This window comes from Chelonoidis abingdonii, chromosome 13 (genome assembly GCF_003597395.2).
Source record: "Chelonoidis abingdonii isolate Lonesome George chromosome 13, CheloAbing_2.0, whole genome shotgun sequence".
Lineage (NCBI taxonomy): Eukaryota > Metazoa > Chordata > Testudines > Testudinidae > Chelonoidis > Chelonoidis abingdonii.
Genome location: NC_133781.1, coordinates 18,445,845 through 18,516,475, shown reverse-complemented (window position 1 = coordinate 18,516,475; position 70,631 = coordinate 18,445,845). Strand labels below are relative to the sequence as shown.

Genomic DNA, 70,631 nt, shown 5'->3' with positions numbered 1-70,631 from the left:
CAACAGCATATCTTAGTGGGTCCTGTCACTGTTGATTCTGGAGGTGCAGGAGATGCCCGCTGTACTATGATATTTGGTATTGTCTCTAAACAATTAAATATTATTTGTTAAGAAGCAGCGATGTGCTCAGCACTGCACAAGACACAAATAACGATATAGGGCCTGATTCTGCCCTTATTTACATGGTGGAAATCAGGAGTAATTCAGCAGAATTCAATAGTTAGAGGGTAGAAGCAGTGTGAGATCAGAATTAGGCCAACAGTCCCTGGTCCAATGGGGCAAGTGGTTCATATGTCCTTGTATGTCTTTCCTATCTCATCTGGCATGTTAATGGGGTGCACGGCAAGTCTTGGTGTAGATGGGGATTATCAGCCCTTCTCTGCGCCCCAGACCTTCTCTGCTTGCGGTTCCTCTTCCCATCTCTCCTATCTCCTCCCACAGCATTTTTGTCCTCCCCTGTTTGTTTTAAATCTCTCATCCCTGGTTACTCACTGTCACTCACCCTCTCTCTTCTGTTTCCTGTTCTATTAAGTAGGGTTCACTGACCATTCAAAGTCAGACTAACAAAAAAGTTTGCAAAAAAAATATTATCTTCGATCTACAACAAGCATTCTGTCATTTTACTTTTTGTTGTTGTTCAGAGTGGATGAAAAGAAATCACTCAACAGGCCCTTTCTGTCCATCACTCACAATGGCATTGTTAGCACAACCCAACAGCACCATGTCACCATAGCATGCAACTTGGAGATGCACAAGTTTCCATTTGACATCCAGACGTGCAGGATAACCCTCTTCACAATAAATTATCGAGGTATGTCCATTCTTATTCACTTTTACTATAACTAGACTGGATTTGCTGGTGCTGGCCACAGTCCGCAACAAGACAATGAACTAGTTGGATCACAGGTTTGATCTGCCATTGAATTTTTATGTTCATTACTCAGTGTCCACTGTGTTAAAGAAAAATTATAACGCAAGAGGGAAACTGGGCTATGGCATGATCTCCCCCTATGGAGTCTCCTATATGAATATCCTTGAAAGAATCCAGAATCTGCCTCTGCAAAGCCTTTACTCATAGCAGTGGTAGCATAGTCAAATGACTAGTCCCACTGACTGCAATAGGGATTACTTGTATAAGAATTTGCAAGGTCTAGAGTCCTTAAAATGTGCATGAGGGTCTAGATTCAAAATAAAACTCCAAGGGCTGAAGTTGAGAGGACTACTCACATGACTGAGAAAGGGCTGCAGGATGGGACCCAGACTTAGAGATTTGAGTTCCAGGTTAGAGATCTAGGGTCTGGACTGCTGCATGCTTTTTTATTTTATCCCCATGGTAGGCACAGAAACGGAGAGGCAAAACTTATTTTCAAGCATTATCTTTTATTGTTTGCATAGAACGGGTGTCTATTTAGCTTCAACTATTCTAATAATTTAGTTTCCCTTGAAAAGTAATTGGCTTCGTTAAACTAAAGGTAGCAAATGTTTCATGACAATCCTAGAGTTTAAAGGCAGAAGGGACCATTAGATCATCTAGTCTGACCTTCTGTGTCTCACAGGCCATTAAATGTCACCCAGTTGAGACCAATTATTTGTGTTTGGCTAAAGCAGCACTTCCAGAAAGTCAGCCAGTCTCGATTTGAAAAGGAAACTCTTTGCTAGGAATGCCAGTATTAAACAGGCCCAGTTCACATCCCGGAATGAAACATTTCAGGGAAGGGGGCTAGCCATCTCGGTATCGAGACCTAGATATTTTTCTCAATAAAATGCTCCATTTGCACAATTGCCACCATAGCGAGTCTGTGATGAAGAGGCCCAGATAATAGCTACTTCCTAGTATTTATGGAAGCACAGAAAAGAGACATTCACTGCCAACTGCTCCTCTAAGTGCATGATCTAAACTCACTGGAGTCAGTGGAAAGACTGCCACTGACTTCAACAGGATTTGGATCAAGGCCATAAGATGAGAGACAGAATTCAATCAAGTATCCAAGACTAATAGAGTTATGAAACTCCCTGTCAGCAGACATTTGTTCCCATTTAAGCAGTGACCTTTGGGGTGGATTCTGATCTCATACTTGTATAACTCCATTGATTTCAGTGACGTATTCCCACTTTACCCTGGAGTAAGAATCAAGCTCCAAGTACACAACTAGTTCTGTTTTGGGCAAGAGATCATTTTCCCACCGTGGGTGGGGGATCTTAACCTTCTCTTCCCTCCTTCTGAATACACATCTGGACTGTGGTAGCAGATTTGAACTCCCTGCACTTAGAAAGGAAACACCTTTAAACCACTGCGTCTTTCTTTCCTCAAACAGACATTATATTCTGGTTCAGTCAGACAACAGATGAGGTGACTAAAGCAAGCCAATTTATTCACCTGACCAGTGGAGAATGGAAGTTCACAAACATAAACATTGCTAAACATGAAGACCTTCTTGCGATCATATATGAGGTATTGCATCAGTGTATTTCACACACTATATATTGTATTCAGTGATTTATTATAAACACGTCCTTCAGAACATCAGGGCTCAGCTACAAACTAAAAACATAACCCAAGCAAAATCTAGTCATCTTTAAAGGACTAACTCCCACAATTACAAATACACATTCCCCACCAGGCAGAGCGCTTTATAGAATCATAGATATTTTAACAAAAGATCCAGGGAGATATATATTATTCACTTATGGCAGTGGTTCTCAAACTTTTTTACTGGTGAGCCCTTTCACATACGTGCCTCTGACTGCGACCCTCCTTATAAATATAGAAAAAACGGTTTTTAATTTAACACCATTATAAATGCTGGAGGCAAAGCGGGGTTCAGGGTGGAGGTTGATAGCTCGCAACACTCCATGTAATAGCCTCATGACCCCCTGAGGGGTCCTGACCCCCAGTTTGAGAACCCCTGACTTATGCCCAAGAGTTAATATTCCTAGCTCAGCAAGTTTGTGGGAGTCTAAAAATCTCAAAACAGAATGATCTGATAAAAATCAAAAATGATAAACCTGTAAACAGAGCTCTCAGAATGTGGCACCTCTGCACCCTCTGCCTGACCCCTACAATGTAGCTCTGTAGAGGTAAATCAAGAAAGGGCATGATCTGCTGCTCATGCCAAGTGCTCTGTTCTGCAAGGAAATTAATGGGGGAAAAGAGGCAACTCCCATGTCTAAATGGGAGAACTACAGCAGTCTCACAAATCCAGCTGCACATGTGCCCAAAACAACTCATGGTACCATTTCCACTGCCACATTCCTAGCATCTCTCACCTAACAATGCAGGAGACAAGGCCAAATACAGGGTGGAACTAAAGCAGTCTACTGTGCAAGCCAGATCATGCTTCAGCAAAATGAGCTTTGACAGTACAGCTCTCATAGGAGCATAGGGGGTCATACACTAATGCTAGCAAGTCACTGGATTCCTTCATAGCTGGTAACAAAATACATTCTTCATGATATAACACTACACAGTTATGGGTCCAGATCCTCAGTAGGTACAAATTGCTATAGCTCCATTGACATCACTGGAGCTGCACTGCTTTATTCCAGCAGAGGATGTGGCCTAAGGCGGTTATATCTTCCTTTGAGACACCTGGTATAGGCCACTCTGAGACCGCTTACTGCACTAGATGGACCTCTTTGTCCACTCCAGTTTCAATGTGTGTGTTTAGGGAAGTAGAAGAAAAAAAATATCAGACAAGTGGAGGCATCTGTATTCTATGAGCAAGTGTGAAAGAATATTCATAGAGAATACCAGTAGGAAAATAGCAAGAGTGCACAGAAGAACATAGCGCTCGACACAAAATGGGGGCAAAGGGGGTTAGGTAAAATGGCGGGAAGTAGGTGGTAGAAAGAGATGGGCAGGTAAGAAAGAATTAGCAAGATAGGTGGAAGAAGGGTCAGACTATGAGAGGAGGGGAAGTTGGGGTTAGAAGGTAGGAAGAAAGTAGGAAATGAAGGTAAGGAAGCAAGGAAAGTAAGCTGGGGACAGGATATGGGAGAGTTTTTACGGCTGCACTACAGTGTAGGAAGCCACTGGGCCCTGTTCCCTCCTTTAAGTTGATGGCTTGAACGCCAACCACAGTTGGAGGAAGAGTCTGTCTCATCCCATCGGGACCAGCACTAACCCAGGCCATTCTATTATTTCATGTTTGTCTTGTTCCTTCCAGATTTCCATGAAGAGACGACCCATTTTATACGTTTTGAACCTTATCTTCCCAACATGTGCTCTCTACTTATTGGATATGACTATTTTGTTCAGCAGCAGCTCTTATGAGGACAAGATCAGTTTCCAGCTGTCACTCATCCTTGGAGAGTCTGTGTTAGCTCTGATTCTTAATGACATTATTCCTACTTCTTCCGATGACCCACCCATAATAGGTACTTGTCTTTATTGAGTAAAAGTAACTGTATATTAGACATGCACTGGATGTAAGGAAGAGAGCAGAGTACAAACATGTCGCCTATTAAAGATAGTAAGAAGAGGAACACTAATCACTGCAGTAGAGCTGTAATGCTAGAAGTCCCTATTCAGAGCAGTTTCTGGACTTGGGGCACTATATTCTTCTATTTTATATATATATATATTTCTTCTATTAAGCAGAAGCCCACACTAGATAGAATTATGGCTCTAGAGGAAGTAAGGCAGAGAGTTTATCAATCACATGCTCTTTGTCTTCTTTTGCAGTGATGTTTTTCGTAGGTATCTTTGTCCTAATGATTATGGGTATATTGGAAACCTGCCTATTAATGAAGCTGAAGAAGAAACCCCTACACCCTATACTCAAGGCTATCAAACTGCTGAGATGCCGCAAGCAAGCTAGAACAACATCTGGAAACCTCCTAAGCAAACAGGGTTGGTGTTTGGTTACCTACATATGAATACTTTGTAACCAGTAGCAGGGTTCTGTCAGTAGGGAGCCCCTTATCTCTGGAAATCAATCATGCTAGCAGGCTTAGAACCCGTCTCCATTGTGTTTCAGGCCACATTTGATCATAAGGTCATACACAAGTTAAGACATTTACCTCTCAATGTCATCATGGTGCATATATTATAAGAATCATATATGTATAGGCAACAAATGTATACAAAAGAGCTGCACCTTTGTTATTTATGTAGGCTCAGCTGTAAACCCAGCCCCAAGCAGAGACCACCAACTGTGGCCAGCCGCACCAGTCCCTTGAGCCAGAACAGTGCCTGAGATTTTCTGATGTATGAAGTTCTAATAAAATCAAGCAAATAAAGTCAAGTTTAGAATCATGCAGGCCTCTGTTCTTGTCCACAGTTTCCCCTAGTGTATATTTACATTTGGCTGCTGTTCTACCCATTGTAGGAGATTCTCTGACTGAGATGGCCAGGGGACAAGAGGAGAGCAGCGATTCAAGCCCACTTGGAAAGGGAAATACAGGACTCCCCATGCTTACGGAAAGAATCAATGCAGAAGGGCAGCAAATTGGGACCCAGGCAGAGCTACAGGAGTGCAAGTCAGCTCTGCTTGTTCTGGAGAAGGTGCTTTTCTGCAGTCATTTGCTTTTATCACTACTGTTTTTCATCATCGTTATTGTACAATGGAGCAGTTAAATGTGGGCCAATTGCCTTTTCTAATACTTGCTTGCCTCAACCTTCTCCCTAACAAGGTTTTCCTGCTTCTTATGCTTGAATTAAGCTGTGTACTGCATGTCTGAACAATAATGCAAGCTCCGCAGGGCAGGAGCCTTGTTCTTGCGTGTGCTTTGTAATGCAACATGTACACCTAGGGCATGCCATCAGCAAATAAGTTACCTGAATAAAATACATTCATGGAACTAGAGTTCCAGCTGACAGGGAATTACTGAAGTAGGTATAAGTCATCTTAGCTGTACCTCTCAAAAGTGCTGAATGACACATGGAGATCCGGGGGGAACAAAGCAAACATGAAATAGCACAATAGACTAGATTAGTGCTGGTTGACGGGATGAGACAGGCTCTTCCAACTGTGATTGGAGTCCAGGCTACCACTATCAACCCAAAGGAGAGAATAGGCCAGGGTGGGCTCCCTACCCTCAACTACAGCCCAGGATGCAAGTTTATAGGAGAATAATCAGCTCCAGAGGAAAAGGTATATTTACCATAGCAAAAATCCCAACCAGTTAGTGCTGGTCACAGGACATGCTGTCTTACATAAACATACCCTGTATCTGATTTTTGCAGACCACTAGAAGTGTTTGCCTTACTAGTACTGCACATTACTAACGGGAGACCTGGACCACTCAGAAATAACACACACAAAGATGGTCATGTCTTTGGCTGAAGGTGAAACCTACCTAATAGAATCTTACAATCCTCTCAGAAGGCGCCTGTGGTGAGGCTGCTCTCCTATTCATTTTACCTACAGTCCCCAATGCTACACACCATCTTTAGATCAAGAGCAGCATATCTGCCTATTCTTTGATAGGTTCATGTAATCAGCCCGTAATATTCATCTGGCCATGTAATGGCAAAGCCCTCCCACATCCCTGCCTCTACAACCAGGATGGAGCTCTCCTAACCCCTACTGAGGAAGTATGGGATAACTGTACAGCTACATAATAGGAGCGAGGCACAAACACAGCTGGCACACTGTGGCTGGGAGGTGGGCAGGAATCTTGGTTCTGAACTTCTCAAGCTTGAAGTGGGTGGAGAGACAAGAAAATGTTAAAAGTCAGTTGTAAGCAAGAATTCAACTTAAACTAGATGTATAATTAGAAATGAAAACAAGGTTATATTGCAAGCTGCCCTAAGCATGAAACTCACAGGGTAGAAACCATCAAACCTACCTCTTTCTAAAGACTGCACAATACGGGCTTTAGAGGCCTGCACATATTCAGCAGCAATCTTAGCCTACAAGAGAACAAAGGATTTGGTGAGCACATTAATCCTAGATTGTTTCTGGCAGTGAAGCTGTGACTCTCATCCTATTTCACTTTAGCCATGGAAAAGGAGTCACCATTCTCATCTTAAATCTTCCGTAAAGAGGCACGGACCTTAAAATAGCATCTGCTTTAAATAAAACAGGTACAAGCTCTTAATGTCTTTAGCCAGAGAATTTGCCAGCCTCAATGACCTGAGTACAACCCATGGAGTTTATGTTACACCCACCTTCCTCTTTCGCACAGAGGAGGAGCCCATAGAATAGAAGTCCCATTGTGCAATGCTCCATCTTGACCCCTGCAGGCTCCAAGAACTCCAACTCCATATTAAAAAGGAGTCAGGCCTACTTTATGCAACTTAGGTGCATCCTTTGGGCTGCTGACAAGATGCCAATATGCTCCTCAGTTGATCAGAGTTTGACTGCCTTTATCTTATACTAATTTCAAGTTTATTACTCCAGAAGAGCAAGCAGAACTGCAGTCCAGTCCTGGACTCTAAATCCCCGAGTGTGGTCCTGTATAGGTAGAGAGAACTATTCTTGCTCAAAAGCTGCCTATATGCACAAACCCAGACTTGCAGCTCCTGTACCTCAGCACAATTACCCACCAGCAGACTCCAAATGGGAATTCTTCTATACCTCTACAAAGATCAAAGAGAAACCACGTGGCAGGGAAAAGTTTTTAAATACTTACAGCTTCCTGTTTCTGGGCATTTATCTTGTTTGTTTGCGTGTCCACAGGCTTAGGAACCTTTAGTGCGTTGTACTGTAAATTTAGGACCAGCTCTAGGCACCAGCAAAGCAAGTACGTGCTTGGGGTGGCACAATTCCAGGGGCGGCTTAAGGAATAAGGAAGCTCTAGAGTCACTTCTACACCAACAGCCGGAAAAAACCTGTGCAGGCTGTAAGAGAAAAAGTGTGAGCTTTATGCCACTGGAGGATCACCCTCCACTAAAATGACCCTTCCTATGGTTAGCTATGCCAGCTGTTGGACTGCTTTGTGCTAGCAGTGTGATGCAAAATAGCTGCACACCACACTAAAGGACCTGGTCCAAAACCTCCTAATAATCTCTCCTAGCACCCTGCTAGAGAAAAAGTTCACAGTTCTGTGTCTTGTGAATCAGATACGAGCAGTCTCCACTTGGGTTTCAAAACAGCAGCAAAATCTAATTGAGGACAAGAATCTCACCTTCTTTTCAAACTCATCCACCACGCCAGCCTTAGCAACTGCAGTTTTGTAATAAACCCAATCAATAGCTGGGGGCTTCTCTGGCAAGGAGGTCAACCTGTATAGATGGAGCAGAACAGCTGATAGAACAACCCCCAGTAATTTCAGAGAGCTTCCAGTTCCACACCGGGCAACTCTACAGTATCCATTGCCCCCCCATCATCAGGCCCCAGGGTAGCAACTTTGCTAATTTTTGTTGCCAGTATTTTCAGTCTTCTCATTAATGCGGAAATGGCAATAAAGCTGCCACACAAAATTCTATAAAGCCTACTTTTGCCTTTTTGGGGGGGAGGGGTCTGGGTGTGTGGATAGGTGAAGGACATAAATCCATATCGTGTAGAGGCCAAACATAGGAGTTTTTATTACACACAGCGCTGGCGGAGTGTCACTTGGCTTATTAGGCTCAGAGACACTGTCAATCAATTGATTACAATATAATATATAGATTTTCCATGGGCAGGGAAAGTGACAGGGTAGGCAGTTCCACACCCCGGGATAGGTTTTGCAGCAAAACAAGATAGCACATTAGCCAATGGTTAAAAGGTTACATAATGTCTCAGACCATGGTCTCAAGTTAGCAAGTTAACATTTAATTAATATTTTGATAAAATGTTAGTAGTATAAAATATATATGTTGAATTCTGATTTGGGGTCCATAGGAATGGAGCAACTCCTTGGATTGTCTACCAGGTACATTGCTAAGGGTTAAAGCGAAGAAACAGTGAAAGTATATGGCAATAAAGATTGTCCCCTTTATGTCGTAAGGCAGGCACTGGTCCCTGAGAAGGGAGGTCGAAGGAGGCCATATCTTATACTGACGTGCCAACTTTTCATAAACTCAAGGTTGGATCTGTGGGAAGAACGTTTCCTACAGAAGAGACTGACCCAATAGGAACAGGGATCCTTTGTTCAATCTGCAACTCTGAATAAGACACAATTATTTAGTTCTTAGCTCCAACACCTGGCAATTTGCTGACCAGACCTATTTTAGCAAAACAAGATTATTTGTTTACCCCAGCTTTCTCTTAACTAATCACTATTTGCTAGGCCTCTGGTCTTGACCAAACTCTGGACTTTGGGTCTGAGAAAGAGCTGGCACAATCCATGTACCAGGTTGTTATATAATATGCACATGGATTTTAACCCTTCAATAGGCAAGTACAATACTCTCAGTTTTTTCCATCATGAACACTGGTAGGAGCAGGCAAGGAGAGTTTGTGAATGGGATGGTTTGTTTTTGTTATAGTTTTGCAAGGCTGACAAAGAGTTTTAAAAAAAGAAAGATGATAAACATGGAAACCACTTCAAGTTCCAGCACTTGTGCACCAGGCAACTAGAGGCTCTGAAAGCCAATCTGCCCTTTTAGCCACATGGCTCAGGGTTTGTTCTCCACACAGCTGTTGGGGGCGGGGAGGGGGTCTCTATTCAACACATGCACCCCAGGAGGTTTGATTCTGCTGGGTGGGCTTTTGCCAGCATCTCTGCTAGGTGAGGTTGCACCATCCCAGCCCAGCGAATTCATGGCTTGGTTGTTACCACACTGTCTCCCAGGTGGGGGATGAGGAATGCAGTAGGGGTGGAATTTGGCCCATGATGTTCTGGTTTATGGTGCTCCTGGGACTCACCCTCCTTTCCAGCAGCACTCAGTTTAACCTCTAACCTGGAAGCGGCGCGGGCCAAGGGACATACTGGCTGTCGCATCCAGCAGCTCCCATTGACCCGGAGCAGCGATCCACAGTCAGTGGGAGCCACGATCAGCCAGACCTGCGGACGGGGCAGGTAAACACACCGGCCCGGCGCACCAGAGGCTTTCCCTAAAGAAGCTGCAACCTCTGTTTGAGAAACCCGGACCTACTGGCACATGCTTTACATGATCTTGTAATTTGACTGGCACAGGGTTAGTCCTAGGTCACCAACATATATCATGGTTTCTTAAGCCTGAGGCCTAGCATGGTTAAGCTAAACTCTTACAAGCCTTAGCCTGTAGGCCTTGCATTACAGCCTTGCTTTTCTTATTTACCCAATACACAGTCATCACTCCTAACTACTTGTCAGTCTCACACTCCTATGATGCTATCTTACTTGTATCTTTATCTACCATGACAAAAGTTCCTCCTCTACCTTGGTGGGTCCTGTGCTTACTGGCAGATTTTTTCACCTCAGAGATTCACCATGTGGGTCAGGGAACAGCCCAGAGACCTTCCCCTCTGGTGGAATCTACAGTCCAGGTCAACTTCTCCTGTGTCTGATCAGGAATTGTGAGGTTGAGGGGAACTCGGGCCCGCCCTCTACTCTGGGTTCCAATCCAGGGCCCTGTGGACAGTAGCTGTCTATAGTGCCTCCTGGAACAGCTGCACGATAGCTACAACTCCCTGGACTACTTCCCCATGGCCTCCTCCCAACACCTTTTTTATCCTCACCACAGGACCTTTCTCCTGGTGATAATGCTTGTACTCCTCAGTCCTCCAGCAATATGCCTGCTCACTCTCAGCTCCTAGTGCCTCTTGCTCCCAGCTCCACTCATGCACTCTACAAACTGAAGTGAGGTCCTGCTTAAACTCAGATGCCCTGATTAGCCAGCCTGTCCTAACTGATTCTAGCAGTTTCTTCTTCATTGGCTCCAGGTGTCCTAATTAGCCTGCCTGCATTAATTGGTTCCAGCAAGTTCCTGCTTGTTCTGGAACTGCCCCTGTTAGCTTACCCAGGAAAAAGGGATCTACTTAATCTGGGACTAATATATCTGCCTTCTAACACTCTCCTGTAGCCATCTGGCCTGACCCTGTCATACTATACATATAACTGAAATCTATGTCTCATACATTGATTACGTGTGGACAAACTATCTATTGCCATGATAATAGATAACGCAGTTAAATGACACAATGAATCAATTAGCTACATAATACATAGGCCAAATCACCACTATGCAACTCCATGGACTTAAATGCTTTCAGAGATGAAACTGTATCCTACTGTTGCCTCTCCAGCTCCTGCCAACGTCTCCCGGGGTCAAACACAGTAAACATGTAGAAGTTAGAGGGATTTTTTAATTGAAGAAAGTGACATAAAGGGAAGTGACAAACCCCCACTGGGAATTAGGGCTAGGAAGTTCTAGGGAATGATGTCTAGGTGCTGAAATTGTCTGCTCAGCCCACAAAAGGTAAAAGAGCTAAGGGTGGAGTGAATGAGTGAAAGGACTGATGGTTTAGAAAATGGAGAATTTCTACCACAGGGTCACTCACTCCCCCTCTCCTGAACAGCCTACATATGGGGACAGGAATTCAGAGAGATAAAAGAGAATCGTAACTGGGCTGTGTAGCCCCAAATGATGCTCTGTCAGGCCAGTAAAAACCCAGAGGGACTCTATTTCCAGAGAAAACCCAGGCAGGTCAGTGGAGTTGGATCAGATTTAAACCCAACACATAAAAATGCACAAGATTTGGCCCTTAAAGGGCTAAAGCTTTTAGCATTACACTTTGTGAGGTTGAATCCTTCCTTTTTTCTCTGCATAAGGTTTGGGTTTTTTTGCGCATGGGGGCTATGGGATTAGTGGTGAAAGCCAAAAGGAAGCCACTGGCATGAAGACTGAAGTTTTCAACACCAAGACAAAAACCAGACTTGGGTTTTGGAACATATGTACATTGTATGAAACAGGGAAGCTAGTTCAGATCACTGCGAGATGAGACTCTACAGCTTACACATCCTGGGTGTCAGCAACAGCAGATTGATGGGATCAGGAAGATTAACAACAGCCTCAGGAGAAGCTTTACTGTATTCTGGATGGGATGATGTACAACACCATGTTGCCATCCTTTTGAAGAAGGGAATGGGGCAGTCCCTGCTTGACCGGAAGTCCATCAGCCGCAGACTTATGAAAGCCAGACTGAAAGGGAAACACAATAATATCACCCTGAATAAGTGCTATGCTCTGACAAATGACAGTGATGAAGAAGCAAGGGACAAATTCTATATTACATTACAGGCGAAGTTCAAGAGAGTACGGTGCCACAACCTAACTATGGTCATGGGAGACCTGAATGCCAAGGTTGATAAGGACAACATAAACAATGACAGAGCAAGATTGACCATATAATGATCAATGGCAAATGGGAATGCTCACTGACATATGTGAAAGTGAAAAGGGGAGATGTTGGCAGTGACCACCACCTTGTGCCAAACTCCATCAAGCTAAAACTGAGACGTGTGGGTCGACATAGACCAGGGATCGGCAACCTTTGGCACGTGCACGTGGCCCGCCAGAGTAAGCACCCTGGTGGGCCAGGCCAGTTTGTTTACCTGTCACATCCACGAGTTCGGCCGATCACAGCTCCCACTGGCTGCGGTTCACCGCCCCAGGCCAATGAGGGCTGCAGGAAGCTGTGTGGGCAGAGGGATGTGCTGGCCACCACTTTTTCAATGATATCTTACATGACCTCTCTTGGATAAAACATATCTTAGTTATGCCATATTCATATCACAACAATATTTCTATGAAAAATACAGGATGTAACGTCATAAGAAGATCAACAAGAACTGGGACAAAGTAACAACAGTCTATAAACAGAGCAGTGAAGCCTGTCTAGGCTACAGGCAGAAGAGAAGAAAGGAGTGGATTACACCCAGCACATGGAATCCCATAGTAACCAGACGAGCCCTGAAGAAAATGGGTTTTGACACAAAATCCCAGAAGCTAAAGGACAAATACCACAAGCAGTATAGCAAGGCACACCAGGAGGTCAAAGGGCTTGTGAAGGCAGATAAAGGACATTATATTGATAATTCGGCAACACAAGCAGAGGATGCAGCTGTTCATGGTGAACAAGGAACAGTCTACAAAATGATGTGGCTTATCAGTGGTAAATGACAGAGACCAACAAACACTCTTATCAGAGACAAACAAGGCCACCTACTGACAACAGAAAAAAAACAAGAAATGTGCTAGACAGAGCATTTCAGAGAATTGCTGAACAAGGAGCCACCTAAAGAGGAAACAAACATCCAGGAGGCAGAAGAAGTTCTTGATATCAACACAGACACCCAAACTAAGGAAGATCATTCAAGCCCTCAACTCCTTAAACAATGGGAAAGTTCCTGGCAAGGATAACTTGAATGCAGAATTACTCAAGGTAAATCCTGAGTTAGCAGCATCTATCCTGGCCCCTCTATTTACATCAAAAAGGGGGAAAAGAGCCAGATGAGTGGACCAATGGTGTTATAGTGAAGATACCAAAGAAAGGAACTCTCAATGATTGTAATAACTGGCTTGGTATCACACTTTTATCTGTGCCAAGCAAAGTATTGTGTAAGATCATAGTCCATGTCTATCAGAGGCAATTGATAACATTCTCGGAAAAGAGCAAGCCGGTTTTCGGAAAGGGTATGGATGCACAGACCAGATCTTCACTCTATGAAACATAAGAGAACAATGCTTAGAATGGCAATGGCAACTTTACATAAACTTCATAGACTTTGAGAAGACTTTTGATATTATTCACAGGACCAGCCCATGGTGCATTCTGTGGGCATATGGAATCCCTTTCCATATAATCAACATAATCAAAAGCTTCTATTCCAACTTTACATGCAGTGTTGATCACAGTTTTGAAGTCAAAACAGGAATATGTCAGGGGTGTATCATGTCTGCAATCCTCTCCAACACTGCCATCGACTAGGTAATGCAGCGTACAACAGAAGATATGCCAAGAGGCATTAAATGGACACCCTTCTCATCCCTTGAAGACCTGGACTTTGCAGATGATCTCACTCTCCTATCACATACCCAACACCATATACAAGAAAAAACAACTCTACTCAACATATTCAGCTAGCAAATGGGACTGAAAGTCAACTGTAATAAGACAGATATCATGACCTTTAAAATTGCCTCACCATCAGCAGTACAGATAGAGGATCATGTTCTCACCAAGGTAGAAATATTCACATACTTGGGCAGCACCATCTGCTAGGACAGTGGAACAAACCAAGACATCCGGAACAAAATCTGTAAAGCCAGGAACACCTTCAGGAGCTTAAATGCAGTCTGGAAATCATCAAAATACAACACCAAAACCAAACTCAAGATTTATCAGAGCTGCGTACTTTCAACACTACTTTATAGTGCAGAATGCCAGAGAATGAGAAAGCGTGACATGTCCAAATTGTCTTCATTTCATACAACCTGCCTCAGAAAAATCCTCTCTATCTTTTGGCCCAGAACAATCTCAAACCAAAACCTATTGACAGAGCACAGTCAAGAGGATCTGAGCACCATCATGACCAAGAGCCGCTAGAGATGGATCGGTCATGTGCTTCGAATAGAAACTGTTTCCATCACCAGCATAGCATTACGATGGACACCTGAAGGAAAGCGAAAATGAGGCTGCCTGAAAACAACATGGCAAAGAACTGTGGCAGTTGAGCTGAAAAACCTGAGGCTCAATTGGGGAACTATTGAAAGACTTCTCAGAAACAGATAGGAGTGGAGGAGCTTCATCACTGCCCTAACGGGCAGAGGCATAATGGGAACATGATGCGATGATGGAGTTAAAGTAAATTATTCCTACCACGGGATTGGTCCCACAACATCAATTTAGTAACAATAATTTGACGAGCTGATCCCAAGAGCCAGTTGAGTGCTTTGTGCCATTATCACTGAATTTTTCATAAAAAAAAACAAGGCTTCAATTACATAAACTTCCTCCCTACACTGATTAATATCAAATCACCAGCTGCATATCAGCTGATAGCCACTGGCAACTAGCTGTAGCATTAGCTGTACCATTTGCTTCATTAGGAAAAGGGGAATGATGTGGGACACAATCTTAGCTATTCTCACTTTGTCTTTGGCAACAGGTAGGTTAAATTGTAGGAGAACTAGGGGAAAACCACTGGATTACCCATGAGTAATATATATTCTCATACATGGATGAGGAAGATTAAGACGGGCACCGTAGTCCTGCCAGTGCGAAAGGGGACAAAGATCTGACAGTGGTTTCCTAAAAGCTACAGCCCAATGCCTTTTATTCTCTGATGCATTCCCATCCTACAGGCTGGCTGTGTGGTGTATGCTAAGATCCTGCCTGGTATTGCTCTGATAAAATGAATTTGGATGTAACCAGACTTCCATTTTATTTCCACAGGTGCTGCCCCAGAACAGCTCTGTAAGTACGATGACGTTCTTCAGTACCTAAATATCTTCTCTGAAAAGACACCCCAACTACATACAATACCCAAGGAAAATTGGAAAGAGCCATTGAAAGTGGAGATAGAATTTATACTGCTTTCCATCCTCTTGGTGGTAAGAAAACAAACCTCTTTATTATTCTGTATAGTAGGAAATATTGTTAAATTGACAAGTTGAGGCAGCTGATGATCCTAGAGTAAATAAGGGATCCTTCTCTCACTCATATCAGCAGAAATCGGGAGTAACTCCAGTTACTGTCACTGATGTGAGAGAGTAGAACCCAAACATTCGGTCTTCTACTGACCTTCTCTCAACTTCATGGCTGTGGTTTGAAAGTAGAATCCAGAGCAATGTTTCTTAGAGGTGCCAGGTGTAAAATAGTTTGTCACATCCGCACAAATCAGAGAGTTGTTTAAAATCATTTTAGTGATCACATATTGAACAGATGTCACATTAAAATGAGCTCTCTGCCTGTCTCTCCTATCTCCTCCCACAGCCTTTTTGTCCTCCTGTTTGTTTTAAAGTCCAGGGCAAAATTCATTTCTATAGCAGCCTCCTATCAACTTTTTAATTAGCCTATTAAGCTGCCCTGTGCTGCCAAGGCACTGCAAAATTGTCCAAGAATATTCAGGAATTTAGCCCTTAATTTGGATGTCATCAGAACTTCTTTCTTTTTGTTTCCTCCACACACACCACACACACACAAAAGCGCCTCTTACAAGGGAAACACCACCCTCTGCTTAGCCTGGGTGAAGGAAACCCACATTATTATCTGGTATTACAGCAAAGTGGAGTTGTGGGAGTAGGGAGAGTGAGTAGATACTTAGTTTTTCCCTTCTTATATATCAGGGACCTGTTTGTCAGAAGCTGGGAATGAGCAGCCGGGGATGGATCACTTGATAATTACCTGTTCTGTTCATTCCCTCTGAGGCACTTGGCCCTGGCCCCGGTCAGAAGACAGGATACTGGACTAGATGGACCTTTGGTCTGACGCAGTAAGGCCATTCTTATCATCAGATTCTGTAGACTCTATTTCCCTGAGCCATGTTGCAAATCTTCTCCCATTCTACTGCTCTGGATCCTCTCCTAGCACAGATTTACATAGGCAGGTGTATTCTATCAGGCAACTATTTTTTCCAAACATTGAATCTTACAGCTGGAGAGTAGAATGGGAGGATAAGACCAAGAACAGTAAGTTATTGCCCTGACCTGATTTTCTCATATCTCTGACACCCATCACACCTTCATTGTAAGAAAAATGGTGAACAGCCTCCAAGCTCTGCACCTACCTTAGTTAATGAAATCAGGATAATCACTTTCTCATTTTGTTTCTCTAGACTGAAAAGCTACAAACTGTCACTATCTATTTCTTAGTGACCATGGTAAGAGCTATCTTCTATAAAATCAAAGCTATTTCCTGTGTGCTGTGAGTCCAGAAATTGTTTCCATTCTATGATTTTCTTTCCTCTAGAAGTGGAAAAATGTCTTTGTGACTTGGAATCCTCAGGATTTCTGTAACATTTCCAAACTCGTTCTGCCAGTGGATACATTTTGGTCCCCATATATCGTCATTTTTGAACAGTAAGACTCTCCTTGGCTAATTTCAACTTGCTTCCACAAGAGGGATAATTACAAGGGACATGATTGGTGTCAGTGAGATCAATGGGACTGACTCATCTGAGTGAGGATTACTCACATAAGGAAAGGTTTTGCAGGATGAATTGTGTGGGAGAAGAGGGGGTATGAAATAGCTAAGAATCAATTACCTGATCTCATGCTACAGTAGGAAAATATTCATTAAATAAAACTGTGGGTTTTTTTAGTCCCTGAGTGAGGGGGCACTAGTAGAGCATGTGCAGGCTATGAAAAACTATCTGAGAGACAAGGAAGCCAATCAAAAGGAGACAGACTCCAACAATGTATCTTAGAGGCTTCTGTCACTGTTTATTCTGGAGGTCCAGGAGATGCCCACTGTATTATGATATTTGGTATTGTCCCTAAATGGTTAATTATTAAGGATTATTTGTTAAGCCGCAAAAGTGTGCTCAGCACTGCACAAGACACAAATAAAAACATAGTTCCTGATTCTGCTCTCACTTACATGACAGAAATCAGGAGTAATTCAGTTAGAGGGTAGAAGCAGAGTGAGATCAGAATTAGGCCAACAGTCCCTGGTCCAATGGGGCAAGTGGGTCATATGTCCTTGTATGTCTTTCCTGTCTCATCTAGCATGCTAATGGGGTGCACTACAAGTCTTGGTGTAGATGAGGATTATCAGCCCTTCTCTGTGCCCCAGACTTTCTCTGCTTGCTTTCTCTCTTCCCATCTCTCGTATCTCCTCCCACAGCCTTTTTGTCCTCCCGTTTGTTTAAAATCTCTCATCCCTGGTTACTCGCTGTTGCTCACTCTCTCTCTTTTGTTTCCTGTTATATGTAGTAAGGTTCACTGACCATTCAAAGTCAGACTAACAGTGAGTTTGCAAAAAAATATTGTTTTAGATCTGCAACAAGCATTCTGTCATTTTACTTTTCATTGTTGTTGAATCATTGGTTCCTTCAGAGTGGATGAAGAGAAATCCCTCAGCAGGCCCCTTGTATCCATTACTCACAACGGCATCGTTAGTACAATCCAACAGCATCAGGTCACCATAACATGCAGCTTGGAGATGTACCAATTTCCATTTGACACCCAGACGTGCAACATGAGCATATCCCCAGTTATGTATTCAGGTATGTCCATTCTTATTCACTTTTACTACAACTAGTCTGGATTGGCTGGTGCTGGCCACTGTCCTCAACTAGTCAATGGACTAGATGGATCACAGGTCTGATCTACTATTGACATTTTTATGTTCACTACTCAACAGTGTCCATTGCGCTAAAAAAAAATTATGGCACAAGGGAAAAACTGGGCCATAGCATGATCTCCCACTATGGAGTCTCCTATATGCATATCTCTGGAAGAATCCAGGATCTTCCTCTGCAAAGCCTTTACTCCCAGGAGTGGACAGCTTAGCCAAATGACTAGTCTCAGGCCACGTCTACACTACGGGATAAAATCGAATTTGCTAAAATCGGTTTTATAAAACTAGTATTGTAAATTCGATTTCATGCAGCCACACTAGGCACAGTAATTCGGCATTGTGCGTCCANTTGAAACGGAACCCCTGGATACTGAACCCGGCCCTTGTTGCTGCCAACTCAGAGGGGCAGAAGGGTTACACATGTTATTAGCCAGTGTTACAGCAAAGTGAGCGGGGGGTAAGGAAGAGTGAGGAGAGACTTGGTAATTCTTGTTTGGTTTTGCCTTCCTTATATATCAGGGATCAGATTCTGTAGACTTAATTTCCCTGAGCCGTGTTGCAATATTTCTCCTGCTCCGGATCCTGTCCCAATACAGATTTACATAGCCAGGTGTATTCTATCAGGCAACTATTTTTTCCAAACATTGAACTTTACCCTTCCCATCTACGCCTCAGTTTGTAAGACCAAGAAAAGTACGTTATTGGTCTGCCCTGATTTTCTCCTATCTTGGACACACATCACGCCATCATTGTAAGAAGAACGCTGAACAGTCTCTAAGTTCTGTACCTATCTTAGTAAATGAAATCATGATAATCACTTTCCAATTTTGCTTCTCTAGACTGAAAAGCTTCAAACTGTCACTGTCTATTTCATATTGACTATGGTAAGAGCTATTTTCTGTAAAATCAAAGCTATTTCCTGTGTGCTGTGAGTCCAGAAATTGTTTCCATTCTGTGATTTTTCTTTCCTCCAGAAGTGGAAAAATGTCTTTGCAACTTGGAATCCTCAGGATTTCTGTAACATTTACGAATTCGATCTGCCAGTGGATACCTTTTGGTCCCCATATATCATCATTCTTGAACAGTAAGACTCTCCTTGGCTGACTTCAACTTGCTTCCCTAAGAGGGATTATTACAAGGGACATTATTGATGCCACTGAAATCAATGGGACTAACTCATCTGAGTGAGGATTACTCACATAAGCAAAGGTTTTGGGGGGGAGGCGCCGGAATAACTAAGAACCAATTAACTGATCTCATGACAATTTGAAAACATTCATTAAATAAAATGGGTTTTTTTCAGTTCCTGAGTGAGGGGGCACTAGTGGAGCATGTGCAGGCTATGCGAAATCTGACAGACAGGGAAGCCAATCAAAAGGAGACAGACTCCAACAGCATATCTTAGTGGGTCCTGTCACTGTTGATTCTGGAGGTGCAGGAGATGCCCGCTGTACTATGATATTTGGTATTGTCTCTAAACAATTAAATATTATTTGTTAAGAAGCAGCGATGTGCTCAGCACTGCACAAGACACAAATAACGATATAGGGCCTGATTCTGCCCTTATTTACATGGTGGAAATCAGGAGTAATTCAGCAGAATTCAATAGTTAGAGGGTAGAAGCAGTGTGAGATCAGAATTAGGCCAACAGTCCCTGGTCCAATGGGGCAAGTGGTTCATATGTCCTTGTATGTCTTTCCTATCTCATCTGGCATGTTAATGGGGTGCACGGCAAGTCTTGGTGTAGATGGGGATTATCAGCCCTTCTCTGCGCCCCAGACCTTCTCTGCTTGCGGTTCCTCTTCCCATCTCTCCTATCTCCTCCCACAGCATTTTTGTCCTCCCCTGTTTGTTTTAAATCTCTCATCCCTGGTTACTCACTGTCACTCACCCTCTCTCTTCTGTTTCCTGTTCTATTAAGTAGGGTTCACTGACCATTCAAAGTCAGACTAACAAAAAAGTTTGCAAAAAAAATATTATCTTCGATCTACAACAAGCATTCTGTCATTTTACTTTTTGTTGTTGTTCAGAGTGGATGAAAAGAAATCACTCAACAGGCCCTTTCTGTCCATCACTCACAATGGCATTGTTAGCACAACCCAACAGCACCATGTCACCATAGCATGCAACTTGGAGATGCACAAGTTTCCATTTGACATCCAGACGTGCAGGATAACCCTCTTCACAATAAATTATCGAGGTATGTCCATTCTTATTCACTTTTACTATAACTAGACTGGATTTGCTGGTGCTGGCCACAGTCCGCAACAAGACAATGAACTAGTTGGATCACAGGTTTGATCTGCCATTGAATTTTTATGTTCATTACTCAGTGTCCACTGTGTTAAAGAAAAATTATAACGCAAGAGGGAAACTGGGCTATGGCATGATCTCCCCCTATGGAGTCTCCTATATGAATATCCTTGAAAGAATCCAGAATCTGCCTCTGCAAAGCCTTTACTCATAGCAGTGGTAGCATAGTCAAATGACTAGTCCCACTGACTGCAATAGGGATTACTTGTATAAGAATTTGCAAGGTCTAGAGTCCTTAAAATGTGCATGAGGGTCTAGATTCAAAATAAAACTCCAAGGGCTGAAGTTGAGAGGACTACTCACATGACTGAGAAAGGGCTGCAGAATGGACCCAGACTTAGAGATTTGAGTTCCAGGGTAGAGATCTAGGTCTGGACTGGTGCATGCTCTCTTATTTTATCCCCATGGTAGTCGCAGAAATGGAGAGGCAAGACTTACTTTCAAGCATGATCTTTTATTGTTTGCATAGAACAGGTGTCCATTTAGCTACAACTATTCTAATAATTCAGTTTCACTTGAAAAATAACTGGCTTCGTTAAACTAAAAGTAGCAAATTTTTCATGACATTCCTAGAGTTTAAAGGCAGAAGGAACCATTAGATCATCTAGTCTAACCTTCTGTTTATCACAGGCCATCAAATGCCACTCAGTTACCCGTGAATTGAGCCCAATAACTTGTGTTTGACTAAAGCAGCTCTTCCAGAAAGTCAGCCAGCCACAATTTGAAGAGGAAACTCTTTGCTAGGAATGCAAGTAGTAAGGTCACCCACTTCACATTCGGAAGTGAAACATTCCAGGAAAGGGGGCTAGCCATCTTGGTATCAAGACCTAGATATTTTTCCTAAGAAAATGCTCCATTTGCACAATTGCCACCTTAAGGATCATCCTTCTGTAGCTAAAGGAATGTGCTTGCAGTGAGTCTGTGCAGAAGAGGGCCAGATAGCAGCTACTCTCAAGTACTTACGGAAGCACAGGAAAAAGACAGCCACCTCCAACTGCTCCTCTAAGTGCATGATCTAAAGCTCACTGGAGTCAGTGGAAAGACTGCCACTGACTTCAACAGGATTTGGATCAAGACCATAAGATGGGAGACAGAATTCAACCAGGTATCCAAGACCAATGGAGTTATGAAACTCCTACTGTCAGCAGACATTTGCTCCCATTTAAGCAGTGACCTTTGCACCAGTTCTGTTTTGGGCAAGAGATGTAATTTTTCCACCAGGGCGAGGGATCCTAATCGTCTCTTCCCTCCTTTTGAATACACACCTGGACTATGGTGGCTGATCTGAACTCCTTGAACTGAGAAAGGAGCCACCTTTTAACCATTCTGTGTTCACTTTCTTTCCTCAAATAGCAACAGACATTATATTCCTGTCCAATCAGACAACAGAAGAGGCGAACGAACAAAGCCAACTTTATCACCTGACCAATGGAGAATGGAAGTTCACGAACATAAACATCATACAATACATGGAGTTACTAGAGGAAGAAGAGTTCGTTGTGATCACCTATGAGGTATTGCATCATCAGTGTATTTCATACATTGTATATTTCATTCATTGAAATATCATAAACATGCCCTTCAGAACATCAGGGCTAAGCTACAAAAACTAAAAACACAACCCAAGCAAAATCTAGTCATCTTTCAAGGACTAACCCCCATAATTACACATACACATTCCCTAGAAGGCAAAGCACTTTATAAAGTATAGGTATTTTAAGAAAAGGTCCAGTGAGATAAATATTATTTGCTTACATCCAAGAGTTAGTATTGCTACCGTAGCAATTTTGTGGGAGTTCAAAATCTCAAACCAGAATGATCTGATAAAAAAGAAAGTTACATACCTCTAAATGGAAGTCTCGGAATGTGGCACCTCTGCAGCATTTGCCTGACCTCTACAATAGCAGATCTGTAGAGCTAAATCAAGAAAGGGCACGATCTGCTGTTCATACCAAGTGCTCTTTTTGGCAAGGAGTTCATGGAGGAAATAGGCAACTCACATGTCTACATGGGAGAATTACAGCAGTCTCACAAATCCCAGCAGCACGTGTCCCCAAGACAATTCGTGGTACCAGTTCCATTGCCACATTCCGAGCAACTTGCTTCTAACAAAGCAAGAGGCAAGACCAAAAAGAGGGTGGAACCAAAGCAGCCTACTGTGCAAGCCAGATCATGTTTTAGCAAAATGAACTTTGACAGTACAGCTCTCATAGGAGCACATGGGGTCATACATGAATGGTAGCAAGTCGCTGGATTACTTCATAGCTGGTAACAAAAACACTTCCATGATACAGCACTACAGTTATGGGTCCAGATCCTCAGTAGGTACAAATTGCTATAGCCCCACTGACATTACTGGAGATACACTGATTTATACCAGCTGAAGATGGTTTTCATCTTCCTTTGAGGCATCTATTATAGGCCACTCAGACAGCTTACTGCACTAGATGGACCTTTTTGTTTGCTCCCATTTCAATGTGTGTGTTTAGGGGAGTAGAAGGAAAAAAAACCCAGACCAGTGAGGGCATATGTATTCAATGGGCACCTGTGCTTGAATATTCATAAAGAGAATACCAGTAGGAAAATAGCAAGAGTGCATAGAAGCCATAGGGCTCCACCCAAAATGAGGGCAAAGAGGGTTAGGTGAAGTGGTGGGAAGTAGGTGGTAGAAAGAGATGGGCAGGTAAGAAAAAGTTAACAGGACAGGTGGAATAAGGGTCAGACTATGAGAGGATGGGAAGTTGGGATTAGCAAGCAGGAAATGACGGTAAGCAAGCAAGGAAAGAAAGCCGGGGACAGGATGAGGGTGAGTGTTTAAGGCTGGCACTTAACATTTGGACTGCACTAGAGGGTAGGAAGCCCACTGGGGCCTGTTCCCGCCTTTGAGTTGAAAATGGTAGCCTGGATTCCAACCACAGTTGGAGAGTTAAGCTGCCATGGGATAAGAGAGAAGTTCCTCTCATGGATTGGGAACTGATTAAAAGATAGGAAACAAAGGTTAGGAATAAATATTGTCTCTATGTAAAGCCATCGTACACCCACATCTTGAATACTGCATGAAGATGTGGTCACCCCATCTAAAATAAAAATAATATATTGGAATAGGAAAAGTTCAGAGGAAGGCAACAAAAATGATTAGCGGTATGGAATGGCTTCCATATGGGGAGAGATTAATAAGACTGGGATTTTTCAACTTGGAAAAGAGACGACTAAGGGGAGATATGATAGAGGTCTATAAAACCATGACTGGTGTGGAGAAAGTCAATAAGGAAGTGTTCTTTACTCTTTCCCATTACACAAGAACTAGGGATTACCCAATGAAATGAATAGACAGCAGGTTTAAAACAAGCAAGAGGAAGTTGTTTTTTTTTCACACAACATCACGGTCAATCTCTGGAACTCCTTGCCAGAGGATGTTGTGATGGCTAAGACAATAACAGTTAAAAAAAAAGCTAGATAAGTTAGAAACATAGAATATTAGGTTTGGAAGGGACCTCAGAAGGTCATCTAGTCCAACCCCCTGCTTAAAGCAGGACTAATCCCCAGACAGATTTTTACCCCCGTTCCCTAAATGGCCCCTCAAGGATTAAACTCTCAATCCTGGGTTTAGCAGACCAATGCACAAATCACTAAGCTATCCCTTCCCCACTGGAGCATAGGTCAGTCAATGGATAATAGCCAGAATGGGCAGGGATGGTGTCCCTAACCTCCAGATGCTGAGAACGGACAGCAGGGGATGGATCGTTTGACGATTACCTGTTCTGTTCATTCCCTCCAGGGCACCTGGCATTAGTCACTGTCAGAAGACAGGATACTGGGCTAGATAGACCTTTGGTCTGACCCACTATGGCCGTTCTTATCTTCACAGTTGGAGGCATCAGTCTTATCCCATCGAGACCAGCATTAATCCAGGCCAGTCTGTTATTTCATGTTTGTCTTGTTCCCTCTAGATCTCCATGAAGAGACGACCCATTTTATACGTTTTGAACCTTATCTTCCCAACATGTGCTCTCTATTTATTGGATATGGCTATTTTGTTCAGTGACAGCTCTTACGGGGACAAGATCAGCTTCCAGCTGTCACTCATCATTGGAGAGTCTGTGTTAGCTGTGATTCTTAAGGACATCCTTCCCACTTCTTCCGATGACCCACCCATAATAGGTACTTGTCTATATTGAGTAAAACTCACTTTATATTAGACATGCACTGGATGTAAGGAAGAGAGCAGAGTACAAATATGTCACCTGTTCAAAGATAGTAAGAAGAGGAACACTAGTCACTGTGATTGAGCTGTAATACTAGAAGTCCTATTCAGAGCAGTTTCTGAACTTGGGGAACTATATTTCTTCTATGAAGCAGAAGCCCACAGTAGATAGAATTATGGATCTAGAAGAAGTAAGGCAGAGAGTTTATGAAGCACATATTCTTTGTCTCCTTTTGCAGTGATGTTTTTCATAGGTGTCTTTGTCCTAATGATTATGGGTGTATTGGAGACCTGCCTATTAATGCAGCTGAACAAGAAACCCCTACACCCTTTACTCAAGACTATGAAACTGCTGAGATGCCGCAAGCAAGCTAGAACACCCGGAAGCCTCCTACACAAGCAGGGTTGGTGTTTGGTTACCTATATCTGATACTCCGTAACCAATAGCAGGGTTCTATCAGGCTTAGAACCCAAGTCCATTGTGTTTCAGGCCACATTTGATCATAAATTCACACACAGTTTAGATACCTACCTCTCAACGTCATGATGATGTATACATTATAAAAATCAAATATATACAGGCAACATATTTATACAAAAGAGCTGCACCTTTGTTATTTATGTAGGCTCAGCTGTAAATCCAGCAGCCCAGCCCACCCCCAAGTCCAGCAACTCTGGCCAGCCCCATAAGTCCCTTGAGCCAGAACAGTACCTGAGATTTTCTGATAGAAAAACGTGAAGTTTTAATAAAAAACTACCAAGCAAGTAAAGTCAAGTTTAGCATCATGCACACTTCTGCCTTTGTCCACAATTTCCTCTAATGTATATTTAGATTTAGCTGCTGTTCTGCCCATTGTAGGAGATTCGCTGATTGAGATGGCCAGGTGACAAGAGGAGAGCAGCGATTCAAGCCCATTCGGAAAGGGAAATACAGAACTACCCATGCTTACAAGAAGAATCAATGCAGAGGGGCAGCGAATTGGGACCCAGGCAGAGCTACAGGAGTGCAAGTCAGCTCTGCTAGTTCTGGAGAAGGTGCTTTTCTGCAGTCATTTGCTTTTATCACTACTGTTTAGCATCATCATCATTGTGCAATGGAGCAGTTAAATGTGAGCCAATTGCCTTTTCTAATACTTGCTTGCCTCAACTTTCTCCCTAACAAGGTTTTCCTGCTTCTTATGCTTGAATTAAGCTGTGTACTGCATGTCTGAATAGCAGTGCAAGCTCTGCAGGGCAGGAGCTTTGTTCTTGCATGTGCTATGTAAAACAACGTGTACACCTAGGGCATGCCATCAGCAAATAAGTTACCTGAATAAAATACATTCATGGAACTAGTGTTCCAGCTGACAGTGAATTATTGGAGTATGTATAAGTCATTTTAGCTGTACCTCTCAAAAGTGCTGAACTACACATGGAGATCCAGGGGGAACAAAGCAAACATGAAATAGCACAATGGACTAGATTAGTGCTGGTTGACCAGATGAGATAGGCTCCTCCAACTGTGATTGGAGTCCAGGCTACCACTAACCAGGTCCAATGAGCATATCATGGACATGCTACAGAGAGATGCTTGTGCTTGTAATACAGAAAAATGCTGAAAGTTAAATTGGGATGGACATGTGTGTGGCTGCACTGTTATCTCAGTCACCCAAACAACCTTGGGTTTAACCCAAGCAAGAACAGGGAGAGTATTCTACAAACACTAAACCTTGGCTATCCTGCTTGGAAGACTCAATCCTGTCCTCCTTCAGGAACTATCCCCACCCTGTAAAGAGTGAAGAGCTTCCAATACCAATTGCCTGCTTATTTCACAGCATTCATCACCCACTAAAAAAAAACAAAAAAAACTCCTAGTGGATTTAATCTTTTAGTTTTGAGATCAAGACAAGACACTTTTCTTAAGCCCTGTACAATTACTTTATTTAAAAAGATTCTAGAGAATTAGACAGTCACCAGAAACTGCTTTCAGACAGATTTACAGGTCTTCAATAGGTTTGTGTGGCCAATATGGATATTTCTCCTTGTCCAGTTTGGTTTCAGGGAAGACCTCATTCAAGTCCTCAAATGTCATCTGATCAAATGGAATCATGGTTTTGAACTTCTCAAGCTTGAAGTGGGAGGAGAGACAAGAAAAGATTGAGTTCTTGCATACAACTGACTTTAAACTACACTAGATGTACAATTAGAAATTAAAACAAAGTTTCGTACCAAGCTGCCTTAAACATGAAATTCACAGGGTAGAACCCATCAAACCTACCTCTTTCTCATACTGGACAATACGGGATTTAGAGGCTTGCACATATTCAGCAGCACTTTTAGCCTGCAAGAGAACAAAAGATTTGGTGAGCACATTAATCCTAGATTGTTTCCTGTAGTGAAGCTGTGACTCTCATCCTATTTCAATTTAGAGGGAGTCCCCCTTCCCATCTTAGCTCTTCCTTAAAGAGACACTGACCTTAAAATAGCATTTGCTTTAAATAAAAACAGGTAAAAGTAATATCAAGCCCTATACCTGCCCCTGAGCCTCCTTGCAACTTTTGTGGGTTTCAATAACTGTTTTCTAATACAAGTTCTCTCTCCCCTGTTGCTACGTGAGATACAAGAGGGAAATTGACTAAGTGCATAGTCAGTTAAATCATTTCCCCAAAGTGCTTTCAAAAGCACAAAAGAAACTGAATAGATCGTTTTTTTACTACAACAGAAAGAAGTTCGTTATCTTAGGTGTTAATTGTAACAACTGCTAAGTGATTTTGCCTCCAAAGCCTGGAAAGATGGAGAGAGGTTTGAAGTTACCATTCCCTGCTGCACTGATCAGTTAGGAAGTGGATTCAACTCCTTTTTTGAAGAGATCGAAGGGAGAGTCTGAAGTCAGGTAAACTCTGTAAGCCATAGGCTTCAGCCTCTGCGGCTAAGTGTTACAAAAATGTCATGTAAGCCGCTTTGTTCAAACTTGTTTGGAACAGCGGATTTACAAGACTTTAGTGATCTAGAAGTTTTTAGGGAGACACATTCTGTAACAGGAAGCCACAAGGAGCTCTTGAGGTCGATAAATTCTCTGGCTAAAGACAACGTCAATGACCTGAGCACAACCTGTGGAGTTTGTTACACCCACCCTCCTCTGTTACACAGAGGAGGAATCCATAGAATAGAATAGAAGTTCCACTGTGCAATGCTCCATCTTGACCCCCGCAGTCTCCAAGAACGCCAACTCCACATTAAAAAGGAGTCAGGCCTATTTTATGCAACATCGGTGCATGCTCTGAGCTGCTGACAAGATACCAATATGCTCCTCAGTTGATCAGAGTTCGGTTGCCTTTGTTTTGCATGAATTTTAAGTTTATTGCACCAGAAGAACAAGCAGAACTGCAATCCAGTACCAGACTCTAAATCCCCAAGTGTGGTCCTGAATAGGTAGAGAGAACTATTCTTGCTCAAAAGCTGCCTATACGCACAAACCCAGACTTGCAGCTCCTGTACCTCAGCACAGTTACCCACCAGCAGACTCCAAGTCAGAATTATTCTATACCTCTTCAAAGATCAAAGAGAAACCATGTGGCAGGGAAGAGTTTTTAAATACTTACAGCTTCCTGTTCCTGGGCATTTATCTTGCCTGTTTGTGTGTCCACAGGCTCAGGAACCTTTAGTGCATTGTACTGTAAATTCAAAAAAAATAAATTCTAAATGTGTTGCCTCTCAATTCCATTAAAAGCCCTGCATGCTCGTAGAGTAAATATTTCCCCAATAGGCAGACTAGTGCTCTTTGGTCTCCCCAAAAACACTCTCGGACCCTTCCAAGTGAACCGGCTTCCTGCACTAGGTCACCAATCAAGTCAACTTGATGCCAGCTTCACAAATAGCACTGGTTGGTTCTCATATGTACACAACATACTCAGCACTACACTATCACCAGGATGTTCGTAGTCTTGTACAGAGCCAAAACATGCTGTATGGAAGCATTAACAATCTAATCCCAAAGGGTTACTATCTTGTCCCACAAAGCAAGTCAAGTTATACAGATGAAAAACTGGATGACCTGAATTCCTCCAAAGGTCAGTGAGCACAGGGCCAGGAGCCAAGAACTGCTACATTCTAATTCCAGCTCGGACACCAACCCCCTATGTGATCCTGGGCAAATCACTAGTTATTTGCCCAATGCCCATTTATTTAAAAAGATTAACATCCACTTTATGGGATTAATCTTATTACCACACCACTTCGGGCTGTTAACAGTGCTTTTTGTTTCCTGCCCTTCAGTGGCAAGGGTTGAAGGGATGCTTGAACACTCTCTCCTCAGAGAACACAGAGTTATTTCTTAAGCCATCACACCTCATTGAGTAGTTTATTTGCAAAATTTTACTCCAGTAGGCTTCTGGGCCAGGTCCTTGGCTACAGCCAAGGAGAACACAGCACAGATCAGAATCTGATAGAGGCATACAAAAGAGGCCTTTTCACTCCTGATACCAGAGCAGCTGCACGCAGGCAAGTATCAGAGCATACGTTACGCTGCTCTAAATTATGCAGACTACTAAAAGTCTCAAGAGGCTTATACGGCAGTTGGGAATCAGCAGAGAATAGGAAAGCTCTAACCATATACTCTTATCCTCAGGCTATACACCTACAGCCAGGAAAACCTATGCAGCCTGTAAAAGAAAAAGCATTAGCTTTATGCCACTAGAGGATCCCCCACCTCTAAAATGACCCTTTCTGTTTTTAGTTATGCCAGCTTTTAGGCCGCTTTGTGCTAGCAGTGTGATGCAAAGCAGTTGCATATCACAGCACAGGATTTGGGCCAATACCTCCTAATAATCTCACCTAGCAGCCTGCTAGAGGAAAAGTTCACATTTCTGTGTCTTGTGCATCAGATATTAGCAGCCTCCACTTGGATTTCAAAACAGCAGCAACATCCAATCGAGGATGAGAATCTCACCTTCTTTTCAAACTCATCCACCATGCCAGCCTTAGCAACTGCAGTCTTGTAATAAACCCAATCAATAGCTGGGGGCTTCTCAGGCAAGGAGGTCAACCTGTACAGGTGGAGCAGAACAGCTGATAGAACAACCCACAGTAATTTCAGAGAGCTCCCTGTTTCACACCAGACAACTGTGCAGTATCCACTGCCCCACCCATCATCAGGCCCCAGAGTAGCAACTACGTTAATTTTAGTCGCAAATATTTTCACTCACCATTAAGACAGAAATGGCAATAAAGCAGCCACACAAAATTCTACATCCCTTCTTTTTTTTTTTGGGTGGATGGACAAGTTTTCTCATTTTTTTTCATCATGAACACTGGTAGGAGCCAGCAAGGAGAGTTTGTGAATGGGACAGGTAGTTTTCATTACAGTTTTGCAAGGCTGACAAAGGATTTAAAAAAAAAAAAAAAAAAAGATAGATAATAAGCAATAGTATTTTAGCTGTGTCTACACTAGAGAACCTGTGCTGGCACAGCCCCCAGTGTAGACACAATGTACACAAACAAAATAAGGTTTTTGTCCAGTGCAGGAACACCACCTCCGCCAGCGATGCCAGCAATGCTGACAAAAGCCATCTTCTGTCAGCATAAATGTATCTACACTGAGGGTTTTGTCACCCTAACTATGTCACTGGGGGGTGTATATTTTTCCTCACACCTGATCAACATAGCAATGCAGGTATCAATTTTAAGTGAAGGCCAAATCTTAGCTGCATGTGTAACCTCTCTCAGGACTCCCTCTAACATTATAGCTACTGTAGCACCTTGGAGAAGATCAAGAAAGAACAAAATTTGGCTGTTAAAGTCTACTTTTTAAAAAAAAAAAATCGTGAAGAATTAAGACTTACTTTAACATCCTTATGGCAGGCGCACAGTTATGAGAATGGCACTTCAAACTATTTTTACATTGGTTTACACATGGACTACCAGTGCTGAATTGCTCATGCCACCGTCTTCTCACCAGAGCAACCTTTTCACACTGAAATATACTCACTTGGCTGAAAGGGCATCACTGCGTGTTTTCAGGGCATTAAACATAGCTCTCTGATTGGGAGGCACTCTCTCTGCAAATGCCATCCAGTCAATCGCTTTCAGAGCGGCTCTGCGACCTGCCATTTTTGTGTTCTAGAAAAATTAAAGAGCAGAGAAACTTAAATTTGAAGAGGGATATAGAAGAACAGGTAAGTTTATCATCATCATCAATGTAAAAGTCTGGGCATTTCATCAACTGAAACATCACTTCAGCTCTCTCTTTGCTGCTATTTCACTCATTCTATTGATTCCCACCAAGAGAAATGCTTATAACAACACTTCACATTTCTTACATTGCTGAGAAGAGAGAAGAACTTTACAAGCAATAACTGAGCACCAAAATACTTCGCTTAGCTAGATGAGATATACAGAGCTCATTTCAACAGGACGCAAATGCATTCATCCCTGGGGTGGAACATGGCAGCACACAGCAACACTATCAAACTGTTTAAGACAAAGTCAAGGCTACTCCACCCAGTTACTGGAATTATAACCACCAATGTGTAGTTACTTCGCCACAGCCAGGCTCCCGATAGCATCCTGCTCTTGCTGTGTGAACTTTGATTGTTATCACTACATTGATTTAACAGAATTATCATATAGCTCGAGGGCTGGAAGGGGCCACGACAGAGCAGTCCAGCCCCCTCTCACCTGAAAGGCAGCACCACAAAGCCACCACTAACACTAAGCGGGGACATCATCGGAGGTTTGACTCGGGGGAGAAAGTGCTCCTCGACTCACCCCCGCCCCTCCAGGCACGAGCCCCCCATAACCCGGCACAGCTCAGGGGAGCTGACGGGATCCGAGCGCCGGCTGCGAGGATACACCCCCTCCCCCACCTGCTAGCGGACTTCAGGGACCCGGCGCGCCTCACTGCTCCCCTTCCCAGCCCAGCCCAGCCCGAGACACCGCCCTGCTGTCCAAAGTCCCCCTACCCCAGACACACAGCCCCGCCCACGCCGGGGTCTCCATCCCAACCCACCCGGGTTGGTCTCACCTTCAGCGACCGCCGCCACCACCCTCCCGCTGATCACCCTCCGGAAACCCAGTCCTGCGCCAACCAATCATAGCCCGGTGCCCCCGGAAGGACTCAATCGCACTCTCCGCCCACCCCTTAGGCAACCCGGAAGTGATTCTCAACGGTTCTTTTAACACAAATACAATTTCAAAAAATCTTCCCCTTCCTTTTACTCTTCATTTCAAACACCAGCCTTCAAAATTCCGGGTTTTCCAGGGGCATGTCCCCTACTCACTTCCGGTTGCTCCGGAAATAAATATTCCGCTCTTTCTCGGGAGTTGCTTATTATATTGAATTCCTGTGTTTTTCTTTACCGTCTTGCGCCTAGGGATTCCCCCCGTTAACTCAGATTAGCCGTTGAGTTGTGTGCGTCACGTGAGGAATTTGGTGTGACTGGGAGGTTGGTGATGACCCGGAAGTTAAGTCCGGCTCTTCCTGGGAGGAGGAGCACAGCTGTGAGGGAAGCGATGGCTGCCGGGCGCCGGACCCAGCTCTCCCCCCAGCGCTGAGCGAGGGTGGCCGCCTCCACGAAGTGACGGTCCAGGATGGCGGAGCTGATGGCGGCGGGGGATGGGCCGCCCCGGGGCCGCACGCCCAGCCCGGTGCTGGGGGGCATCCCCGTTCCTCCCGGGCCGCCGAGCCCCCGCCTGCCTGGGCCTGCCTGTTCCGGAGGGGGGCTGTCCCCACGTAGCTCCGAGCCGTCCGTCCCGGACAGGCCTGGCTCCGGTTCCAAGTGGGTCCGGCTCAATGTGGGCGGCACATACTTCGTGAGCACCCGGCAAACCCTGTGTCGGGAGCCCAAGTCCTTCCTATGCCGCCTCTGCTGCCAGGACGGGCCCGAGCTGAGCTCGGACAAGGTGAGGGGCTGCGCGGGGCGGGCAACGGGCGCTATAGAAACCGCCGACGCCGTGCACACTCCTGTGGAGACCACAGTCCCGATCGCACCCTCACGGAAACTTCATCCCTTCTCCCCGCACCGACTAAGCTGCCCCCTGCTAGAGAGACAAAAAGGTCAGTGCCCTCCCCCCCCTCCCCCAAGCAATAGCAGGAGTGCAGCGTTCACATATATACAAAACTCACTTAACTCGTGTGAGTCATAACCACCATCCGAAAATAGCGGGAGGCAACGAGTCCCTTCAGCCTCTAACGCCCTCTCCATTTACAGCAGGCTCCTCTCACACACGCACCAATCTAGGTTTTGTGCTACTTCTGCTGGTAGGAGGGGACCCAGTTCTGATCAGACAACTTGAGGGGGTTGAAGTTGGGGGCATTCATTCATCCAGCATAAACACCAACCATACCCCTCTCATCCAGATCATCTGCTGTGAGCATAAATCTTTTCTCTGTTACTTAAGACTATAAGAACGGCCATACCAGGTCAGACCAAAGGTCCATCTAGCCCAGTATCTGTCTACTAACAATGGCCAATGCCAGGTGCCTCAGAGAGAGTGAACTCAATAGGCAATGATTAAGTGATCTCTCTCCTGCCATCCATCTCCATCCTCTGAGAAACAGAGGCTAGGGACACCATTCTTTACCCATCCTGGCTAATAGCCATTTATGAACTTAACCACCATGAATTTATCCAGTTCTTTTTTTAAACACTGTTATGTTCTTAGCCTTCACAACCTCCTCAGGTAAGGAGTTCCACACATTGACTGTGCACTGCGTGAAGAAGAACTTCCTTTTATTTGTTTTAAATCTGCTGCCTATTAATTTCATTTGGTGACTCCTAGTTCTTGTATTATAGGACTAAAAAGTAACTTTTCCTTATCCACTTTCTCCACATCACTCATGATTTTATATATCTCTATCATATCCCCCCTTAGTCTCCTCTTTTCCAAGCCGAAGAGTCCTAACCTCTTTACCTTTCCTCATATGGGACCCTCTCCAAACCCCTAATCATTTTAGTTGCCCTTTTCTGAACCTTTTCTAGTGCCAGTATATCTTTTTTGAGGTGAGGAGACCACATCTGTACGCAGTATTCGAGATATGGGCGTACCATGGATTTCTATAAGGGCAATAAGATAGTCTCCGTTTTATCCTCTATCCCTCTTTTAATGATTCCTAACATCCTGTTTGCTTTTTTGACCGCCTCTGCACACTATGTGGACGTCTTCAGAGAACTATCCACGATGACTCCAAGATCTTTTTCCTGAATCGTTGTAGCTAAATTAGCCCCTATCATATTATATGTATAGTTGAGCTTTTTGTTTCCCACACCCACGTATACTCAGCACAGATAAGTATCAGATGCCCCACATCCTTTAGGCTTCACCTAAACAATGACTTATTTATGAGGACTAATGTGTTTGGGGAAGTCCTCAACTGTAAAACACTTGTCTGTTCTCTAGATTTAAGTATTTAGTAACCTTTCTCAGCCTAGGAATATATTTGTCATTTCTCCTTTTCTTTATATTCTTCTGTGGCTTGCTTTAATACTTACTAAGTATATTAGTATAGGCTATTTACTTTGATTTGTGGCTTTGAAAACTCGGATTTCAACCTCCTACCCGTACTGGGAATTTCACAAATAAATCAATATGTTGGTAACTGCAATCTTTTTCTGTAATATTCATTATATAATTATCACAAAACACAACAGAGAGATTAGATACATAATTAAACAAACACTCCTTCCTTCAACTACAAGATTAATCAGGAGTTAAAATTCCTGCCTGTCAAATAATTTGTTTATTAAGGTATTTATAATAGCTCCCATTACCTTAGTATCTCAGTACAGAGTAAGAAGGGGCTTCAGGGGTGGGGGGGAGGGGAATTCTTTATTCTGCTGTAAATCAGACTGCCCCAATCTCAGTAGTACCAAATTTACTCAATGAACAAAATAAGCTGAATCATATCTATGGTGTTTAAAAGAGCACTTTGACCTACTTGTAATGATCATGAACATTGCTGTATCAAAGTGTATTTCTAAAAGGTCTGTGTTGTTCTGCGTCAACACATTAAACTTGGTTCATAGAATATCAGGGTTGGAAGGGACCTCAGGAGGCCATCTAGTCCAACCCCCTGCTCAAAGCAGGACCAATTCCCAACTAAATCATATGTGGGAAATAAATGTTTTTTCTTATACCTGTTAATTATTGATAAATTTACAATTTTGTGCACTGTGAAAGGCCCTACATAGATCTAACTTGTTATTGCAATGTTGATTTTAAGAAGTGGAAAAATAAGGAGCTGCTCTAAGTATCTGATGCATAGTTTGGAAATCAATGTGTTGTCTAGAGGAGATGCAAACCATTAATAATTTGCAGTGAGGCCTGGGTTGCGTGTGTCTTATTTTTCTTTAATTCCTCAGAAGCATTATTTTGTTTTTTGATTGAAAAAGTCACAGAAACAAAAAGCAGACTGACCTAAAAAGATTGCAGTTTTTGTTGGAGCAATAATGTTTGTCCCTGTTGTCACAGTGCTAAGTGAGTGCTAAGGTGACCTATATTTTTATTTATTTTGATTTATAGGAAAAAACATTTGTCCCTTAAGGTGCCTAGGTTTCAGGTCTGCCTGCATGGATCCAGTTATAGGATTTGAGGCTTAGTTCATAAACAGCCAAAAATATTTTTAAAATGTCAATATCAATAAATGTTAGAACCACCAAGACAAACAGTTACCTTATTGTAACCCTCCCCACAACCCTACTAATTGTTTATTGCTTCCATTATCACATTATGTCTAAATATTGGGCCCACTCCAGCAAATCCTCATAAGAGTAGGCCCCATTGACTTCCTTGAAATAGAGTTCGCAAGATTATGTTCTAAAGTTGTAATATATTCAGGTAACAGACTACCTTATTTGTCTGTAAAATACTGTAGAAGTGATATTAATTTTAAACCTCATCAGTAGCATTTGGTGCATTAGGAGCAGATATTTGTGCCAGTAGTTGCATTTAAGAGATGAACTGGTACATACAGACATGCTGAATCCAGCATGGTATATAAAGATAGAGATTTGAAATAAAGATTAACAAGGACTGTATCTATGGAAACGTGATTGAGAGAGAGAAATGAGTAAAATGTGAAATCTGTATCTTGAGTGATAAGCTGAGATTTGGACTATGTGCAAGGAAGTTTTGTTCTAAAGATGCATTTTATGGAACAAGAGACATTTTAGAGTAGTTAAATTTTAGAGCTGATGCTAATTTGCATCGTCGAGATTGGCCTTAGTGTAATTTTCAGATAAATTAAGAAGGAGTTTAGGAGTTTGGCATTTACATATAAACAGAAGATTTTTAAACAAAATTTGGAGTTGCCTCTTCTTTTTACATGAAAGAGAGCCCAGTTCCTGTGATCAGGATGATCTATTTCATGCTATTACTCCCACACACCAACTTCTCTGGTGCACTTTAACCATCCCCTTAACAGATACTCATGCTGGGTCAGAAGTTGCAGAAAGAAAATTAGTGTAAACAGGCTCACTTGCCATACATTCCCCAACCCAAACACTACTCAACATTACAAACATGGGCCTGCCTACGCTACAGAAATTTTGCAAAGTTTTCTCATCATTGCTAACACCAATACAGCTTCAAGGGGGTTAGTAATTTTAGAGTCCCCGTGAAGGGGGGCATCTAGCTTGACTACCATGTGTGTTTCACAGGATGAGACAGGGGCATATCTCATCGACAGGGATCCCACTTATTTTGGTCCGATCCTGAACTACCTCCGACATGGAAAACTCATAATAAACAAGGAGCTGGCAGAAGAAGGTAAGGAAAACTTATGGCAGAGCAAACAGCTGTAAATGCCCCATTGGCACGGTTTGACTTGCCAGTCATTACTTAGAGCTAGTCTGGGTGTGGAGGCTTCCTAATGCATTAACATGGTGCCTTGTGTGTAAGCTCCATTTTGCAATAATACTGTCTTTTCTTTTAGATTCCCACAAAGGACGCTCATGAATAATATGAAGCAGATATATACTGGAAGCAGAGACCTCTAGATCATAATGCAGGCTATCCTAGTTATGCTCAACTCATTGGCTTTGAACAGCAAATTGTAGTTTCTGAGAGAGGAGATAGAGAGAAAATGATCTTTCCTGTTCTCTTTTCAAAAACTGCAGTCCTGTATATCCAGAGACGTAAATGGCTTTTTTGTAATATACTGAGATGATGAAACAGATTGATCTGAGATGGCTAAACCTATTTTGCCAAAATCCTCCAATAAAAGAGTAGTATTTCCCTATTACAGCCTGGTGGGTTTCTATAATCCTAGAGAAGGGGGAGTATGCTTCTGTTAGATGATGTATGCTTTCACATAAGGAGGTTATGGCCATCTGAGCAGAGGATTTTCTTCCAGACTCAGGTCAATACCACCATCCATTCTGGATCCATTTATTGTACCACATACAGGCTAGATTGCAAATATAAAGTTAACTACAAATTGATACCATGCACTTTTGATAAAATTGTGCTTATTCTGTTTTCTATTGACTAACAGAATTTCTTCCTCTGCTTTTGGATTTTTGTAGGGGTACTGGAAGAAGCTGAGTTTTACAATATTGCATCCCTGGTGCGTCTGGTGAAGGAGCGGATACGGGACAATGAGAACAGAACCTCTCAAGTAATGCATGTTAAAACTTAAGTAGAAAAACTCAGTCAGCAGGATTCAGTCATTAATAAAAATGTGACGGAGGGACAGTGTGCTGCAGGGTGACACACAGGACAGCAGACTTGGTGTCTAGTTTCTCAAGTAGTTGGGTGTCCCTGCTTTCTGATTGATCCGACATATGATTGAGAGTGCACATCCTTCACGGCTACTGGCATGGGCTCTCAAATCTACTCCCTGATATTTGGAGGTAGAGGTCAGGAGCAATTGAATAGAAGGGGGCTGGAAATGGGGTCAGTTTTGAAACAAGGTGTGAAAATGAGGACTCAAGGCAATAGATGGGACTTTGAGTTTCAAAAAGCAGATTAGCTAGCTGACCTACAAAAAGATCTTATGAGTACATGGGCCATGCATCCCATTTAGAAAATGGGAGTTGCTTTACTATGTTTTATTACATTTGCAATTAATAAAAGTGCAGTGATACTATTTTGGCAGAAAACGTTAGGTTGCATAAACAGTTTGGGTGAGTGCCCAGTGTAGTCTATTTCCCTTTCCTTGGTGTGGGATGTTACCAGAATTGTGGGTCACTCTTTCCCTATAGTCAACCCTAAGAAAGGGAACTTGGGTGATTTTCTCTCTCATTATATTTACAAAATGAGATCTATGGATATGCTTTTCTTGTCCTTCCCAGACAATTTTAATATTTCTGTCAAATATAAGCCTTCTCAGACCAGCATCTTCTCTCAGTATTTCTTTACTGCAATTCTTTTTGCTGCTGCTGAACTGTTTTTAATTTGTAGAATCAATACTAGACAAGTAAAATTTTCAAAACACACCTGGAGGTCTTGGGCTCCTGTCATTTACATGCTTTTGATAGTGTCACCTCAAAATCCTCATGACCCTCAGCAAGAAAAAAAACACTATATAATGTAGACTAGCTTGGGAAAGTCTATGCAACTTAGACTTCCTCCTCTTTTATAATCCTCAAGGCACAAAATAGATCAGGTTTCCCTACAGGAAGACACTAAAGCCTCAGCTGTATTTCTTTGTCTGAAAGCAACCACCACTAAGCCAACTCCCTCTCCTGATTTTAAAATTCCTGCTTTGCTTTTTTCCCCTTGGTGCTTTAGGGACCTGTGAAACATGTGTACAGAGTTCTGCAGTGCCAAGAGGAAGAGCTCACACAGATGGTGTCCACTATGTCTGATGGATGGAAATTTGAACAGGTACTGTTGCCAATGATTGCCATTCCTATATCCAAAGAAAGAGATTCCCCCTGTGGGAACAGCATATGGAATGAGTTTAGATTCTGTTTAACTACCCCTCTCACGACTCCTTCCTGCTGGCGGCGGGGAGTCTGTATCCAGAATCAGTCCACCTTATATGGAATAACTGGCAGGGGAACAACAGTAGCTTACTGAACCCATAACCAGAAATAATGTTTCCTTGAGATCTTTTGAATCCTTGTCGGACTCTTGAGAAATTCTTCTCTCCTCCCACATTTTCCTGGCCCCACTGTGGAGCTTTTATCCAAGGAGAATGAATGAGATCCAGGAGAAGTGAAAACTACTTTCTTCAGAGCCCAGCAGCACAACCCCTTCACAAAGAAGTGTTGTGACATGAGAAATACCTTGCCCTGCAAATGCAAAACATGCTGCATTTACAACACAAGTTCCCTGGACATGTTTCAAGGGAGTTGCCGAGGGTATAAATCAGCCACAACTTTGGTATCAGAAGTCTCAAACTGTTCTTGTGTGGATATACAAAGAACTTAAGCCATCATGATAGTTCCTGAACTGTGACAGAGATAGATCTGCAATATCTGTTTGCAATGAAATACGACAACACCAAATGGCTCATAGGACTAATAGGACAGAGCCTTCACTTCTAGATCTATTCAAATCCAGCCCAGTTTAGTAGTGACAAAAATCTGTGACTGTCTGCTACCTGGCAGTCACCAATGTGAAATCAATGTGATGGTTCAGTGTCCATTTTCCAATGAACAAATGTCCATATCACATTTGGCACTATTTACTCTTTGTTAGCAGTCTTAATACAGACATCAAGGATTGACCAGGGTGAGGAATTCAATTCCCCTGTTATCCTGACAGGTTCTCTCTATGGCTATATCTATGCTATGAGCTAAGGATGTGATTTCTCAGCTCATGTACGCGTACTCCACTAGCTCAATGAGAGCTAGTGCGAGTATAAATAGCAGTGTAGTTGAGGGAGGGCAGATAGCCGCTAAATATCTTTCCTAATTAACATGGATTCTGTGTATCCACAGTGACTTGTGGTCTGAAGTGCAGCTGTTTATGTTCATTATAGTTTAGACAGTCAAGTGGTAAAATACAAAGGGAAAACACAGTCCACTGACATCCTAAAACCAAGTCTTTTGTCCTCAGTAGTGAATCAATGGAACCATTAAAGCTCATTCATTGTACAAGCCATTTCCATTATTATAGCTTGGCTAATCCTCCTTCAGACCCACAGAACAATGGATATGATTATTATATTCAGGGGACAGGGAGCTGCATCTATCCCTTGTTGTTATAAGTGTGAGGTTCTCTTTTCTAAAATCCTTTGGGCAGAACTAGTGTAGCCATTCAGATACACACAAGATTCATACTGTGTTTCTTCAGGGTGTAAAATCCAAGACTAGTCTGAAGAGCAGGGCTGAGAAATACAAATTACTGCTATGCTGTTTACTCCAGGCTGTCACTTTAATGTAATAATTATAAAAGAATTGTGCTAGTTTGCCAGGTGTGCTTTAGTTGTTGGAATATGCTGCCCTACCTTTGTGACAAAGAAATTGCCTGTCCAGTGTTTCTGCATCAAAAAGTAAGAAGCTGTATTCCTAGAATTTTGTTAAACAGGTGTATCGTCTAGACTGAGTGACTCCTTCTGTAGAGCCCACATTGCCGAGCATATCTAGTCTCTGAAGTATTTGGCTAAGGTTTAACATTTTGTATCACAAAATATGATCAATATTTTCAGTGTTTTCATTAATTGGAAAATGCATCACAGCTTTCCATGTTACCCTTTCAGTCAATTTTCCCTGAGTTCAGCCACCACCAGGGGGCTCTGTAGCACTGCCAGTCGTGGACCAAGAATATGCGTACTATTTGACAGGAAAGCTTATAACACAAGTTAATACCCCAGAGATTTTTGTCCTGTTGAAATTTTAATTCTGATTGGGTTCAACCAGCCACACACAAGACAATAACAAGGACAGAGTAAAGTCCATTGGCTATTGCTGCATTAATCCTTACATCCTTTCGGTTATTTTCCTGTTCTTCAGCTAATCAGCATTGGATCTTCCTATAACTATGGGAATGAAGACCAGGCAGAATTCCTCTGTGTCGTCTCAAGGGAGCTCAATAACTCTACTAATGGCATTGTCATCGAACCTAGTGAGAAGGCAAAGGTGAGAAGCTTGGTTAAGAGAGTTGTCTTAAATGTCCCTGTACACAGAAAAAAATTCCTCTGTGCTCTAACGATGCCATGAGATTGATGATAGTAATTGCACATGCTTATTCTCTTCCACTCTTCCCTCCAACCCCACATCCTCCAGTGAGATTTGCAGTTTTACTAGATGACATTACAGCAAATCTATCCAGATCCAAAGCTCTTCGTAGATTTCACATTGAGCCACAGATATATGGGAAAAAGTGATGAACCTTTTTTAAAAAAAAAAGGTGTAAGAAGGAAAGAAGAAAGGGTTAGCACAACTAGGAAGACTGAAGCAGATCATATTTCCTAGCTGACAGCCATTGCAGGGAGTGAAGGAGGTTGGTTGGTTGTTTTCCTTTAATCAACCTTTGATCAGGATCTGAAAAATATGAAACTATCCTTCTGAATTTCCTGCGTGCAACTGACCTGTCTCTAGAAGAGGCTTTATCATCTCTTATCTCCATTTTCTCTAAAGGGTCTGAGGGAGGCTCATAGGTTTTAACGGTCTTGAGTACAGACCTTGGAACTAGGGACTCCACTCCTAACTCTGCCATACACACGCTGTGTGTGGCCTTGGGCAGGTCATTTAAAATCTGTGCCTCCATTTTCCCAGCTGTAAAATGGTTATAATGCTTACCTCACAGAGGTGACTAGGATTAGCATCTTAACATTTGTGAACTACAATATATACTTTTAAAATCCTTCTACAGTTCATGCTGCTGAATCTGAGTGGGTGAGGTATCTGGGTAGAAAAATGGAAAGAACTGTATTATGGACCAAGACTATGCATCTTTAAACATGCACAGATCACAGCCTCAAACAGTAAAAGATTTTGTCAAGATGCAGCAGAATGTTATGCCTTGTGGTGACCAAAAGCCAAGTGTTTTTAGCACAGGCCTGTCTTTTCCAAGGAAATAAGTCATTCGTAAGAGTTATGTAAAAACCAGCAGCCATTCCTGATGATTCTTTGTACATTTCCCTCCTCCATCAATTTTTCCTTCCCCTACTGACACAAATAGCATTTTTCGAAACATGAGAACTAATATCCAAATTTGTCCAAGTTCAGCCTTTATTATACTGGTCCTTCTCTTTTCAGATTCTTCAGGAGCGAGGATCCAGAATGTGATCCACGTATCTGGTTCTGTTGTACTCCAAGATGTCAAAAGGGCAATCTAGCTGGGCAGAGCGTTTCTTCGCAGTTCAGCCTTGCTCTTGTATAGTAACCGAGCTAACGCAAAGCAAAGCTGAGCCTGTCCTGCCAACAGAGAATAATTCTGGTCAAAACCAAAGGCTTCCCCCTAATCCCAGAAAACAAAGGAAAGAAGAGACTCTTCCAGTCGGATAGTCCCTTTTTCAAATGTTTGTTTTTGTTTTCTTGGCCGGCGCTGTATTGAATTTTTTCAACACTGGCTGGGCCAGATTCCAGTCAGAGCCTTTGGGAGGGTTGCTCAGGTCCATGACCCCATGTAGTCAGCACAACCTCCAGTGGGATGGAGTAGTGAAAGAGGATTTGTATTAGAGCTGTGCCATTTTGTGTGCCCAGGTTTATCAAGTAGAGAGACCCTGCAGCGTTTCTCCCCACCAGTTGGCCCCACGCAAATCAGATGAAGAGCGTTTAGAAGTGAGTGACAAAAACAAGAACTGTCTTTTATACTGAAACTTTTTTCATTCTTGCTTTATATTTGGTATTTGTCAGGTTCCTGAGAGCTGAGTTAGATACAAAATAATCCTAGTGGGGAGAGCAGTTGTGTTTCTGTCTAATATGGGCCTTGGGAGGGATCTGCTGCTGGCACTATTATATATGGGCTCTTGGCATATCCCAAAGCCCATTGATCTTCATACATTTTTAAAAATCTACATTGTCCCATCCTAGTGAGAGAGTAAATGGTTCTGTCCTTTATTCTCTCCAGGTTGGATGAAAGTGGTGTCCGGGATCTTGTCCTGCTTCCCCTCCAGTCCCTTGCCACAGCTTTATCTTATCCTGGCATAATGTTATTTGATTTACCCAGGTTAGGGACTTGTTGCTGCCACGTTCAGCTTTGCCTTGTTTGTCTCCAGCAGCATGGACTCCCTTGATCTCCTGCTGTCTTCTCCCAGCAGGAGGAGTTAGGGGAGGCTTTATTTTGTACTGTAGCAAGCAGGTAGGTTTGTTTTAAATCCATGGGATAGTTTGGGGAGGAGAGCCCCTATTTACATATGGCAGTTCCACATCTGCAGCCTGCTCATTACCCCGCCTTCAGTAGGTCAGCCTGAAGTACCAAGGGGCATTGCAGAGACTTTGGGGCGGGGGCTTGGTGAAAGTTGCCAAAGTGTTGTAATGTTTCTTGTTCAAAGTGATGTGTCTACTTTTGTGACTTTTTTTGGAATGCCTTGAATGGACGTGCAAATGTTCGTTTGTGCCTCTCTCTTTAATTCTAATCTTAGCCAAACTGGTCTCACTGGTCCCTTCAATGAATCAGTGCCATCCCTAGGCAGTGACATGTCCCTACTATCTGGTAAATGGAATTTCGTAGGAGTTTGCTGCATGTTTTTCCCTTTGTCCTGGCTTTGTCCTTTGTAGCCCAGTGCTCTGGCACCTGGGCTTTTGAGTTGAGCCCCAAACTGCTGTTGAACCAAAGTTCCAGGTACATTGGAATTCACTGGCATTGGCAAGGCCATAGTGAACGGTCCTGGAGTAGGTCATGAGCACAGAATTCCTTGTTTGAATTGATGAGTGTGGGATTCTCCCTGAAGCAATTGGGCTCACTGTGGTCTTGTCAGTGTTTTGTGCACGGGGAAGTTCCCCATCCTGTCTCCTTGTTGACTTGGGGCAGAGGGCTGTGACCAGTGGTTTCTGTGGGTATGGATGACCTTTTCAGTGAACAAGGTGCAGTAAAGAAGTTCAGAGGGATACCCCACACACACACTCTCCAGTCCAGCTTTTCCCCACACTGCTGTCAGCATACCTTCTCCAGTGGGGTCTTCGCCTCTTTCTCAGGAAGGAAGGTTGATTATCTGTAGTAGCTAGTCTTGGTAACAGACTGTGCCAAATGTCCGAACTCATTGTGTCAGTTTTGGGCTGCTGAAATTCAGTTGGTGTGGCACCATACTCAATAATCCAGCTTTCCTAGTTCCCCAATTTTCCCTGTCTGTCATGTGATGAAATGGTGTGGGTGTGATTGGACTGGATGCCTTGGCTGGGCCCAAATAACACTGTGATGTGTACATACAGCTCTTATCTATGGGTATTTTGTAGCCCCAGCCATTGTCAGTTTGTGGTCACAACTGAGAAATAAAAAAATGCATATACAGTTTAGCAGCATAAAAGCCACATATCACACTAGCCTTTACACCACCGTCTATCTTTTCCCCCCAGGAAGAAAGGGAAGTTGGGAATTAGTCAAGAAAGATCAGACTAACAATAACAGGAGTCAGAGTAGCAGCCATGTTAGTCTGTATCCGCAAAAAGAACAAGAGTATTAGTCTCTAAGGTGCCACAAGTACTCCTATTCTAATAACAGGAATAACTTTGCCGCCCTGTCAGACTCAGTCAATACAAGCCTAACTGACTTGCTTTTCAAGCTGGCGGGCACAAAGCAGTGCTAGGTTTGCTTGGAGGGCGATGTTTTAATCCAGTACAATTTGAATTGACAGAATGATACCTCATTGCTTTTTTTGGGTCATCAAAAACACCATGCCTCATGAAGCCCATTTGAGGAGTGCCTGCTGTCAGAATCGGTTTGAAAAATAATACTGCTCTACCTTCTCCACACCAGAGGGAACGGCTCCAGTAAAACAAACCAGAAGAAGAACCTGGTAGTTACAACAGGCCAAGACCAGTTCAGTGTGTCCTGTATAAATTGCAATGGATTGAACATTTCTGCCAGATATCTGGGGAACAGACTATAGAATTTAAATCCTATTCTCTCCCTAACTTCCTCCTCCAGTGAGAATTGTTAGAGCTTGTCAGTGGATTTAATGCCCCACTGGAACCTAATTGCCTTTTCTTCTTCTTAAAATTCAATAGAATGAGTGATCTAGAAAATGATTCCTGTCATTTGCATCCTCACTGGATCTCAAGTTCTTTGGTGATAAGAAGGGACTGTTATAGTCTTCTGGAAGGCTATGGACTCCTGTAGGTACAAAGACTTGCAATCCATCAAGAGCAGGATGCTTTCCTAGATCACCTAGCTGGGAGTTTCTCCTCTTTACTGTCTGTGATAGGTCACCTTTAGCCCTGTGAAAGTCTGAAGAACTGGTCTCACTTAGTCTCCACGTTCCATACAAGTTGCATCACTGCACGGCTGGAGACGGGGCTTTTTGTTCCATTTCCTTTAGCTCAGTCGCAATTATTTCTTCAAACTAAAACGGGGGGAGGGGTGTCGCATCAAATCAGTCCTGTTGACGCTAGAGAGCAGTATATTTTGGTGAGTGGGAGCAGGCAAGCAGTGGTAGGAGGTCTGATAGATAGCTGTGGGGTTTTGTATCTCTTGGGAAGGTTCACTTTAAAGCATTAGCACTGGGAACTGATAGCAAGTTTTATCTAAATTTCCCAGTGGCCTAAATTGTTCCATTATGGGGAGACTGGAATTAACCTTCTCTGACAGTGTCTTTGTTTCTGCACATTTTTAAATCAATCTTCTCAGGGGTGACTGGTCTGAGGGGAAGTGGGGGTGGGGGGGTTAGCCACAGGGGTGGGGGCACAGCTCCTCAGACCTCTGCAGCTTGGCCATGGGCTCCTCCTCCTCAGGTTTTGCCTGCAAACCCAGAGGTTTTGTACAGTTTATCACATGTCAGTGCCCTTTGCTACTGTTTCTCTTTGTTTACTAAATGTGTTTGAATAATGATTCAGATGCTGTGATTAATTTTTTTCCAATAAAGATTCTGAAATGGGTTGGAAGTTTGAACTAATGTCCTGTGTCCTGCTGCTTTGTTTGTATTGACTTTTCAACTGCGCTGTCGTCTTTTCATATAACTTTTTGAACACCTGTTTTACTCCACTGCCTAAACCTTGGGAGGAAGGATGCTTTGGTGTAAACTCACAGGACACAGCTGTAAAGATTACAGGCGAGTCTCATCTTACACGGGGGTTCCGTTCCGTGGTTAACGCGTAAAGTGAAAACCACGTATAGTCAAAATTACATGGAGTTGAATAGCAGGTGGAATTCCCTGCACTACAGGTACAGTATTAAAATTATTTTGTTTTTTTTGGTTTTTGCCGACCGCATAAAGCTGAAATCACACGTTAAATGCGCGTAAGATGTGACAGACCTGTACAAGGTAAAAGCATTTGTCCATTGACAAAACCCTCAAACACCACCACGTCTTATACCTCTGTACATCATGAAGCACAAAAGACAAAAGCTCCGCCCCCCCATGAAGTGGTGATCTGCAAGTGTCCATTTGGAAAGACATTGTACGGCAGTGTTTAACAGTAAAAACGGTCTTCATTACTTCTAGAAGGTATTTTAAATAATTATATTACCCCAATCATAATGCACCCAGCATTTTCCTTATTTGTCTCTTAAGCAGGATTGATGGATTAGCAGAGATTCAATTTGTTTCCTTTTTACAGGGATTAATTTTCAGAAAGGCTTGGAACACAGAGGCACCAACAGATGAACAATTGGATGGAGGAGAGAGCAGGGAAAGAACTAAATAAGTTTTAAAAAATTCAGTCTGCCTGTAATAAGTCTGAAAGCCAAGCAATGGTTCGAGCATTGGTCTGCTAAACCCAGGGTTGTGAGTTCAATCCTTGAGGGGGCCACTTAGGGAGCTGGGGAAAAAATCAGTACTTGGTCCTGTTAGTGAAGGCAGGGGGCTAGACTCAATGACCTTTCAGGGTCCCTTCCAGTTCTGAGATAGGTAGATCTCCATATATTAAAAGAAATGTCTAAATTTTGGAGCCAAGCTGTTGCTGCCTCGTACATCTGTTCCTGATGCTAATCTGGCTCCCTGCTTAGCACGAATACCTCTGCTCTGGTGACAGCCTACCTCCAAGAGCAAGGCACTATCCCCTTTTTTCCTTTCATGGCTTTTGCTTCAGGAGATCAGCATGTAGCAGTTCGAGGCCATCTTAAAACTTCTGTCGATTGTCATCCTTGTGCTGGGATCTCAAAGTACTAATGTAAAATAAGCCTCCCATCAGTACCAGGCCAGAGAAGTGATTTGCTCAAGATCACGCAGGAAATCAGCAAAGCTGGGAAAAGAAACTAGGAACAAGGAACTGCTAGGCTCCTGCTCTAACCACAAAACTATACTTCTTAAGGTCCATTTCTGAGCATGGGTGTAATCTGCCACCAACTCTGTTCCTTCAGTTGGCAAAGCCTTGACCACAGTAGGGACTCTCCCAGAGTTTGCCTCCACTGGTACCTGTTTGGAGCCTTAGTGGGAGGATGATTACTGGAGTTTTGAACGCTTACCTACCTGTCTAATCACCGTAACATTAGCTGCATCTATCAGGTCATCTATGCTGGGGTTCTGGTTATGAAGATCTCTTTAAACTAGACATCTTAAATTATTTATTTAGATTATGGTCCAGAAGCTGTTGGCAAAATGAACTCAAAAGCTTTTCCCAAGCCCCTGACCTGTCTCAGAAGGTGACAGACCACAGCTAGTAACAGTTTCAGGTTCAAAATGCCAACTGCTTTGGCAGAATAGGAAGTCGGGTTGTGTTAGGGGGACCAGACAGTAAATGTGAAAAATTGGGATGGGGATGGGGGGGTAATAGGAGCCTATATAAGAAAAAGACCCAAAAATCAGGACATCTGGTCATCCTAGGTTGTGTTTGCATGTACATTCATTATATGCAGCATTGCTGTGTCAGTCCCAAGATGAGAGTGTCTGTTGATGAGAGACACAAGCTTTCAAGCTACCTGCAGAAGAGCTCTGTGTATGCTCAAAAACTTGTGTCTCTCACCACTAGAAGTTGGCCCAATGAAAGATGTTACCTCATCCACCTTGTCTCTGTACATTGATTCACATTCGCAACAGAGCAAGTCGTGTAAGCAGTAATTCAAAATAGGAAGTCCATTTATAACTGCACCTCCGTTGCTCAGCTTTTATTCTCTTAACCTGCACCTATAAAACTGTCCAAGCTTTTACAGATTCTGACCTGTGTGAGTACAGTATCAAAAAACTAGTTCAGAATCTTTGTCAGCCAGGTAGATGGTTTTCCACAACTAACTGTTTAATACTCCAGCATCAGACTGAAAATACATGGTCCCTAGGCAGGTTGCTGTGGAGACCACAACTCAGTGGAATCTGGGGATGCAATCTGTCCCTTGTACTATTAACTATTCTCAAACCTGAGCTATTCCAAATATTTCTTTTTCTGTTTTCAAGTCATTTCTTTGCTTCCCCCCCAGCAGCCATATTACAAGATCTATTGTGAGCTACTTTTAACCACGAGATCAAAGTAAACCCATGTGAAAAAAACCTGCTCTTACTACTTCTGCATGGGCATAGGTTACAAAGTTCAGCTCTGAAGTTTCCTAACATTCAGAAGTGTTCGGATCCAGTGCAGTAGGGGAGGTAGAATACCAGAGCGGCCATACTGAGTCAGACCAAAAGTCCATCTAGCCCAGTATCCTTCTTCAGACAGTGTCCAATGCCAGGTGCCCCAGAAGGAATGAACAGAACAGATAATCATCAAGTGATCCACCCCATCGCCCTTTCCCAGCTTCTGGCAAACGCAAGCTAGGGACACCCATCCCTGTCCATCCTGGCTAATAGCCATTTATGAACCTATTATCCAAGAACATATCTAGTTCTTTTTTTAATCCTGGAGGAGGGAGTATAGTTGGGTTGCAGATTTGCAACATAGCTGGCCTCCAGTTACAGTCTGGAGCTGTGCCCAAGAACTTTTAACAAGCAGAACTCGTCAGAAAGGAACACTGCCAGTCTAGTGTGTCCACTCCCTGTGCAGCTCCTCTGAGGTTCATTCTAGCTCCCTTCTTCTAAGGAACCAGCAGACTACAATTCAGCCTTTCCAGTGGATCACACTGTGTGATGGCATCATAATTGGAATGTTGAGTGTTTGGTTTATGATGTCATGCAGAAGACTTAGCTGTCCCATGAAGGGCTGCCTACTGGAAGGGAGTCCTCAGGGGGAGCTGCTAAAGGGCCAGGGAGAACAAAAACCAACCAGTGACTTGGCATTGGAAGCAGCGCCAGGCTCTGAGTGGCAACTGTCAGGGAATATCCTTTGGTACTGCCATGTAACTGCTTCCTCATTGGCATAGGGAGGCATGAGTGACCTCATATCCAAATAGATCAGGTGAGGATGGGGCATTTGACCGAGTCTGGCTTTGCAATAGAATGATCACTGACCCAGAATTGGTAGGCCCATAAAATCCATTCACTTTGTAAGTCTTTGGATTGGTCACCACCTACCACCCACTGGAATATTCTACAGGGAATTGCCATATTTTTAAATACATTAAATCTTGTTAATAACATGATGAACTATCATCTTCTACAGGCGTTTTTTGCCATGTAAAGAGAACAGCCCAAATTCAGCCCTGCCATAAGCCAGTCACCGATGATTGCAGTGGGAGATGAGCTCATTTAGTCCAAAATTCATTTAGTCCTGAAAAACAGTTCTTCCCTGAGAGTCTTTCAGCCCAATCAATCTGAGTATCTCAGCTGAATGAGGAGGGTTGTCCCTTGTCCTCTCCAAGGTAGCCTGGTTGTGGTTCTTCAAGCTTTCCAAAGGGACATATGGTCTCTGCACCTGCTCAACTGTGCTAGAGAACAGTCCACACCTGGGTTAGGGTCTTGCATTTCCTCATGTTCCCCTTGCTCTGATCCCTTGTGTCTTTTTGGTGGGCTGCCAATATCTCAAAAAGATAGACATGTAGTGGTCAACCTCTACGTGGTGCTACTGGGAAAAACTCCAGCTATGACTGTTCACGCTGCTCGTCATGTCTCTGGTCCTGTTATTGTGACCATCCTTCTCCTAGCTAAGAAGGATTCAACATTAGGCGTTCTTGTACTATTCTCTCACTATTATCACACAGCCATAGAGTATGCTGTCCCCACAGGTCCTCCAAGCTAGGAAGCAAGCAAAGACCCACGCAGGCAGATTGATCCACAGAAAGGAACTGCTCAGGCAGAAGTGTGTCTGCCTAGATACAGAGCAGTGCATCTATGGACAGAGTAGGACATGGGACCTAGGACTCCTGACTTTTATTCCCAGCTCATATGGCTACACTGCGATAAAAAAATCCACGACACTAAGTTTCAGTGCCCAGGTCAGCCGATGCAGGCTCAAGGGGTTCAGGTTATAAAGTAGCAATGTTGACTTTCAGGTTTGGGTTGGAGCCTGGGCTCTGAGACCCTCCCCCCTCACATGGTCTCAAAGCCTGGGCTCCGGCCCAAACATCTACACTGTTATTTTACAGCCTTCCAGCCTGAGCCCTGCAAGCCTGTTAGCTGTCACCTAAATGGAAGCGCCGGCCCTGCCTACAGGGGTGCTGGAACAATTTGTATAGTGGGGGTTCTGAGAGCCATTGAACCAAACTGTAAACCCCAGTATATGATGGAAACCACTTCCAGCCAGGGAGCGTGGCAGAACCCCCAGCACCTGTTACCTATGGATGTTATGGATTCTCCATCAATTGAGGTCTGCCAGTCTGGATTGGATGGCTTCTCACTGATATGCCTGAGTTCCACCAGAAGTTCTGATCTCCTGCATCATCCAGGCCACGCTAAAAAATCAGAATGGTCCCTTCTTGCCTTAAAAATCTATTAATGATCTCTCACATGAGAATATCTAGCTTAATAAAAATGTTACAAATCTATTAATCACTTTTCACAGAGTGTCTTGAAGGTGAGTACAAGTAAACCTGTGTCTGTTCCATGTTTCCCAGAGCCCAAGATACCAGCATCTGTGAGGCAGCATCCCAGCTGAGGCTTCTGTCACCATGAGCAACACAAATTTTTTTTTCCTTGAGGACAACATTGTGTGCCCGATCTGCCTGGAGGTGTTCACAGACCCAGTCACCACCGCCTGTGGGCACAACTTCTGCATGGACTGCTTGCAGGATTACTGGGACCACCAAGCTGTGATTGGGGAGTGTCCCTACTGTCCACAGTGCCGAGAATCCTTCAGCTCACGGCCTCGACTCCGCAAAAATATAAGCCTTGGAGAAATAGCAGAAAAGTTCACCCGGGAGGAGGCTCAGGCGACAGCCAAGCTTCCCCTGGCAGGTCCAAATGACATCCCTTGTGATCTCTGCTCCTCTAGGAAAGTGAAGTCCATCAAGTCCTGCCTGCAGTGCATGGCCTCCTTGTGCGAAAACCATACCCAGTTGCACTACGAAGACAAAACTTTCAGGAACCACCAGCTGCTGGAACCTATGGGTGACTTGAAATCCAGACTATGCCAGAAGCACCACAAGCTCCAGGAGCTGTACTGTAGGACGGAGGGTGGGTTAGTTTGCTACACCTGCATCCGAGAGGAGCACAAGAACCATGACGCAATCCCGCTACAGGAGGAGAGAGCCAGGAAAGTGGTAAGTATGGATGTATAGATTTAATAAGGAAAAGGAGTGGGGCCCTCTCAAAAAGCAGATATCTAGGTCTAAAATAAAGACCTGCCTACACTGCATAAAAAGCATGGCAAGGAACCATTCTTTGGAACCTCTTGTGCTTGCAACACCTGTGCAAAGACTTGCACTCACACAAACCAGTCATCCCAGGCCTCTGGTCATAATAATTAGTTACAACACCTGTGTCAGATCTTTAGCAGACGTCTGGCTGAACCAGTATGAATGGGAAGCTGTCCTGGTTCAGACAGTTCTAACACCAGCCTATAGTGCAGTACTTCACTTTTGAAAATTACCCAGAAGCCCTTGTTTTCAGTCACAGTACTGTGCATTTTGGGTTAGGTGTTTCAGGAATCCCCCAGAATGCACTGGTACAGCCACTGTTGTAAGGTGCCCTGTGTGCGCAGTGCACCAAAATAATCAAACACATCACCATGCAGATGTGTAACTATCACAAGGACAACCAACCCTGCAATAGTTTCATCACTCACAGCCTGATACAACTAGAATCCACGGGATGACTATGGGTGCAATCATCAGCTATCAACGGTGCTATGCTAATTTTCCACATCGGAGGGTCTGGTCCATTGATTTCAATGAGAATTAGATCAAACTGTTAGTAGAGAAACACCCTCTGTATAGTCAATTCCCAGTCTCCTTCCAGGGCAAGTAATTCCAAGGACATTAAAATAGGTGGCTTTCTTGAGAGAACAGTAAATTTGTACCTGACTCCAGAGCAGCTTGTCTAAAATACCTGCAACAGGTTGCTGACCAAGTGCATCTGTCCCATGATTTAAAATAATCTGGGATGCAGAATAGGAGACCTAAAATATTCCCTAGGAAAAACTGATCTAATCAATCCATGCCTCTGTCTACCAGGGAGCATGTATGCCTGGCCACACCACCCACCGGATGTGGGGAAAATGCTTTTTTTCCCCTAGCCTTATTGAAGGTGAGGAAATGCATCTTACTAGTGGAACAAGGCCACTCCACCTCCACTTGACCTCCCAGATCTTTATCCTTTGAACAAATGAAGACCTCTGAGACAAATTTAACTTGATGAGAGGTGGAAACCTTTCCCTAAACTCTTTGGGGGAGAGCCCTAAAGACAGGCCAATGTGCAAGTGGACATAAGAAGTGTCGAGCAGGAAAGCGTTGAATGGAATTATGCATTCTTGGTGGCAATGTAACACTGACAGACCCCAGTCATCGACAGGAAGAATCAAACCTGGGACCTCTGGAGTTAAATGCATGAGCCTCTTGCATCAGCTAAAAGCCACTTGGCTGTTAGCTAAGGCTGTAGAGCAAACTCATTAATCTCTAAGTGGTCTTGGTACCACTTGATGGGACAGAGCACCACACCCAGGAGGTGTGTGGGTTACAATGGGAGATAATCCCATTGGGTTCTCCAACAGCCATGTCACTTCCTGATTAGTTTGGAGTAGAGAACAGGGAAAAGGGAGGGGACGGGGATTGGAAGGAATAAATCTTTTCCATACTTCAGAAAACTATAAAGAGGGAAAATAATCATAAGATGGCACCTGGTTAAGATTCAGTAGCCTGGTATAAACATGTTGAATAGGATTTTCAGAAGCACCCACTGATAGCCTCTCTCTTTGCTCCCACTGAAGTCCATGGTAAAATTTCCATTGAGTTCACTCAGAGTAGAGTTAGGCCATCTCTGAGAGCTTTGGAAAAGATCTCACAGAAGTGTCCTTTCTTTGCAACAGTGTGTGCTTCAAGCTCTCCCATATGCCTGTTGTCATGTGCCCATTTCTTTCACACATCTATTGCTTCCTGCCTGCTGTATCCATGTCTCCAATGCCAAGTTTTAATTTAAAATAAAAATAACATTAACTAAAATGGCCTGAGACATGATTCACATTTAGGAACACACAAAGATTTTCAAAGGCACTGAAAGTCAATAGGCATCGGGCATCTACATGCCCTTGAACAACTCCCCATAAGATCCTGTCTCCAGCAGTGGCCACACCTGATGCATCAGAGGAAGGCAAAACACAGAGGGATGGAAGCTGTAGAACGCCTTCCTGGCCTCAGAAAGGAGTTCAGCTGACATGCTGAAGCATGAGATTTGAGCAGTCTTATCTTGCCATGAAACAAAGGCAACCACTCACATCAGATTCCTGACAGCCATAGCCTTCTCTGCGGAGATCTGATAGTGCAGGAGGGAAGGGGTAATAGAACTGGTGCCCATGTAACCCTGTTAGGGGCACCAGGAAGATCCCACAGAATAGATAAGAGAGCTTTTGCTCAGCCATAAACATGTGGCAGAAACAGACTGTAACTCAGGATATTCTGCCTTTGCTCTTTTATATCTGTATTGTGGGCCAAGATCCTCAGCTAGTGTAAATTAGTGCAGCTCCACTGACATCAGTGAAGCTTTGCTGACTTGCAGCAGGCAAGGAGCTGGTCCTGAGCACTTAGCAATAAATAGCCTAGAATCCCCCAAGATGCAGGTATTCCTCTGTCAGGACTATTTCTAGTTGTTTAGAAGTCAATCGGTGCGGAAACAGACAGAACGAAACTACTGAAGCCAAAGCAGGGCCATTTTGTTGATCTGCTCCTTTGGAATAAAGTTAATTTGCAGTGGATCTGTCATTTATAATAGCATCCAAGGAGAGGCTTGGCTAATGCACCAGTTGGAACACTGGGTTTTTGAGAGTCTGTGTTTCATCAGGTTTGTAATCAGCAGGGAGCTGAGCCGAGAAATTGCCAGATGCTTTTCTGCAGTCATGCTCCCCAGGGCTGTGAGCTTGTTAGAGCTCAGACTAAGAAGGGTGAGGCCTGGGCACTGTGTTCTTGAAGGCAGGGAACATCTCTTACTGAAGAGCACCTTTCGAATTCAAGGCCCTATAGGGGAGTGTAGAGGTCTGTGCAGAGGGAGCTTTTTGCAGGACAAGGCCATGTTCTGTAAAGCACTCTGTGAATTTATGGTACACTTATTATACTATTACTGTTAATCACACTTGGATGGGAGACCACCCAGGAAATCCAGGCTGCTACCAGAGGCTGTGAAGCTGGCATTCCTTCAGGGTTACTACTGAACCACCTCAGGAAGGTGTGTGGGTGTAAGACTATGCTGTTGAAAGTGCTGCCACTCTGATGAGATGTAAATTCAAGGATCCCTTGTGGTCATGAAAGGCCTCATTTCATAAGAGTTAGGGACATTACCCCTGTATCCTGGTTAGGTTTTTTCTTTGACCAGTTACATTCATCCAATCTAAATACCCTCACCAATTTCAAGTGGACATGGTAATTTTCACTTTCCGACCTGACCTGTTGTGCAGTGTTAGCTGTGCACTGTTAAACGCTGCCCCATTCCACTCCAAAAGGCACTTAAGTGATTCTTCAAGTTGGCCATAAAATGGGCTTCCCCAGGAAATATCAACTTTTCAGTGAAAAAAATCAAAATCCAAAATATTTCAATTTGGATATGCTGCTGCAATGCATCATGGGAGTTGTAGTCTGGTTACTTCATGTCCGTATTCTCTCCTATTGGCCAGGCTCCCCAAGCAGACTAAATTTCCCTTAATGCACCACAGTCTCCTCAATGTTAAGGAAGAGGCAGTGCATCATGGGAGTCCTGGGCCCCCTGGTACATAATGGCAGCATGGAGGCACCTAAACAACCTCTCCCTTGAGGGACTGCTGTGACATATCTGAACCAAAATATTTCAGTTTTCCAGCACTAATTTTTTTTTAATTGAAAAAACATTTTTTTCCATGGAAAGCTGGCATTTTTTTTAGTAAAAAACCCAGTTTGATGGAAGATTTTTGACCAGCCCTACTGATTCCTGCTTCTGAAATGCTTTGAAATAGAAACATTATGTACATGGAAAATATATATTAATAGATTTATGCTGCTTTACATTAGTTGAGGGTCTGGCCCATTAACTGGATATTTTTGTTAGTGATTAGCAGATAACTCACTGACAATAGGGATATGTAAATTATCTTCTTCAGGTTTCAGATTGAACACTCCCTTGATGAATGGGGGTAGCTGACAACTCAGAACTATTGTTACAGGCTGTCTCAGGTTCAGGACAACACTACATCAGGTTATCAAGTCTTCCCAACCATTGGAACTTGATTTTTTTTTTTTTTTTTTTTTTAAGTGAAAGCTGACATTCAGGAGCATAATTTTTCAGTGAGCAGTGGCTTCCACAGAGAATTTTGTATTTGTCTCATCATGGAATCCTACATGTACGGTGATGCTATATTTACAGTGAATGTAAATATGTTCATTCTTGCTTTCCCAGGTGGAGGCCAAGAGAGTACGAGCCAATGTGGAAAACCAGATCCTGATGCTGGCATCAGACAGTCACAAACACAAAGGGAGGGTGATCTATCTCACGGTAAAACATGCTGCTTCCACTCTGAATACATTAGCCTCAACATGAACCAAATTATTTCCCAAACATCAAACTGTCAAAGGGTCTTTAATAGGATGGATCTTGAAACAAGAGCCACTGTATCACATGAGACCCAAAGATGGGGGAAGAGGGTCTTTACCCTCAGATGTACCTAGTATTAGAGTCTCTCCCTGTAACTGATCAAGCAAAGAGACCCTCAGCTCAATGGCATTCGTGTACATTACAGAAAATATTGAAAGATTTTCCAAGGAAGGAACAAAGTTACTCCTTTTTATTATTGTTCATTTGTATTACTGTAGCCCCAATGGTGGCCCACAATCCACCGTGTTAGGGGCTCTACAAACACAACCAAAAGACAGTCTCTGTCCCAAAGAGCTTACAAGGCAGGATCCCAAAGGGGATCAGATTCTGAGCCCCTAACATGCTGAGTTGGCAGTGGGAGCGATCCCCTTGCAGAGTGAGCTACTACTCAGCTTGAGCTAAGGGCAGCAGAATCTGCCCCAAGGTACTTTAACTATCCTTATAGGGCAGAGGCATTTTCCTCTCATCCTATTTACTGAGCCAATCGCCCAGAACCTGCTTGGAGAGAGTGAGGGAGGCACTTTTTGGGAGCGCATCAGCACTTCAGGTCACAAAGATCAGTGACTGCAGTGCGTGTGTGTGTGTGTGTCCTTCCCACCCAGAAAGTGGTCAAGAACTCAAGAGACGAGGTGAACCAAAGCTTTGCGGAGATTATAAAGGAGATCAAACGAATGCAGGTGAAGGTGCTGGAGTTTTTAGACAAGGAGGAGAGAGCAGCCCTCGTCCAGCTGGGGAATTCCATTCAGCAAAAGCAAGGGAAGCTTGCTGACTTCAACAAGCAGAACCTCTGGCTGACAGACCTCCTTGACAATGCAAGTGACCAACAGTTCCTGCAGGTAGAGTTCACCCCTCCACCCTCTGATCACAGTAAACTGCACCCATCAGTATGGCCCAGTCATCCTTGCGTAAGAGGTCTGCCCCATGCTTAGCACCCACATCATCAACCACTGCTCCCTGCAGTTTACTTCATGCCTGTAGCTGAAGTAGAGTAGTGGTGAATTTCCTATAGCCTCTACTCACCAAAAGTGGGTATGGCTGGAGTAGCTGAGAAGGGCCTCATAGGCCGCTTTTCTGAATCATTACTTACAGCACTTTCTGCTGAGAGAGGCTCTGGTGTGATTCCCAGCTTGAGGATACCCGCACATGGTAGCTTGAAGAGAACTGGCATGCTAATAAAGTCCCACCACCCTGAGCACCTGCCTAGGGTCTCAGATGGGCATGTACGCAGAAAGCCCATCCCTGCAACTCATGCTGCCCCAGCAATGAGAGCTAGCACAAGTATGTCTCTGAGCAGAGAATCACACCCCCACCTACAGGTGCAGACATATCCTCAGATTAGAGTAGCTGTCAACACCCTGTAGCCATTACTACTCCACCGATTTTTATTGATCATTTTCACTTTATCAGCCAAACAAACAGAACCATGTGGAGGAGTAACATAAGGGGAAATATTATGGTATGCAACCATTATTCATCACAAACTAACATTAGTTACAGTATCATCTCTGCCCTCAGATTGATGTGAAGAGGTAAAATAAACTTCAAATGCACAAGATCGTCTATTTGCATTTGCTTTATTTTAGCTAAAGGCTGACAGATTATCATACTTAGAGTCTTTAAATCAAGACTGGATAGCTTTCTAGAAGAGATGCTGTTGCTCAAACACAAGATGGGGGCATTAGGCAGAAATTACTGGGCGAGGTTCTGTGGCATGTGTTATGTAAGAAGTCAGACTAGATACCAGAAATACCCCTTCTGACCTTAATCTGTGAATCTATTATTAGTTGTATTAGAGGAGCACCTAGAAGCCCTAACCAAGATGGGAGTCATCGTACACTATCTAGCACCCTAGACACATAAAACGTGACAGCCCCTGGCCACAGAAAACTTCCAGTCCAAATAGTCAAGTTATCCCCATTTTACAGATGGGAAACCAAGGCACAGAGAGTGTAAATGACTTGCCCAAGTTAACACAGAGTCTGTGGTACAGCAGAGATTGAACCCAAAACTCTGGAGCCCAAGGATGCAAAATATTGAATTCATTACTAAACGTGTTTAAGATTGGCAGATTCTGGTCTGGCCAAGAGAAAGACAGGTAACCAATACAAATCATCAGTCAGACACCACCAGGTTTTTGCAGAGCAGCTGGGATGAAAGTAGGAACAAGAGAAACACACTAAACATATTTTACTGCAGATTTTATATGGAAATCAACAGATGGGAATCTTCTAACTCAAACATTTATGAGGAACATTGTGCACCAAAAAGCTAGGCCGTGTCATGCTGAGTAAACCAACATCTCCCTGGTTCTTAATTTAATAGGGTACAAAGTAGGGGCAGTTTTTTCTCACAATTCCATTTGAAGGTTTGGAACCCTCCTACAATCAAAACAACACGACTGTAATCACCTTGCGAATGGATGAATTCCAAAGAGCCAGCCCTGTGGCTAGTGTAAATCAGCATAGCCTCCCACTGAAGCTAACAGAGCCAGGCCAAATTTCCCAAATCGAAAGAGGCTTAAAACTCACTTTGTTTTTAAGAAAATCTCTTTAGCTTTGGAAATACATTGGACAGTGAGATAGTAACAGATTGGACCATCACAGCAGCCACATTGAGCTGTTAATGTTCTCTCTTACATGTGCTACTAATCCTTGCTTTAAGCGCAACTGTTTGTTTTTTCCCAGACTGCATGCTTATGTTCTGAGACAGTGGGGAACTTTTCTTAACACCAAAAACAAATCAATGTTTCCGTGAAATCCAACAGGGTTTACTTGGATAACAAAGACTCCAGCAAAATGGAGGAAAGGATCTTGTCTGGCAGTTCGAGTGGCTGTAATTCTGTGATTTCATCCAAACAAGTCCTTCAGAAAGGGGCAATTCCACCCTGTGCCACAGTCTGTGCGCTACTTAAACCCTATTTTGAGGGCATAAGGGGAACTTAAGTGGTGCATAGGCTGCAGAGTAGGGTTTCTGCACTGAGGTGAATGTCACCCAGCCCGGGGTCCTGGAACAATGTGTATCATGAGGGTACTGAGAACTATTGAACCAAACTGTACACCCTGTGTATGATGGAAACCACTTCAAGCCAGGGGGTCCTCTTGATATGTACCCCATCATACATACACCCTGGATCCTTCCTCAGAGCTGATTGGTGAGAAAGCTGAGTTAGAAAAATTCATTATGGGCCAGATTCTAGTACACTTACTCCAGTGTAGGGTCTCCTTACTCTCCGAGAAGTCCCTTTCACTCTGTGGAGTCCATGGAAGGAAGGGGGATCAGGATCTCACCCTGGGGCCTGGTTTCAATGAATGCTGAGGAAGTTTAAAAAGTTTCTGCCCTGCTAGGAATTCCCAAAGCTCAAGAAGTTGGGAGCCTGCACCGAACCCGTCGTCAGTCTGAAGTGCGAGGAGAGCTCAAGTTTTGTCAACCTTAAACAGACTCTGGGTGACCTGAAGGCTCAGCTATCAATGGTTGCCCTCTGCTTCATCAATAAAATCCTCACGAAAGGTGAGTGAGCTTCTTCCAACGAGATCAGAATGTTTTTCCCCCAAGGGGGGGGATTTTCTGTGCAATGCATCCTCAGGTTCCAGTTCCTTTGGATGGCTAGGAAAGCATCCTGCTTACTGATCTCCCAACACGCAGCCCTGGCCACAGCATAAACATTTTTAGTGGCTGAAATGGGGAATACCCCGCCCTCACCAGGTTTTTCAATGGGGAATTCTGTTTTGCCATTGACTAAAGATCACGATGGACATGGTCAGGATTCCAAAATATCCCCTGCCTCTCCAGTCTAGGGTGGTCACCATTTCCTCCCTTGAACTCCTCCTCCTTCTCCTCTCAAGAATGGCTGCAGACTTGTACCTGGCTGGTCTAGACAATAAGTGGGTTGGCTCCCTCGATGCTGCTTTGCAGAGCATTCAGGGACAGCACCTATGCATCTAGCACCACCAGCCCTCTATCGGGAGCCCAAATAGAGGCTCTTTATGGAGCAAGAGACTGGAAGATACATCTGATCAATAGTCTCTTGAATTGCTTAGCTAACCTAGTCACCCACTGACTTTGGGCAACTTTGTCGCCCATAATTTCATGTATCCAGTTTCATGGGTACTAACCTCCAACTTCCATCACAGGGTTTTATTGAGGAGACTCCAAGCCTGTGAAGTCTCATCTCTGAGCTTTTGTTCCTACACGGAGTCCTATTGTCTCCCTGAGCTCACTTTCCCATTTGGTGTTCATGCTTTTGCCTGCAGAATGTATTATCAGCCACCAGCGTCTTCCCTTTAACTTCTAGACTGAGGTACTAGAAAGGGGACTGGAGTCCAGGCTGGGGGCTCCCTCCTCTAGCTCCAGTCAGAATGGACTGTCCCTCCAGTTCAGTCACCAAGGACCAAATCCTTGACTGCTGTAAGTCAGAAGAGCTCCATTCACTTCAATAGGTCTATGACAATTTCCACCACTACCTCTACATGCCATCCTCCAGTGGCTATCAGCTAACCTGGGGGTAGCTGGTGTTTTCTCCAGCCTGGCCAGCCCTAGCTTTATTGATGCTTTGCAGGTATTCACTCCTATTTATACACCTCTACCCCGTTATAACGCCATCTGATATAACACAAATTCAGATATAATGCAGTAAAGCAGCTCTCCAGGAGGTAGGTCGGCACACGCCAGTGGATCAAAGCAAGTTCGATATAACGCGGTTTCACCTATAACGCGATAAGATTTTTTTGGCTCCCGAGGACAGCGTTATATGAAGGTAAAGGTGTGCTTTACTGTTTCTAGTTCCCTTATCTGAAATATGCAAACAGAAAATAACAAAACTAACCTTTGACAGTTCCCAGCCTCCACACTTGAGACTCACTTAAAACTGTGACCCCAGTGCTTAAAGTGTGACTCTCCTTTCAGATAGCCACCTGTGTATAAATCCTGCTGACTATGCCACTATGGTATTTTGGGGTGCAATCAGACTGGCAAAGGGCTGAGTCACCCCTACCCTGCAACTTTAGAGGCTTCTTAATGCTTTACTTCTGTAGCTCCCATCTGGGCTGCAGGTAACACCCTGAGTGTCTGTGTGGGCTGCAGCTAGCCAGCCTCTCTTCAGTCACATGCTGGCTTCCACCAGACTTATTTACCACTTGCAGGGGGACTCCACCACACTCCCAATCCCAGCCCTTCCCCAAAAATGTGTACACCTTTACCTTGATATAACGTGACCTGATAGAACAGGAATTCAGATATAATGTGGTAAAGCAGTGCTCTGGAAGTGGGGGAGGAGCATGCGCACTCCGGTGGATCAAAGCAAGTTTGATTTAACGCAGCAAGTTTCACCTATAACGTGGTAAGATTTTTTAGCTCCCGAGGACAGCGTTATATCAGGGTAGAGGTGTATTTTGTTCTGCCCTGACCAGTCCTCTTCTGGGCAGTTCAGATAAAGGTTGGTTGTCCCTGTAAGGGACTAATATACAACAACTTGCTCTTTTCAAATGGAGTTACCCACACTGGATTAATTTTTATTAAAGAACAAAAACATTTCTTTAACTACAGAGAGGTAGATTCTGAGTACAAGTAATAAGGCATTAAAGGCAAAAATGCTTACAAGAAACAGAACGCTTCCTAGTACTAAACAGACTAGATGTGGTTCAGGGTGAAGTTCTTACCACAGATTCCCAGTATCATTGCTGACCAAATTTCAGGTCAAGATCTGCCCCCAAAGTCCATAGGCTGTTTCTTTTGTATTCTTAGGTTGAAAAGAGATGGATAGGGAGAGAACCTGGGGTGTTTTTGCCCCTCACTTTCAGAGTTCAGTCACCCTTTGAAATGCATTTCCCTGAGTGTGACCCCTAGATAAAGTTCTTTCCAGCTGAGCAAGGAGACATGGAGTTGGGGGGAGGAACATTGGGGGGAGGTTCATGTGGTTCCTTCTGTCCCCTCTGTTTGCTGAGATTCAGATTTTCTTTGTGGTCTTCCTTTTTCCTCCCACTGTCTGAGGGCTGTATACTGCATACGTGCAAACTGAGGTAAATACACACCCCTGTGGTTAAGACCCGTTTGACCAGTTTTATCTAATCAGGAGTATGTGAGTTTGAAAATGTGCTTTAACATTATACGGGGGGGATTTCATAGCTTTACACACAATGTTGCTACATACATTTCACTGTGAGGTTATCAAGCATTGAGTTATTAGTTTTCATACGATACCTCAAGGCATATTTTGTGCAAAGATTATTACAGTAGTAGGATGTGAATACAGGGGTGCACCCAGTCAGGGTCACACACGTTAGGGATGGATTCATTTCACAAGGCTTCGGTTTGAATAGACATCCAAAGTCAGGTACATTGTCCAAGCTCCTATTGCTAGAAATCTCAGGAGAACTGACTTAAAAAATTTCTGACCAGGCTGGGGAATACTGTAAGAACAGCTTCTCTTGTGGTATTTCAGGGTTTCTGGGTCCAGCTCTGGTCAGGAACACACACATGCAGAGAGGTGTGAAAATGGGCCAGTTATTTTAACTGAACATTTTCCAGCGTGTAGAACACTTCACTTTGGGAGACGGATAAAGGTCCCAAGTGAAAGGTGGTGGCTTTTTGCGCCCACCCCACGCATCTGATCCAAAGCTCACACATCCCACTGCACTTCCCAAGCATCATAAACCCCTGCTGTGTCTCTTTCATCTTACAGGAATAACAATGCAACTCTATGAGGTGATACCAGCAGATATGGACAGGAAGAACCTCCTGAAATGTAGGTATTGGTACCACGTTTGACCTTTTTCCCCCCAGCCTCTCTCTGGCTTCTGGGGAGGGTGTATTGTAACTGCTCGAGTTGAGAGTGTCCTCAGCTGAAGGAACTCAGCGAGCTGAAATTGCTACAGTTTGACTCAAGACTGGGCAGACCAGCCAAAGATGCAGCAAAATGTTTACTGCGAGAACAACGCGAGTTGTGCGGAGCAGACATGGGCCATTTTGGCTAGTGCAGCAAAACTCTAGACACAACAGTCAGCTGTCAGGCAACAGAAGAGTGGCCATGTGTCATGTGATCTTCATAGGTAGTTATTTATAAAGGGCCAACAGCGTGCTGGTGCTGTACAAACAGTCTCTGCTCAAAAAAGCTTGTAATAGAAGGGCCTGAATCTGGCACTGCTGGAAATGGGAGTTTTGCTGTTGTTTAAACAAGAGCAGGATTGGCCTTTAATGGAGAGAACACTTACCATCGAAAAGGAAGCATTGTTAAGTGGGAAGAGAATGGGAGTCAGGAGGTTATTCCCAGCTCTGACACTAACTCTTTGGGGTGACCCTGGGTAGGCCCCGGTGTCAGCGTCACCCATTTAGACCATGGCAATTACCTACTTCACAGGGAGGTTTTCAGGCTTCTTTGGTAAACATTTGTAAAGTGCTTGGGGTTCTTCAGATGAAAGGCGCTATAGAAGTGCCACGTAATATTAAAGTGACACTGGAATGATAGTAGGGGGATGGGCTATGTGTGTGTATGAATGTAATGGTCCCTCAATCTCTCGCTCGGAGGGAAGCCACTTGGGCTGGTCCTGTCTGGCCAGGCCGAGAGTCTGCAGGACAGCCAAGAGCCCACAATAGGCCTGGGTGATCAATAGTCACTGTCAGACTTTAGCCTGGGTTTGGGTGGCTCAAGCTGTCAACCCTTAAACAGTCTATCAGGGCTGGCTTCGGGTTGGAGGGAGGCCACTCAGCCTCACTACAATGAACGTCATAGACATGGGGCTTTTGATATGGGTGAAAGGCATGGTGTGCCATTCAGTCTAATGAGAACAGAGGATCTCTAACCACTTACTTGAACACAGTACCATGCTTGGTGCCTGCTTCCACACAGTCCCTAGGGGAAATTCATTGGCAAACCAGCAATAAAGTACCCCGCAAACTAGGGTGACCAGATATCTCGATATTAATTGTTTGTCCCACGTCCCAACCGATGTATGGTCGAGATGTCATTTGTCCCAATATTTTGCACTCTGGCAGCACTTGGGCTTTTTTTTTTTTTTTTTTTTCTTCAGTGGCGGCGATATTTTGTTCTTGTCATCTGGTCACCCTACCGCAAACACCCTCTATGTAGGGAGCTTAACTAGCAGGAACATGGCCAGAATATCTGGCGCTCTGCAGCCACACCCTACCTGCAGAAGGTACCAGGTGGCGCTGGGGTGTTTCTAAGCCCAGCTATGCTATGGGGTGCAATAGTCCATAGAGCAGGGGTGGCCAAACTGTGGCTCCGGAGCCACATGTGGCTCTTCAGAAGTTAACATGCGGCTCCTTGTATAGGCACCAACTCCGGGGCTGGAGCTACAGGCGTCAACTTTCCAATGTGCCAGGGGGTGCTCACCACTCAACCCCTGGCTCTGCCACGGGCCCTGCCCCTACTCCACCCCTTCCCATGCCCTCCTGTGAGACTGCTGTGCCCTCGCTCCTCCCCCTCCCCCAGACCCTCCTACACACCACGAAACAGCTGACTGGGAGGTGCAGGGAGAGAGGGGGAGGCGCAGATGGACGGGGCTGCTGGTGGGTGGAAGGTGCTGGGAACTGGGGCAGGGTGGGGGAGACTGACGGGGGGCTGCTGACATATTACTGTGGCTCTTTGGCAACGTACATTGGTATATTCTGGCTCCTTCTCGGGCTCAAGTTGGCCACCTCTGCCACAGAGGCTGTTGCAGCTGGAGTTTAGAGCTGCCTCAGCTCATACTATGAGAGGGGCCAAACTAGCCCTCACCATTACAGGAATCAATTCTACCCTATATCCGTCGAAGCAGGAAACGTATAGGCGTCATTCCAATCAGTTTACTAGTGGCATCTTCTTTAAACAATTTCAGACTAAAGCAAAGGTTGCCTGACCTTTATTACTGTCGATATCAGGAGATATTTTCAGCATAGACCCAGAGGATGCCATCAGGTCAAGTTTAACCCAAAACTTAGCTTTAGTAAAAAAAAGACAAATGAGTTTTACGAAACTGGAGGCCAAAAGCCATGTTTCTATGGATTTGTTTTGAAATTCTAATGGAAACAGGTTCCCTGGTTATTGAAACTTAAGTGCCAATGCATTCTGGGATAAAACTGAATTTGAAATAGACTAGGAGGTAACTGGAAAAAAAGGAAAATTGACAACTATCTAAGCTGAGAGAAATGCAAAAAATAAAATGAGTATAGTAACAGGTGAGTTAGATTTTTTAAATTATTTCAATTGTAATAATCTAAAGTTTGTGTAATATAAAGCAGGGATATTTAAAAAAAAACCTAACAATGTTCCTTTAATCATTAGTGTATTTTTGATGAGAGACCATGTTGTTAACAATATGGGCCTGCTTTTAAAATATTATCTCTAATTTTGGAGGCATAATTGTCTGTTCTTATGTGTTTTTCCAACTGCAACTAATTGCAGGCACAAGTGATGAGATTTAGTAGCCTAAGTACTTGATTTGTGGGCACAATAAAATAACTGGATCTAGTCTATCATTTGCAACTGCAATTAATTGTCGGTCTAAACTGTGCTTGCAGGATTACAGGCTGGGTTCAGGGTCATATTAAAAAAAAGGAGCCCTTTGTATTCAGAATAGAGCAAAAGGGTCGTCTTAAACTGGCTTAAAGCCAGGTAGCTTTGCCTAGTTTTAAGAATACCTGAGAAAGTACTTTAAAAAAAACAAAACTAATTTCTACTTAGTACTAGGATTCTGTGGTCTGTATCTGCCTTGAATTGGATCTACCATGTCTTAAAAGAAAGGAGTTAAGAGGAAAAAAGTGATATAAGTAATCATAGTATTGGTTACAAATTTAAAGTTAGCATTGCACAAAAGAGAATTTAAGAGTAAAGTTAGTTTTTGAGACCAATTATTTTTCCTATACAAACCCTAAAGTGAAGGAAAATATTTTAAGTTTCTTAATTATCAAAAGGGTTTTGTTTGAATTACAGTTTTCTCCTGCAATCCAAACCCTGCAGCACTAGCCTGGAGATGAAACTGACTAGAACTATTTTCACTGGCTGAATTAGATGCAAAAAGTTAGCCCACAGGATAAATAATGAAAAGTTCTGGGTGGGCGTTGTCTTGGGAGTGGGGGGAGAACTGATCCCAATTTTGCATCTGGCTTCAGAAGAAGGACTGGGCCCTATACGCATAACTTCTTGATTAGCGAGACAAGGTAGAGGAGGTCTTATCTTATAGGACAGGGGTGGCCAACCTGTGGCTCTGCAGCCACATGTGGCTCTTCAGAAGTTAATATGTGGCTCCTTGTATAGGCACCAACTCTGGGGCTGGAGCTACAGGCGCCAACTTTCCAATGTGCCAGGGGGTGCTCACTGCTCAACCCTGACTCTGCCACAGGTCCTGCCCCCACTCCACCCCTTCCTGCCCCCTCCCCTCAGCCTGCTGTGCCCTCGCCCCTCCCCTCTGAGCCTCCTGCATGCCACGAAACAGCTGATTGCGAGGTGCAAGGAAGGATGGGGAGGCGCTGATCAGCGGAACTGCGGGTGGGCAGGAGGACTGGGAGCGGGGCGAAGCTGATGGGGGGCTGCTGACTTTTTACTGTGGCTCTTTGGCGATATACATTGGTAAATTCTGGCTTCTTCTCAGGCTCAGGTTGGCCACCCGTTATAGGACTTTTAAATTATTTTGTTATGGAAGAGATGACAGTTATAGTTAAAGCTGCTGCATCCATTCTACACTCCTATTTTTATAGTTGTTCAGAATTTCTTGAAACTCTCTCCTTTCAGGTTAAATTAATTTTAAAAAGATTGTTTTGGCTTCAAGATCCATTTTGTTAAAAAAAAATGAGATTGGCTTGTTGGAGTACCAATAGGGTGGGGAAAATATACTTATTAAAAATATTCTTGCAGGTTTCTGAAGCAACTCTACAGTCAAAATAACTCAGGATAGAAACTGAGCTTTGCTATGTCAACAGTCCTCAATGAGAGGAGTCCACGTGCTTCAGTGAAAATTGGGCTTATTTTGACTAGGGGGGAGGGGGAATGTACTGTGCATTTGAGTCAGGACATCTTACAGAGGGGGGTTAGCTAGGGTAATGATGGACATGACTATATCCCCATTGACTTGAATGGGAGCAGGATCAGACCCCGTGTGATGTTACAAAAGGCTGCAAGCCCCACGTACGTCTCTTGAGGCTAAGCTAACAGAGCAGTGAGCAGCATGCTGAAGGTGTGGAAAGCTCAGGGAGAGCTGCCACTCACCTTTTAATGGTCATAGGAGGGAGACCTGCTGCAATTCACTCTAGGAAGGAGAAAGGTTGTTGTCTCCTGTATACTAGTTAAGTTGCACAGTAGAGAGGCTTCCCCTGGGACAGGGTGTTCCTAGAGGCATCTAGCCAAATAATTTCATATTATGGAATTTACACTTATTATATAACGAGTTTATAGGCCAACAGAGCTTCAAACTTCCTGCAGAGAAAAGTGGCTTTGTTTTATTGGGGGGTTTCTCGTCCCTCTCTTCTCCCCTTCACTTTTTTTTATTTTAATAAAAGCCAAGGAGACAGTTAAGGCTGCACAGTTAAATATTTGGAAGATAAGTCTAGCCTGTCCTAAGGTTGTAGATGCAACTTTGGCTCCTCTCCCTGGCTCATGTCCTACACGTATATGATCATATGCTATTTCTCAGCTACAATATTACACCATGTGGTTTTTTTTTCCTTTAACTTTAAATACACGTGACATTTTCTTGCACAAAAAGCACACTTTTACTTACACGGCATATTCCATTTTAAGAGCACAACACAGAAGAGTAATGAAAAATGTTCATAGTATTAGTGGTATGATCACAGCACCTAGGAGCTCTAGTCATGGACCAGGTCCCCATTGTGCTACCCACTGTATGAACCGAACAAAAAGAACAGTCCTACCTCTTTGGAGCTTACAATCTAAGCATAAGGTAAGAGAAGAGGCGGATACAGACAGGGGAGCACAAGGAAATGAGACAATACACTATGACTTACATAGACCACTTGAATTTGCAGCTAAGGCTCTGATCTGGAGCTCCATATGGTACCTGCTCTTTCAGGCTACTTTTGTGCCAGAAGAGAAGCCTGTAGCGGTCTCAAGCAGTAGCATAATGTTTTTAAATACAGATGGGATGCTCAGTGCTTTCTAGGACTCAAGCAGCAGCCCTTATGTCTCTCTCTCATTCACACTAGGGAAAAGTCAGGAGTTAACCGCACTGAAGTCAGACTAACACTGGTGTAATCCCAGTGTAGGTGAGAAGAAATCAGCCACATAGTCCTTCCCCAAGTATCTTCCACTAAAAAAAAAAATCCAATACATGCCCACTACATGACCACCACTTCTCTTACCGCTAGCGGCAAATCCTCTCTGTGGAGAGAGAGGAAACAGCCCTTTGCCACCTTCATGGTAGGAATAGCTAATATCAGTCCCTTCATCACAGTGTTCCCTGCCCTTCTGGTCTGGAAATGGAACTAGACTGAGCAGGACACAGTTTGACACCTCCCTTCACACCCCCATCAGGAGTGGATTCACTTTGGCCATATCTCCTTTTGTCTCCTGTGAAACAGACTACTGCAACCTGAACTTCGATCCCAACACCGCCAGCGAGGAGCTCTTGCTGTTCAAGGAGACCCACTCCGTGCTGAACATGGGCATCCTGATGGAGTCTTTCTTCGGGTCCTGCCAGGGATTCAACCACTGGCCACAGGTCTTGTGTACCCGCAGCTTGTGTGAGGGCTGCCATTATTGGGAAGTCGAGGTCTCAGACTCATGGGTCTGCTTGGGAGCAACCTACAGTTACATGCACAAGACTGGGAAGAGCTGTATCTTTTACCTGATTGGCCGGAACGATACCTCCTGGTGCCTGGAGTGGGACTCCTTGAAATTCTCTGTCTGGCACAACAACATCCAAACCGTGGTAAAGGGCAGCTATTACAAGACCATTGGTGTCTTCCTGGACTATGCTGCTGGCTCCCTGACTTTCTATGGCGTCACCAACACCATGAACCTCATCTACCGCTTCCTGACCACTTTCACGGAGCCACTATATCCTGCAGTCATGGTGAGCAGCGGCGGCTCCGTTACCTTGAAGCAGCATCCGTTACCTTGAAGCAGTAAGGGCAGATTTGCTCCCTGTATCCCACAAGGGCTCTTTGTTGCTAATAAAATTCACTTCTACCTATGGCTGCAGAGCTCATTTTTTTTAATTGCTTGACTACAGGTAAAAAACAGGTGATGCATAAATGGTGTTTACACTGGATATTCCCTTGGGAGAAGTTTGTTCAGTTCTCAGGGTCATCTAGAGGTGGTAGGGGATTGTCATCCACCTATTTACACCAGCCTTTCCTTTATGCACCATTTCTCCCTGGTGTTCCATTACCTTTGTAATTCTGAAGAGGCTGGGAACTCCTGGGTTTTATTGCTTGTTCTGCCACTGACTCGCTGTGTGACATTGAGCAAGTCATGTAACCTTTCTGTGCCTCATTTCTCTCCCCTGCCCTCCCATCTGTAAAAAATAGTGATACATGTGTGTTTTGCAAGGAGGTAGCAAGGCTTCATCAGCAGGTAGGCCAAGATTTTCAAGTGACTAGTGATTTGGGGTGCACAAGTGACACTTTAATGAGGTGCTATGCACCCACCTTAACAAAACCAGGTGTAACACAGACAGACCCCCATGGGCGGGATTGAACCAGGGATCTCTGGAACTTAGTGCATGAGCCTCTACAGCATTTGCTAAAAGCCAGCTGGTTGTTAGCTAAGGCTGTAGAACAGACTTTATTTTCTCTCTCTCTGATGTTCCCTCTAATCTTGTGTGCCAGAAGTTTATCACCAGGACAAATAGCAGGGCAAGCCAGATCCTGCTGTACCCCTCTGAACTGGTGGAAGCTGTCAATGAGTGTGCTGGTGTCATCTGTTCGTATGCTGACTAAAGAGCCTAGGAAATCACCTAGTCTACCTTCCAGCCAATGCAAAATTGTTCCCTACTGGACATTTAATGTTTTATTAAGGCAAGTTTGAAATATTCCAAGTGGCAGCATTTCCAGCACCATCACATCTCTTGGGAAACTATTCCACATGCCAACGGCTCTGTCAAAGTATTTCCTGTTGTTCACCCTAGATTTTCCCTTTCTTAATGTTAACCCATTATTCCAAGTTGTGCTCCCTTTTACTAGCCTACACAATTTCTCTCCCTCCTTGTGGCTGGATTCTGTGTTCCATTAAGGCTTCTCTGCACTCATCTGGAGATATAAATGTAGCCTCAGACCTGGTCACTGGACAGTTGCTGGATCTGCACCTAAGCTACTTGCCCATAGCTCTGTCTGAAGTGACAGAGGTTCCTCTCAACCTGGTCAAATGCCTTCTTTAGTGTCTTAAAATGGAATGATGGCTTGAGTGAGATTCAAGGGGACTGAACAGATAGATAAAACATATCAAATGGTCAGAAGAGTTTCTTCCTCCAAAGAATCCCACTTAGTTCCCTATTCACCACCTCAGTGAGAAGCTCATCTTATCTCATGGATAACATTTGTGTTCATGCGTTTTGCATCTGTATTCAGTAGGGAAAGTCAGCCATTGGGAAGCACCCTGGAACCAGGTTTTCCTCTCTGTACTATAGTAGTAGTTCAGTTTTCCCTGCTGTCTTTGGCACTCTTCCACCAATGTGTGTCCCATTAAAAACCTCAAGAGAAATGGAGAAAACAGCATGTCACCGTTTGTTTCTTCCCAAAAGCAGGGGTTTGAATCCTTCACTCCGTTATCCCTAGGTGGTCTTCCTGACTTCAGTGAGGATTGAACTAGTGTAACTTACAGCAGAATGAACTTCCACAGCTTTTGGCTAGTTTTAAAGCAGGGGTTCTCAAACAGGGGGTCATGAGGTTATTACATGGGGGGTCGCGAGCTGTCAGCCTCCACCTCAAACCTTGCTTTGCCTCCAGCATTTATAATGGTGTTAAATATATAAACAAGCATTTTTAATTTGGGGGGGGGGGGAGGTCACACTCAGAGGCTCACTATGTGAAAGGGGTC

At 43.8% G+C, this 70,631-nt stretch overlaps 5 protein-coding genes across 6 annotated transcripts in view; 4 read left to right on the top strand and 1 right to left on the bottom strand.

Moving 5' to 3' along the window:
• Positions 1-5,838, top strand: part of LOC116832286 (5-hydroxytryptamine receptor 3A-like) — a 7,078-nt gene extending 1,240 nt beyond the window's left edge. The window contains exons 4-8 of the mRNA XM_075072080.1: positions 642-811; positions 2,316-2,452; positions 4,167-4,377; positions 4,685-4,852; positions 5,331-5,838. Of these exons, the coding sequence (XP_074928181.1) occupies positions 642-811; positions 2,316-2,452; positions 4,167-4,377; positions 4,685-4,852; positions 5,331-5,578 (934 nt within the window). The 3' untranslated portion in view covers positions 5,579-5,838. The remainder of the gene's footprint in view (positions 1-641; positions 812-2,315; positions 2,453-4,166; positions 4,378-4,684; positions 4,853-5,330) is intronic.
• Positions 5,839-14,918: 9,080 nt separating this feature from the next.
• Positions 14,919-25,752, top strand: LOC116832278 (5-hydroxytryptamine receptor 3A-like). Its single transcript, XM_075071715.1, is given in 9 exon segments — positions 14,919-14,964; positions 15,252-15,409; positions 16,633-16,677; positions 16,767-16,876; positions 20,129-20,298; positions 21,771-21,925; positions 24,362-24,572; positions 24,855-25,019; positions 25,475-25,752. Coding segments are annotated over 9 exon segments (1,308 nt in total). The 3' UTR covers positions 25,723-25,752.
• A 708-nt stretch (positions 25,753-26,460) lies between these two features.
• On the bottom strand, positions 26,461-31,699 carry ATP5PD (ATP synthase peripheral stalk subunit d). 2 transcript variants are annotated; one of them, XM_032792962.2, is made up of 6 exons: positions 31,616-31,699; positions 30,581-30,711; positions 29,543-29,639; positions 28,197-28,268; positions 26,873-26,935; positions 26,461-26,722 (listed from the first exon to the last, which is right to left on the bottom strand). In XM_032792962.2, the coding sequence occupies exons 2-6, from the start codon at positions 30,700-30,702 to the stop codon at positions 26,591-26,593; spliced, it is 486 nt and encodes a 161-aa protein (XP_032648853.1). In that variant the 5' UTR covers positions 30,703-30,711; positions 31,616-31,699; the 3' UTR covers positions 26,461-26,590. The 2 variants fall into 2 exon arrangements, with proteins under 2 accessions (XP_032648853.1, XP_032648854.1); XM_032792963.2 differs by lacking the exon at positions 31,616-31,699 and adding an exon at positions 31,270-31,347.
• A 201-nt stretch (positions 31,700-31,900) lies between these two features.
• Positions 31,901-45,535, top strand: KCTD2 (potassium channel tetramerization domain containing 2). The gene is made up of 6 exons (XM_032792961.1): positions 31,901-32,493; positions 36,249-36,357; positions 37,116-37,207; positions 38,323-38,418; positions 40,494-40,619; positions 41,742-45,535. Exons 1-6 carry the CDS (start codon positions 32,182-32,184, stop codon positions 41,769-41,771), a joined length of 765 nt encoding a protein of 254 aa, XP_032648852.1. The 5' UTR covers positions 31,901-32,181; the 3' UTR covers positions 41,772-45,535.
• A 5,015-nt stretch (positions 45,536-50,550) lies between these two features.
• LOC116832285 (E3 ubiquitin/ISG15 ligase TRIM25-like) lies at positions 50,551-68,715 on the top strand. Its single transcript, XM_032792969.1, has 6 exons — positions 50,551-51,141; positions 55,454-55,549; positions 56,251-56,484; positions 58,993-59,155; positions 62,325-62,387; positions 68,174-68,715. The coding sequence occupies exons 1-6, from the start codon at positions 50,551-50,553 to the stop codon at positions 68,713-68,715; spliced, it is 1,689 nt and encodes a 562-aa protein (XP_032648860.1).
• The last annotated feature ends 1,916 nt before the right edge of the window (positions 68,716-70,631 follow it).

Excerpts from the sequence above, each read along its gene's own strand:
- ATP5PD (XM_032792962.2), bottom strand. The coding sequence starts at position 30,702 with ATGGCAGGTCGCAGAGCCGCTCTGAAAGCGATTGACTGGATGGCATTT. Across the intron at positions 29,640-30,580 it reads AGTGATGCCCTTTCAGCCAA|GTTGACCTCCTTGCCTGAGA; the intron begins GTGAGTATATTT and ends CCACCTGTACAG. Across the intron at positions 26,723-26,872 it reads TTGTCCAGTATGAGAAAGAG|CTTGAGAAGTTCAAAACCAT; the intron begins GTAGGTTTGATG and ends TCCCACTTCAAG.
- KCTD2 (XM_032792961.1), top strand. The coding sequence starts at position 32,182 with ATGGCGGAGCTGATGGCGGCGGGGGATGGGCCGCCCCGGGGCCGCACG. Across the intron at positions 32,494-36,248 it reads CCGAGCTGAGCTCGGACAAG|GATGAGACAGGGGCATATCT; the intron begins GTGAGGGGCTGC and ends TGTGTTTCACAG. Across the intron at positions 38,419-40,493 it reads ATGGATGGAAATTTGAACAG|CTAATCAGCATTGGATCTTC; the intron begins GTACTGTTGCCA and ends CCTGTTCTTCAG.
- LOC116832285 (XM_032792969.1), top strand. The coding sequence starts at position 50,551 with ATGAGCAACACAAATTTTTTTTTCCTTGAGGACAACATTGTGTGCCCG. Across the intron at positions 51,142-55,453 it reads AGGAGAGAGCCAGGAAAGTG|GTGGAGGCCAAGAGAGTACG; the intron begins GTAAGTATGGAT and ends TTGCTTTCCCAG. Across the intron at positions 55,550-56,250 it reads GGAGGGTGATCTATCTCACG|AAAGTGGTCAAGAACTCAAG; the intron begins GTAAAACATGCT and ends CTTCCCACCCAG.